The 71,071-nt window shown below is 36.0% G+C and overlaps 6 protein-coding genes across 9 annotated transcripts; 3 read left to right on the top strand and 3 right to left on the bottom strand.

The window, feature by feature from the left end:
• Positions 1–13,155: 13,155 nt before the first annotated feature.
• On the top strand, positions 13,156–17,852 carry LOC116286638 (uncharacterized; the record flags this gene model as incomplete). Its single annotated transcript, XM_031693190.2, has 7 exons — positions 13,156–13,187; positions 14,385–14,607; positions 14,712–15,164; positions 15,270–15,587; positions 16,268–16,397; positions 16,991–17,061; positions 17,526–17,852. Coding segments are annotated over exons 1-7 (1,554 nt in total), but the record flags the coding sequence as incomplete, so codon positions are not given.
• A 2,646-nt stretch (positions 17,853–20,498) lies between these two features.
• On the bottom strand, positions 20,499–29,843 carry LOC148909363 (chromodomain Y-like protein 2). 2 transcript variants are annotated; one of them, XM_089034675.1, is made up of 3 exons: positions 29,745–29,843; positions 21,056–21,147; positions 20,499–20,944 (listed from the first exon to the last, which is right to left on the bottom strand). In XM_089034675.1, exons 1-3 carry the CDS (start codon positions 29,761–29,763, stop codon positions 20,798–20,800), a joined length of 258 nt encoding a protein of 85 aa, XP_088890801.1. In that variant the 5' UTR covers positions 29,764–29,843; the 3' UTR covers positions 20,499–20,797. The 2 variants fall into 2 exon arrangements, with proteins under 2 accessions (XP_088890801.1, XP_088890800.1); XM_089034674.1 differs by lacking the exon at positions 29,745–29,843 and having other exon boundaries at positions 21,056–21,214.
• On the bottom strand, positions 26,844–28,935 carry LOC148909364 (uncharacterized). The gene is made up of 2 exons (XM_089034664.1): positions 28,196–28,935; positions 26,844–27,657 (listed from the first exon to the last, which is right to left on the bottom strand). Exons 1-2 carry the CDS (start codon positions 28,933–28,935, stop codon positions 26,862–26,864), a joined length of 1,536 nt encoding a protein of 511 aa, XP_088890790.1. The 3' UTR covers positions 26,844–26,861.
• A 305-nt stretch (positions 29,844–30,148) lies between the features above and the next one.
• Positions 30,149–36,590, top strand: LOC116306560 (ubiquinol-cytochrome-c reductase complex assembly factor 2). Its single transcript, XM_031716635.2, has 4 exons — positions 30,149–30,318; positions 30,478–30,543; positions 32,386–32,455; positions 35,301–36,590. Exons 1-4 carry the CDS (start codon positions 30,163–30,165, stop codon positions 35,360–35,362), a joined length of 354 nt encoding a protein of 117 aa, XP_031572495.1. The 5' UTR covers positions 30,149–30,162; the 3' UTR covers positions 35,363–36,590.
• Positions 36,591–38,075: 1,485 nt separating this feature from the next.
• On the bottom strand, positions 38,076–43,215 carry LOC116306566 (uncharacterized). Its single transcript, XM_031716642.2, has 6 exons — positions 43,141–43,215; positions 42,702–42,865; positions 41,544–41,642; positions 40,930–41,052; positions 39,292–39,341; positions 38,076–39,032 (listed from the first exon to the last, which is right to left on the bottom strand). Exons 2-6 carry the CDS (start codon positions 42,862–42,864, stop codon positions 38,949–38,951), a joined length of 519 nt encoding a protein of 172 aa, XP_031572502.1. The 5' UTR covers position 42,865; positions 43,141–43,215; the 3' UTR covers positions 38,076–38,948.
• Positions 43,216–43,898: 683 nt separating this feature from the next.
• LOC116306563 (uncharacterized) lies at positions 43,899–70,837 on the top strand. Of its 3 annotated transcripts, XM_089034342.1 has the most exons (25): positions 43,899–44,260; positions 44,418–44,545; positions 45,260–45,500; positions 46,913–46,984; positions 48,141–48,200; positions 48,796–48,870; positions 49,134–49,208; positions 49,659–49,730; positions 51,284–51,370; positions 53,667–53,738; positions 55,462–55,527; positions 57,079–57,150; positions 57,450–57,518; positions 58,192–58,272; positions 59,168–59,239; positions 59,904–59,972; positions 60,678–60,752; positions 60,867–60,938; positions 61,924–61,977; positions 62,406–62,593; positions 63,938–64,057; positions 65,698–66,079; positions 66,234–66,414; positions 66,991–68,188; positions 68,513–70,837. In XM_089034342.1, the coding sequence occupies exons 3-25, from the start codon at positions 45,271–45,273 to the stop codon at positions 68,719–68,721; spliced, it is 3,651 nt and encodes a 1,216-aa protein (XP_088890468.1). In that variant the 5' UTR covers positions 43,899–44,260; positions 44,418–44,545; positions 45,260–45,270; the 3' UTR covers positions 68,722–70,837. The 3 variants fall into 3 exon arrangements, with proteins under 3 accessions (XP_088890468.1, XP_088890469.1, XP_088890467.1); XM_089034343.1 differs by lacking the exon at positions 44,418–44,545; XM_089034341.1 differs by lacking the exon at positions 43,899–44,260 and having other exon boundaries at positions 44,269–44,545.
• The last annotated feature ends 234 nt before the right edge of the window (positions 70,838–71,071 follow it).

Here is a 71,071-nt window from a genome sequence, read left to right as displayed (position 1 = left end):
CATGACAACCAATATTCTTCTCTGAATTAGGTATATATGATAACAAATTAACAGTCAACAATTTAAATACCTCAAATAAAAAAACATGATCCAAAAGGTCTCTAAAAATCTATAGTCATTTTCAATAAACCCTTGAAACAAATCCTAATATTTACTAGTCAAACACAAAAGAGAACAGTGACATACAATGTAAGTGGTTACTATTGTATATTACTTTAGGCATTATTCCACAGGCTTAACAAACTTATTTTATAATATATAGATGTCTAAATATGTATAGATGAAACTTTAAACACTGAGTGAAAATATAGCCTGTGTCATATCCTGAAACTCTCTTGTATATCAATATTGTTTTCAATAATTTGATTTGCACAGTTTGTCAACTAGCCTGTTGAAAATAAAGTGCTTTAAAATATTGTATAAACTCTATGATAAAAGCTTAATTTATGCTCTATGCAATAGAGTGCAAACACAATACATGAAATTCTGCTACAAATATTTTGTTCAAGATAGTGATGGTACATGAAAATTATAAAATGTGTTACTTAGAAAATAACTTGGCAGCTTAATGTTTTGTTTTTTTAAGTACAGGAAAATAGCTGAGCTCTTGAGGCTTATTTAAACCAATGACTAAGCACACAGCACAAGGTCACTATTTCAATAAAGCAAGGAGTGCATGTTATAAATACACTCTAGTAATCCATATACTTTCATTTGACAAGGTTTTTAACCATATTCTAAGACAGATCAGATAATGAATGCCTGTGCCAGGGCAATTACATGTTTCATAAAAAATAATACAAGGGAGACACTATTTTTCAATCCCATATTACATTGGCATTCATTATATCTATCTTTTACAATATAAAAGCTCGCCTTAATGCTGTGGAATATCATTTTCATTCCAGTATCCATAATGGAAATGAACAGACCAAATTTCTTTGTTTTTGTAAAAAGTGAACTTCAGTGGCATTTCCGGTTTTACTACAACCTCACATCGTTCCTTTGATGCTCGCCCATTAACATATTTCACAAGAAGATCTTCTTTAGCACAAACAACACCATCAAGGTTCATTTTGTCAAAGACAAACACAGCTTTCTTGCTACTTGTAAAGTTGATAGTGACACACGCATCTGTTTCCTTGAACATATGTCCAAAGTTATTACGCTTCACCAATCGATTAGAAATAACCATGAAGACCTCTTCAGGGACATCTATTACAAACTCTCCTGTCCATGGCGAGACAGTGTTAGGTGTAGGCTTTAGACGATTAATTATTTTGTCATGGACCTTTTTAAGACAGCGACAGACCATTCTCTGAGTGCTTACTAGTTGCTGAACGTCCTTGTAACGTGTTCTTGATTGATATTTTTCCTCAAGAACCTCAACACAATGCTCAACTTCACGGAAAAACCCCGATATATCAGATAAACAGGTAGTATCGTTGGTTTGGGACATGTAATCGAGCTTTGTACTCGATAAAAGTTGCTTCAAAGCCGTGCTAGGTGGTTCGTCTCTAAATAGTTGAGCCGCCATTTTGAATTTAACCCAAAATGCAATGCGCGCCCCCAACGATCGATTGAGAGGGGTCATTGGCCCCAGCGTGATTGTGGCTTAGACAAAGAGAATCCTCTCCTACCTAGTTGCTCATTTTGCTCCTCGCAATTGTACCAGGCCATCAAGAGAACTACTGAGTCGACGTCTGGAGAGCTTGACCCACACATAAAAAACCTTTTAAGTGTCATGTCTTAACTGAAATTCTAGATATAGTGGAAACAATGTAAAATACACATTACTAAGTAGTACAAAATAATCTAGGCAGTATCAATCTGTGGAAGTTATCCTTCAGCCAAATAATTAGTAAGAATAATAAACTACAAATGTGGCCAGGTACCGCTGTGAGATGGTTTTATTTCAGCACCTCTGAGCTTTTGCTGATCTACCGCATCATCAGAGACTAACTGAAAGAGAACACATGTTCTCCTTTACTCTGATGATGTTGTGGATAAGCGAAAGCTCAGATGTATTGAAATAAATAGTGCTAATTAAATAATTGAAGACAAGATTTGCTTATAGAATTCAGTATTTAATGCTATTTTTTAGCACACTTGGTTTTTACTTTAAAACATGCAACATAAATAGTACTAAATAGTCATATTTTATGCCAATTCTATTATTTTCCATGGTTGAAAAATCATTATTAGATTAGTAAAAATGAGGGAGAGATTTTGCACAACTTTAGTGTTTACTCTCTTTATATTTACATTCATGATAACAAAGACAATGCTAAACATTATAAACATAGTTATTTTAAAACATTAACCTTTTCAAAGATTTCAACTTTTAATAAAAGCAAGTTTTATATTATCCATTCTCAGTGTTATCCGGTTCAATTGAGAGTAAATAGTGGTACTCCAAGTCTATTTAGATGACCATATCTCAAACTAATAGTTACTTTTTCCAAGTTTTTCGAGTATTTAATCTTTGCTGGATGCTGCTCATCAACAATAACCTTGCTATAAGAGCCATCCTTTTCAAACTTCAGAAGAGTTGTAGCCTCATCAAGAGTTTTCCCATATTTGTTTGCCAAGGTAAGAAACATGAATTTAAAATGTTCGATTTGAAAGATGTGAATTTCCTCGACGTTTCGTGTGTTCTTTATTGACGTTCCTCCGTTTTCCTCCGTCAAAGATATAACCTTCAAACAGTCAAACACTTCTGTGGGAAGGTTCCATGAAAAATTAATAGCCCAAGGACGAGAAGATGTAGATTTTCTTTTCATTTTTCTGAGAATAGTCTTGTGCCAAAGTATCACGGCTCGAGACAACATTCGTATTGGTTGAGCTAAATGGTACTTGTAAGCCCTTTCGGCAGGAAAAGTATACTTCTTAACAACTGCTCTTGTTAGCTGCAGAACTTCGTTGCTAATATTAAGCGCAAGGGACCGATTTACAGCATCTTGGACGTGTTTATTCGAAACCTCATGCACTTTCACTAAAAGGTCCGCCATTTTGAAAACTATATAACTGTATCATAGTGTTGATAACCGCTGTCAACCTAATGCTGGCGCACATATTCTGAAATGGCGCGATTCAGAGCCCAGGATCCCGGCGTGATTTGCAGCTACAGGAATTGAAATCTGTTTGCCAGAAGTACTTCATTGCTCTCAAAGAGCTAATAGAACATGTGACACCAACAGTATGGACACTTGCCTATGTGGTCCCTTACCATACTGAGCAGCTTTGCAACAAACTTGGCTATGGTCTCGGCTTGAACACTATGCAAGGTAGAGAAGCGAAGCACATAAAACTCGCAAGATATGTAGAAAACACTTGTAATGTAAGGAAACAGTTACGGTAAACAACAGTTTTTAGACATGAGTTCGTGTCTCTAGTGTGGTTAAGAGAAATGGATCCTGTCAACAGCTCTTCCCAGCAATGTCAGAAGGACATGGGGCTATCTTTCATCCCAAAGAAAGTATCAAATGGTGATGACCTAACTTGTTATTGTGGTATGAGTAAAGCTACTAAAGAGTTAGAATGCTGCAATATATGCTCCAGTGACACCATGCAAATGATTAAAGAAAGTGTGGAGCAAGAGAAAGTTACCGATGCACTGAAAAGATTCGGCAATCTGTAGTGTAACTCCTAGAAGATAAATATCACCCCAATAATGTTGTGTTTTCAAGCATGAGGTGCTTGAATGTAAAGCAAAACTATGAAACATTGAACAAAAACATTTAACATTCATAAATAGTTCACAAGATGTTTTATAATCAAAATAATTGATCAATCCTTTTGACAACATTGTTGTTACAAAAACAGGAAGTAGTCTCAAATTGATTAACATATATATTCTTGTTGCTGAATCACAACTTCATTCAATAAAAGTAATTAGCCAGCTTTTGGCTGTAACATATACACACATTTCATTTTTGTCCATAGAAAACCTTAGTAGTAGTAGCATTTTTAATTGCCCAGTTACACTATGACATCACTGCTTGTTTACTTGGGGCTATATTCTATTTTTCTTTTGTGAGTTACGACTGGTTTTAGAGCAGTTTCTTGTGAATATGCTTTGCTTTGACCCCCTCCAACAACTATGATCCTTTGCGTTTCAAGGAAAGATTGTTTTGAAGAGATGTCATAGTGAAATAGGGCAATAATCAGTATCAGTATTATCAGTAGTGTTGAAAAATAAAACATTTTGCTAAAACTAAAGAGTTTGTAAGTAATATTAAGAAATTGAGAGCGAGTGTTTTTATGCAATATTCATAAAACCCTCTGTCATGGTTTTGATTCCTTTTGAAAATGCCTTATGGCTTATTGAGTTTTTCAACAGTATTTAGCAAATTCATTAATATTAATCACAACATTTAACCAATAGTATCCTTGTTAAACTGATAAACAGTGTCCTATACATAAAACATTATTAGTCTAAAATATTTAGAAAAATGAATGATTAATTCATCAATCATTTAGACTACCAATGTTTTGTGCATGGAACACAACCCTGCACTCTCCTGAAAAATTCAAAACAAGCCCTACTTTTAATTTAATTAAACAACGAGTTAATTGAAAAAAGTGTGCATGTTTTTAATATGGATTTGCTAACTACAGTTATAAAATGTATGTCTTCGTCTAAATATGCTTTACTCTATATAATATCTGGAATAACAAATATTTGAAAAAAGATTTTAGTTTTGTCTGGATAAGTAGCTTTTTTGAGTATTAATATTTAGTGCTGTGGGAGGCCAGATGAATTCCAGTGTCCATAATGAAAAGTTATTTTCATGTTTTGTGGAACTTGAGAACAAATGGTTTTGCTTCTGAAACAACAAGCCTTGTCACTTTCTCTCCATTGCTCCGTTTGCATGCAATATCCTTTTTAGCCATGATTTCTCCTTGCATGTTTTGCCTATCCAAAATATATACCACTTTTCGCAAGTCGGTCACAGTAACTTCTGTGAAAGTGTTAGTTTCTTTTACGTTGTGTCCAAAGCCATTACGGTTGATTACTTTGTTCAAAAGAACTTCAAAAACTTCCTCAGGAACATCGACTGTGAAATCTCCCTGCCAAGGATTACAAAAACTAGGTCTTTCTTTCAACCTAAGCAATATTTTCTGGTGGATCTTCTTCAGTAACTTGGCAACCATCGGTCTAGTGTTTACAAAGCATTCCACACTGGAAAACACTGCTTTGTCGGGGTGATATTTCTCCTTTAGGAGTTCACTGTGTCGGCCAAGTTCTTGAAAACAGCTGCCGATAACATCAAGGTTTTTCCTTTTATCGGTTTTCGAGAAAAATTATCTCTTATGCGCCACAACTCCGGCAAAACTTTCATAGACGGCTTTTCCCCTCAAAATGGTCTCTCGTCCGCCATATTGGAATACCGACGTACCCATAGTGCATTGCGCGCCCTATGTAGTACATGCAAGGGGTGGTTTGGCGGCGGCGTGTGTTTGTGCATCTCTTTGACACAAGTACACAAGACTGGTTTGCGGTTGTTTCCATTATAGAGAATCTTCTGCTTCACATCAGAGCTGGAAACTCTCAAATAAGAAATGCTCAGGTCCGACGAAGCAGGATGCTATCACAACAATTTGCTGATTGCGGCAGTTAAAGACATCGGAAAAAGAGTTGGCATACAGATTAAGAGGTATGACTTCTCAGAGCCACAGCAAGGGAAAGACGTCTTTGATAGGATTATATGTCCTCTGAAATCAGCGGTCAGAAATTATTGCAATGAAGGAAACGATGTTATCAATGCTCTCAAAATGCAGGAAGCTTTAATACGACATCCTGTAAAGGGTACCATGAGTTCGGTGAACAAAGTCAACGACTCAGTGCCTTCGTTAGACACGAAAAGAATAAAAAAACATCAGTGCTTATCATAATTTCCAGTATGATTCAAGTAGTGTTACTGTTTGGAAAGCATATGCAGTTGGTCAAGGCAAGAAACTGACAAACAAATCAATCTACAAAACACATCAGCAACCGACAAATATGACTGTTGTTCAAGATTTCGTTGGAGAAACAAATACAGCAAGACCCATGAAGATGCTAAAAGAAGTCCCACAACCTGATGTTAAGGAAACTAGTAGGTTGGAATGTACAGAGCAAGGCTGTAATTATGTTTGCAAATCCTTTGATGAGCTCGAACAGCACATTGATGTAGGAGAACACAGTAGATTTGTAAATAATAAAAGTCTTTATGACGTCATTCGTAGAGAGTGGTCAAAGAAATTCACAACAATAGATCCTAGTCATAATTCTTCCGAAATGAAGAACCCACAAAGAGTCAAAGCAGGTGTAACAAGCCTAAGCATGAGCTGGGCATTAAGTGAAGCGAAAACAGGATCTAAACGCTTTTCAACTAATGTACGTGATTACCTTGTTACTATATTTGACCTGAGGGAAAAACTAACAATAAGGCTGACCCTGTTAGTGCTGCCTTAGAAATGAGAAATACTAAAACGTAAGATGGCTCACGACGTTTTACGAGAGAGGAATGGCTCAACAAGTCGCAAATCAAAAGTTTTTTTTCAAGATTAGCAAAATTGAGAAGAAGTGACAAGACCTTAGAACTAATCCCTCTTGATGCTGATAGTGACCAAGGCAATAGTGACAGTGAAGAGGACCAAGAAAAGAACACAGACAGGAGCTTTTAAACAAAATAACCACCTCTCTAGCTACTATCCACCAGATTGTATATCAGATTCATGCTTTATGCGACCTCACATTTAAAGGCAAGCTCAAAACTTTCAAGGTGAAAATGCTGAAAGAAATGTATTTATATTTTGAACTATCAGTACGATCAAGAGACACAAAATCAGATTTAATGAAAAAAATTTCAGACATGGTAGGAAGATGTTCATGTTCCGTAAAGTAATTCTGCATTCCGTCATCCTTGGAATTGGTAATCCAATTTTCCAAACAGTTTGGAGCGAAGGATTTGACATGTTTTACTCGTCGCATACGGATACAAGTGGCTATATAGCGGAGTTGAGATCTGCATATTTGGCTTCCTGTCGCCTTCCCTGACGAGTAAAAAAAATCTTCGTTCTTATTCAAATGGATGATATATCAAGAACTTGTGATTTGCATTTACTTCTTTTCAAGCAACATAGAAGAGTGGATTACCAATGATCGGCAAAAGTAGACTGGCCAAATTCCAATGCGATTGCCGAGAACACTGATGGACTAACCTTTGTTTTTAAAAATATTATTACTGCAAATCTACACTGAACTGTGGAATGACAACAAACTGACACGCGAAAGTAACTTATGAATGTTTATAAGCAAAGATGGACTCTTTAGAAGGCGTTTGTGTAAGATTTCGTTGATCTTAAAACTGAAATGACGTATACAATGTTCCAGACAGTCTTGTACTAAAATATGTAAATTAGACCGAAAAACGCTCAACTTTCACTGCTGTTTATATGCTCGGATTTATGTAGGTTACATAACTTTTTACAGTTTTCATTACTTGGATCCTTACCTTTTCTCCCCATATTAGTTTCAAATCTCAGTCAGGTGCCACTTTTGAAAAATTGAATTTTACATTTATCAAGTTGCGTCTACTCTGCTGAGAAGAGGAAAGATACTCATTTTTCTCGACCGAGTTTAAGAGGAACGAATAAAGCTCATAAAAAATCCTTTTCAGAATACACCGATCCCGCTTGTCAATCTCCGTAATAAAAGTAGCCAATCAGAAGTCAAACTTTGAAAACGCCATTTCCGCTTTTAGACGACGCCATTTTGTCGGACAAGTTATCAAGGTCTGTGGAGGTTGATACCTTTGATATCTGAGTAATATTTTCAGTAAATATTGCTTTGAGACTTGCTATTGAAAGTTTTTAAGTTCCGAAAAATAACTAGAGGTATGGTCAGGCACTGCTGCTATGGTACTTGTAAATCTGATTCACGGAAAAGTGATATATCCGTCGTGTTTTTCCCCTTCCCAAAACCAGGCATGAAGACTGCCTTCATTGGATTAAAGCTTGTGGAAGGGCTCACAGCGATTTTAACATCCAGAAAATTACGAAGGACACATACATATGTTCAAAGGTAAGCAATAAGAACGATATTTAAATAATCAGAATAATCATTTTGTGACATTTTCAATATTCGTTCTTAGAGCACTTCATCGATGGTCATCCAAGCGAGAACTTCCCAGATCCAATACCTGCAGATGGCAGTGCTGTAAAACAAAAGGAAGGCCAGCTCCAAAAAGAAGAATGCAAACTACTGAATCCTCAAATAAGATTGATATAACATAATTTTTCGTGTGTTTTCAATGTAAACAGCTATAACAAGACACTAAACTCAATACTCCATTTATATGGTACTTACACAGTCCTAATGTATTAACCCAACAAAAAATCTGATGATCTCCCTTTTAAGTTATAAAGAAGATGAAGAGATGCATGCTTACCCTGCCACGCAAGTGCAATTACAATCTGTAAAACAACGTTCCTCTGTAGAAATATCCATATGGAGTTTGTGTGGTGTTTCATTTTTGCGCATCGATCGGTAACATTTGCTTGAAACAATTGCATGTTTTTCTTCAGATGTTTGCAATTTGACATCAAAGACATAACCATTTAGGAAATAGTTATATCCTCTCTCCTTAGATCTTAACGTGAGAGGTCGTGATCCGAAGAAATTTAATCCAAAATCTTTGGGTAATACATTCATCGATGTAACGCAAGGAACCGCCATATTTGATTTAATGTCCGAGGTTGCCTGGTTGCTATGCGTTGCTATGAAGGGGCGGAGCTTGAGGGATCGGAGTATTCAAAGTTGATTTGTTAAATGTTATTTTATATTATTGCAAAGTTTTGTTAGTTTTGGTTTTGATTTGTTAAAGTTAATGATTATCAAAGTCATCAGTTTTCAACCCTGATCCCCCACAACAAAACTTTTTTTAAGAATTCAAAACACAGGGTTGTAATAGGTTTACGAAGGGGAACTGACACACTCGGTATCAAGAAGATCGATTTTTCCACCCGAAAGTCGATGGGTGGTTTCTAGAGAGACAGCCTCTTAGATGTTTACGAGTCTAATTGAACAACATGCCATAGTCACATCGAACACGTGATGGTAGTCCCCATTTCTGTACAGCATTTTCAAAAAGTGAAAGGACTGTATCAGCCTTGTTGTTATTACAGCAAGAAACATACATAAGTGTCCTTGTCTTACCATCTATGCAAACATGGATTATAAGTTTATATCTTATCAATTTATGGCATGAATCTATATGCCATAGGCTGTTAGGAGTTGGAACGAAATATTTCCTTCGGTGTATTATCATTCTCCAATGAAGAGCAGTTCCGACAGGATCAACACGACATAAACATTCGCTAACTCTCCGCCTTTGAATGCGCAAGCCTCTACTTCTTAAGCACCAATGAACCGTCTTCTTCCAACATTAGGGGTAATAGGTCCTTCACTTAAATTACCCGCGATATTTAAGTAAATTTCATCCAATTCATTTTCTGATTTATCTGGATAACTTTCAAAACATTCACTCAAACCAAACTCCTTCCAACGTCACTGAAGTGTTGAAATGCTTACTTGGAGCATACTAGCAATTTTTTCCCAAGGGAAGAAAAGTGACCACAGGTGTTCTACTTGATCTCGGGAAATATTGAAACATTTGCGGCCAGCTCCTTCCTTTTTCACATTCACAGATGCCGAATAAGTGAAGTCAAGATTATCGTAAAAATCCAAGTCGTCCCTACTTCTGATTATAAAAGACAATGCATCGATAAGTTTAATCAATGAATTATTCAAGTCTTGCATCGGTACCAACATATCCTGAGGTGGAAGTGGTAGTACAGTTGGCATATTTGTATCATTTCTCGCTGCATCTTCTTGTAATAGCAAGGACTAAGTTCCTGAACCATCCATTAAGCGATGTCTTGCCTCAATTAAAGTATTGGTATCCAATTGAGAGTAATCAGCAAACAATAAAAGATTGACCACTCCTTTTAAATTCTGAAGAAAAAGCGCAAAACCCTGTTCATTTCTCTCTCTAAAAATTCTACTCCTGCGAGGCATTATCCGCCATGTTTGAATGTTGTGATGAAAGCACATGCTAGTTCGAAGACCGCAAAGACCTATGGGATATGCCCAAAAATTCATACATACATAAAATTTATTCTAGTGTTTTTACAAATAATTCTGGACTTACATTTATTTATTTGCATTATAGGTATAATTAAATGTAACACACAAACAAATAATTACAGGCTTAGTAATTTTATTTTTGCTACATAAAATTAATTGATTAATACGAAAAAATAATTGTCGTAATTTTGACCAGAACAGGCCTCCATATTCTACACCCGCTCTACACCCGCACTTCCTAACCTGAGGTGTTTTTTTTTGTGTGTGTTTTTTTTTTTTATTTAAACATATTTGAATAAACATTTGCCCCAAAAGCTGTAAAGCTTATAAAACAAGGGGGCTCAAATCCATAATATTTACAGTACAAAGAAAGAAAATTAAACTAGCAAAAGCGAAATAATGAAAACAGTAAATGAAAATTAATCTTTGGTGAACAAAAAACGGTTCGTAGCCAATATGTACTTTTGTACTTCAGTGAAGTCTAAGTCTCTACAGCCATATAAAAACCAACTAAGTTTTTGCATTTTTGAAGAAACATTTTGCCACAAACTACCACAAATCAATGCAGCTGAGGTAAAAAGAGAATTTCTCTGAGCAGCATATAAGGGACATTTAAAGAAAAAATGCATAATCGATTCTTTTTCAATTCCACATCTACAGCGGGGAGAGGAAGAACAATTGATTTGAAACAAGTATTCGTTTAATGCACAGGCTTGTAACCTTAATCGAGCATGTAGAACTGACGCTATTCTTGAAATAGAATAATGAAATAATTTATTATATTTCAAAGAAAGAAACTTGTCACAGATATCTTTCTTAAAAATAGAAAGAGATTCCACCACATTCCCAATTTGCAAATCTAAAGAATTCCATAACTTAACAGCAGAAGGAAAAAGACTGTAGAAAACGTTCCGTCCTACAAGGAAAAAGACTAAAATTATAATTGGACCTTAGAGAACGAGTAGAACGTTCCTTAAACTATTGCTGGCAACAAGTCCGAGAGATAGGAAGGAGTGACACCCAAAACAATTTTATAAAAATGTACAAGTTTATGAACCTTACGTCTAGACTTTAACTCAAAGATTTGATCGTGTTCCTTTAATTGCACCCGTGAGGTTACCACTAGTAAAATAACATATCTCTCGACGACACAAATTTAAACTCATTTTTATAATCATACTAACTCGAAAAGCCTCAATAAACAGTTGAATTGGTGTAATGTTATATGCCATTCAATATTTAAATAAATTATCTGTAGAAAGATATAACATTATTGCACTCTAAAAGTGAATTTCCTTATTTGAAGAATGGGGTCTTATTGCAAGATCCCCAAATTTTTGTATCTAGACAAAATATCTTAAACGTAGTAATGCTAAATTCTTGAAATGAGTACCTTTCTAATTTAAATTTTTTACCTTGATATAAGATTTTTTTAACTCTTAAATGAGGAAATCATAAACTTATTTCGAGTATTCAACAGCCATATCATAATTAATAGGTGCTTGTGCTTAAAACTAGAGTTTCTTTAATCTTAAAACAAGACAATTATTTTAAACTCTGGGACGAACAAATAATTTAGACACACTATACTTTAAAAAAATTTCATTTTTTATAATTTGAATATAATGAGAATTATAGACAATTATGCTCTCAACGAATGCTGTTTAGTGCAATAATGATACAACAGTAAATGTTCCAAATACAGGGGAAAATTGAAAACGAGTACTTGTTGTCATAGACAATAACAACTATTTAAAATCATTATAAGTCCAATCTGATGTGGCTTTTCACATTTCACATATAAGTCAAGTTATAAAATTTTCAATAGCAAAGTTTTACATTTGAACACAATATTTTGGTGATGCATACATTAAGTGTAGTTTATATTCTTGATAATGACTGTTGTTAAGTACTTCTAAAGTTCCATGACCACAATGAATGATGCATCATTTCCCGTATGTGCGTGAAACACTTTGTAATATGGTAGTTTGCTATGAGCAATAACAACGTAGCCTTGAGCAGTTCCAGGCTCTTCTATCTTGTAGGCATTGAGCTTTTCAAAAAATGACACAATTTCCAATGCCGTAACAACAAAGAATGGCTTGTTAAATTCATGAGGTAGCAGCCATATTTTTGTCAGTCTTCCAAACTGTGGAAATCCAAGATCATCAAAACCAATAATGATGAAATTATTTTGACCAACTTTCTAAAGGGTACCACAAAAAGTTATGGAATTGCACTAAAGGACATCTTTCACACCTTCTGAATTTGGTATTTCATAGAATGTTCTTATCAAATTCCTTGCATAGTCTTTATCATGGCCTTCTAACAGTTTTCCATGTCCAAGCTTGGTATGGAACTCACATGATAATGGACTGTTGTCATTGATCTCTTGGTCAAGATGAATAGCACTTACACTTTCCATAGTTTGATGTCTTACAGCCAAAGATAAAGGTAAGTTCTTGAAGTTTTTGATCTTGCGTGCCATGTCTTTGAAGTAAGAATGTTTGCCTTCAAATCTCATGCACCAACTTCTTATCAGTGGTCCCAACATTAATATTTGTGTTGGTAAGTGCACTAAATAATGTTGCTTTGGTGTTATCCTTGCATTGGGATATATCATTTTAAATGACATTAAATGCTCCTTGATTAATCTTTTTAGAGTGATGACAGAGGAATAGCTTATCTTATGGGCAAAACAAATGCCCATAATTTCGAGAAGAGACATGATGTTCATCCATTTTGGGTCATCACTGTCTACTACACCAAACAAGATCAAAGGAAGAATTTTTGCAAACTGCCACATTTGGCTTGCAGTTTGTCCAAGGTTGGTGCTTGATTTGAACTCTAGATCTGTCAATTGAATAGGAGCTGGCTTATCTTTGATTTCTGAATATCCATATGCAAAGTTGTCTATCTTATAATTTAAGGCATTCAATGTTAATTGGGTGTTTTCAAAAAGATGCTCGAAAAAAAATTTCAGTTCATAACTCAAAAGGCCTTCAAGAAAAACATGCATGATGTCTTGGGGTGCCTGCTTTGAGATATCAAAGTAAGGTGCTTCTAAAAGTTTTGCCCTATTATTTACTTGTAGCTTGACGGTTCCTGCTCTTATTTCAAAGTCGTAACCGTTATCAGAGCCAAGTACTTTTAGGTCATTGACTAATGGCTCAAGCACTTCGTTCAAACCAAATTCCTTGATGTATTTTTTTTTGCAAATAGCAAAGATGTGTATTGATTTTAGTTTTTGCCCTATACTCGGGTTTTATGTTTGCTAATTGTTAATAAAAGAAACCAAGTTGATGCGCCTTGTTCGTCATGGGATTGACTATGTTCACATCATCATAATATATCAAAAGCTTAAGGGCAGAGTCATCATATGAAAATAAGGGATGCATTTTTTTAACTAAAAGACCTTGATCAAAATCCTCTAAATACTCATTATTTTGTAAACATGATGCACTGTTTGAAAAAACCATTTGAAGAATGTCCTTGAATTGAAGTTGCTCTTGCAAGGTTTTCAGTATACTGACATAATAAAAGTCTTTTTCAACTTCCATACACTTGTACTTGTTTTTCACTTTTTTGTACACTCTAGTACTGTTTAGGATGATCCTCTTTGGCTCCTGGATAATAAAACCATGAGTAGTGTGAAAAAATGCACGTTCAAGAAAATGTCAATAGTATGTGAAGTGCTTTATCAGACCCTACTTCTATGCATCTGCACTGAAACAACTTAGGGGATTAAACTAAATATTAAAAATGAATAGCACTCTATTGATTTCACAAAGTTATACTCCACTTTGACTGATTTCAAACTGGAAAATTTATAAGTTAGAAAAATTAACCCTCATAGGATTGAAGAGAACTACAAAACACACCAAGCACATGCAGCAGTCCTCAGGGGCTGAAACTCAGGTCGCCTTATGATTGGTTAAGAGAGGTCCCCATCATTATGAACAATTAAAAATTGTTGTGTTAACATATGATTTTTTGTGCAAGCATCCAATTAAACATAATACTGAAATTAAACAACATACCACATAAGAATCCATTTTATCTTGAAACTGAGATAACATCCAGGTTGTTTTAAGATGTTGAAAAGGAGTAACACAATCTTCAAATGCCTCGTCAATTTCATGCAGTTGACCTACGTTATGATCAGTTAGAATTTCATCCACCTTCCTTTTAAGTCCTTTCATAGCAACTGTGAGTAACTCTGATGTAGCTTGTGCCACCTTTTGCACAGACACTTGGGGAAGTCTGTTCTCTTCTCTGATCTTAAAAAGGTATTTTCCAGTCATCTGGAACAGCTGCTCATCAAATGGTTCTTGTTCAGTTTCTTGTGCTCCAAAGATAACTCTGTTGATGAAGAAACCTTTATGAAGCTATCAAGAGATGACTTGAAGGATCTCTTTCCTCACATATTTATTAAGAGAAAGAAGCTGTGGGACTACATTTGCACTTTTAACGTATGTTTTATGCTTCAAAAAATAAATCTAACTGACTCATGCTTTAATAATGCATGTGTTTTTAATTTGTATTCATGTTGACTTCATGCTTTGTAAAAATCTAGGGGTCCAGTTATCCTGATGCCCATGACAGTCCAGGGCCTGGAGCACCATCTGAAGAAACTGCATCCACTAAGTCATCTGGAGAGTCATCTTGTGACAATTCATCTGAATCCTCAAACTCATCCCCCGAGGTCCAAGTTCTGAAGCGAACAAAACCACGTGAATGGACTGCCTCAGCCACAGGAAAAAAGATCAAAGCCAGTTGGCCTGGTGCTAATTTTACCTTTCCACTGTCTGAAGGAGTAAAAAAATGTGTGAAAAGTAAGATTCCATTGAATGATAAGCTTCGTAGAGAACTCATAAGAGACTGTGTCACCTGCCTGAAAGCATCAGTTGGGGAAGGTATAAATACCAACCATGTAAATGAGGCTGCAAAGATCATATGCAAAGAAGTACCAGTGATGAAGGACGAGAAACCTCCTCTTTGGCCTGAAGATATGGAATTCCCTTATTGGGTAGGTAACATTGCCAGTGAGATAATGAATAATATAACTATACTTCTGATAAAAGTTGGAACTGCATGTAACTAAATCATTTTCATTTTCTGTGCTCAATATCAGGCTTCTGCCAAGCAAATGGTTAACAAAAGACTTGCAAACCTGAAGACATCCAGCAAAGGAAAATCTGCTTCCAGTGCAACTGCAAATGAAGATGACTTGCTTATAGAGACTGGAGAAAAGGATACTGAAGAAGATACATCCAAGCATATGAAAGTCCTCCACAAAGAGTTTAAGAAGAAGGGAAAAAATTGGAAAGTCATTCAACAGCTTCTTGCATTTACATTTGGAAAAAGACGAGAAGAGATAGCCTTGATAACTGGCCAGGGTGCTATTAGCAACATGCTTGATAAGCATGCTTACTTGGACCAACAAAGAGTGGTAAGTCTGATGGCTTAATCATAATTAACTAACATATTTTTAAAACATAGTTAGTAAGTACCTTATTGGACTGAATTGCATAATATTTATGTCACCTCTATATTAGATTATTTATATAAGCATGAACATGGAAGGAAAAACTGGTGATGGTATGGTACATGTAGATCAGAAATAGCATGACTCTAATTCATGCTTTTACTCTATTTTAGGTAACATCAACCTAGATAAATAATAGGTTATTGATCTAGTAGTTAATATTAGTAAACAGTGTGCTGCAGAAATGTACTGCTTTTGCTAAGTTCATTAAAGCTAATTTCCATAATAGTAAAGGGCTCGAAATAATGGCTGGTTATAACAGACAGTGTACAGCCAAATTTATTGGTATGTGACCAGCCAATTATGGGTTAGAATGAACACTTTGACTGGCAACATTTCAGAAAAAAAAATTACCAATCGTCAATGACCGGTCACAAATGGATTTGGCTGGACATTTTGGCCAGGGTATTACCAGACATTATTGTGAGGCCTGCAATACATATTTCATGATCTGGTTAATTAATGTAAATTGGAATCTTTGTTATTTCATTCACACCCTTTTAAGATCATGTTGGTTAAAATACATTAATCATCTTTTAAATTACTAGGTGCATGACAATGTTAATTTTTGTATTTTCACCTAGATACTATTTGAGTTGGAACTAATAATTGGCAAGGAAATAAAGGAAAAAGTCCCCTATGTTGAATTCATTAAAAGATGGGAAAAGCTGTCAAAATGCTTTTTGGATGAGGATGGCAATATTAATGAGGATGGTGATGACAGCCAAGGTAACAAAAGTTGAACAAAAATTTAACTACTCTTATCTCTCTTTGGCAATAACTATAATTATTACAATTGCTCCCCTTTTCAGATGCATTGAATTGATATACCTGTAACAATTGCTGCCAGTGTACATGTACCCCATGTTTCAAGGCTATGCAACATATATATTTTTTCACCACATCTAATTAAGCCTGCAGTTTGATTTATATTTTTAAAAATGCTCCTATGCTGACCTCTTCTACCGACCATCATCTTAGCACTGAAACAATACTGTTGTTTGCTGCAAGTGTGAAAACCAGACATCAAAACATGTTTAGTTGGCGCCGGAAATATGCATGTTTCAAAACTTAGACTGCAACGTTTGTTTTAAATGTGCGCATTTGTGTGAGACAAAGCACTAACGCTGCTCTCTGAGTCTCGAAACATATAAGTTTGGGTGCCAACAACAGAACAATTGTTTCGATGTCTGGTTTTCATGCTTATCTGCAAACGACAGTAGATTACTTTTTGTTTTGATGTGACAACACTGAATCAGTCATATGCCTTCACTTAAGCTGTATTACATGTATTTCATAAACTTCAGATCACAGTCTGCAAGCTCTATCAAATTTGCACAAGCCTTACAATGAAAGTCCACTAATTTATGTCCTTAAGGTAAGTAAACATTTAAAAAAGCCAGCACATAGGAGTATTCAAATATGAATAAAATGTGGTCATACTTTATGTGCCTAATAGACCTTAAGCATGATGATGTTTCCTACCTTTACTCCACAATCCTTTTCAAACTTTCTTTTCATATTCAAATGTTAAAACTTCTCTGAGAGTTTGAAGACAATAGTAATAACTAAGAAAACAAAAGAGGCTTCCAAAAGGGATTGTGGTATTTGAGGTATGAAACGTCATCATGCAAAGGGTTTATTGTGCTGTAAAATCTCATTGCTGTAACTCTGTATGTAAAGATGTATTTTACATTTTTTGTGTTGCAGTGTTTTGTGCATCAAACTGGGATGAAGAGAACTAGCCTTATTCTCATTAACTATGACTATGTGCTCTAGATTTTTGATGGTCAATGTGGCATAGATAATAACAGCTATTTTCTTTGATATGTGTTATAATAGGATGGTGAGAACCTGGAGTCCTATGTTCAAGAAAAAGTAGAAAAGCAAAAACCATCAGTTGTTGCAAGCTGCAATAATAATGCTGCAACATCAACTGATGAAAGTTCAAGTGACCAGATCTTCCTAATATTGGACAAGGAAGTTCTGTTTGAAATTCTACCGGTTGACAATTATGACATCTATCTTACGGCAATAGTTTGTGTCATAGCAGCTTATTTCATTTTTAATCTGCAGTACCGTGCAGATCAAAGTAAGATGTTCAGATTTTTAGAGGAGCATGTATTAGGTATCGTTCGATCATTGAGACAAGACAAATCACGAATCGACATGATAAATGAATTAGATGAGAGTACAGTGTTGATCACCCAAGACTGGGCGATGAAATTTCTTCCCCAGAAGTATCGAGAAACTCAGACCGATTGGTTCGGAAAGAGAGGGATTAGTTGGCACATATCTGTAGTGGTCAGAAGAACAGCAGCAGGACAGCTCCAGCACCAAGCATTTGTACACATTGCAAAAAACTGTAGCCAAGACAGCGATGACGTGGTGTCTATCATGGAACACACCCAGAGGCAACTCAAAAGTGAGCATCCTGAAATCACTGGTGCTGTGTACAAGCAAGACAACGCGGGGTGTTATCACAGTGCAGCTATGATAACTGCCTGTCACTTCATGCAGAAAGAGACCGGAATTAGAGTTAAGCGTATTGATTTTAGCGATCCTCAAGGAGGGAAAGGCTCTTGTGATTGTAAGGCCGCAACGATCAAAGCACACGTTCGTCGTTACATTAACAAAGGACACGATGTTTGCAATGCAGAAGCCTTAAAGGAAGCCATTCTCTCCCATGGTGGTGTGCGTGGTGTTAGAGTTGCTGTGATTGACGCTGCTGGCTTACAAACAATCCAGGGAATTAAACTAGTTGGGATTAACTCCTTTAATAATTTCAAGTACAGCAAAGATAAGCTTACGATGTGGAAAGCCTATGACATTGGTAAAGGGAAATCTCTTGACTGGGCTACACAACAAGGTAATTAATGAATTTTTATTTAAGCCCTCCTTATTTATTGTTTTTAATATTACGATCATTATATATGTTATCGTTTTTGTTTTTTCCCAGAACGAAAATGATAAACTGGTAGTGAAAAGGGGAGAAAAAAAATTACGAAAAAAAGAATGTAAGAAAAAACAAGAACATGAAGAGAGAGAGAGAGAGAGAATTAATAAATAAGAACTAATCAATATATCTTTTTTTTTTTTTTTTTGTTAGATCTTCGAAGCCCTTCCTTTGCAAAGTTTATCGAATCTTTTTCAGAAGGGTATTTTGTTGAAATCATTCAACGACCAGAGAGTGTGGAGGCCCAAGAAAGTAGAGATAACGAAAAAGATAAAGTGGAAGACGACGTGGAAGACAGTGAAGGATCAACCGCAAAACTTTTCGCCTGCCCTAAAGATGGCTGTGTTAAAGAGTACAAGAGATATAGTTCTCTTGAAAACCACATCCAATATGGTGAATGTAAGCGTGTTCAAGAGAGAGAGAGCTTAATGGATAAGGCCAAGATTATTTACCGAGAAAAATTACTTTATGGTGCTGATAGTGTCCCAGATATGTCCAGCTCGATGCTCTACACCTCACCTGCAGATGACTGTCTACCAATGGGCTGGGCTTTGAAAAGATCTAAAAAGACATCGCGATTCAGTGACCGACAGAAACTTTATCTTAACGACAAGTTTTTAATAGGACAGGCACCTGGCCACAAGATTGACGCAGGGACTGTATCGCGCGACATGAGATATGCTAAAGACAGCAATGGCAACAGGCTGTTCACGATTGATGAGCTCTTAACACCACAGCAAATACAATCGTATTTAAGTAGAACAGTTGCAAAGCTGAAGGGCGTACCAGTAGATACCCTAGCTACTGATGCAGCGGAAGAGCAATTCGCTGCAGCTACAGAGGAAGAAGGCTATCAATCGACGCGAGAGGAAGTCATCCAGCAATGTGGGCTTCTACATCCCATTACATACGAGACCTACAATCTTTGTCGGCTTAACAAGTCTAATGGGCTTAAACAATTAAGTATTAACATGCTTGCTAGCATTTGTGAGTATTTTGATATAGATACGGATAACATCACCAGTCGTCGAAAGGCCCCTTATATCGATCTTTTAAGGACAACTTTACAGTCGTGTTCTTGTGTACTGGGATCCGTTTGATTGATTCATGGTCAGAATCATAAAGAAAATCAGTATACAGCCAAGACCGCTATTATTATTTTATAGATCTTGCGCTTGGGTTTCCTGTATGTAACGCAATATCGTGCGTGTTATTTGTTTGTAGTTCCGATCGCGGCAAATATATAAACTCTCGCTATCGAAAATCGCGCGCCAAATGAATGGAATCTATCTTGTATTTTTGGTAAGTTCTAATTAACTGCTAAATAATTATAAAATTAATGTTTAAATTCCTAAGAATTGCGTGTAGCGAGATGGAAAATCAAATGAGTTTCGTTCGTTTAACTTTGTTAGAAAATTTTACTATTTCCAGTGTGAAATGAGTTGCTCCAGTTTAAAATATAATTTTTAATTTCTCACAAAATGCAACTCGAATGTGTTAAAGGTTATAAGAAATGATTTTGCTAGTCAGTTTTGATGATCTAAGTCATTCTACAGGCAAAGGGATTTTTTCACTACGCTGAAGACGCGAGTTTGCGTGACATAACAATACCATAACGCGTGGATGTTTGAGATTATGAGCCTTTCAATTTTCGACTCTCTGAATCCTGTTTTCAACTGGCCCCAAAATTTTATTTTACATTTCGAAAGAAGACATGCCCTTCGTTGTTCCAGAAGTATCCTTTTGTCCTGGATCGACATACCAGTGGAGATATTTTAGTGTGAAGTTGGCTTATTTTTGCTCTTCTTGAATTTGCTTCAAAATCAAAAATAACTCAAAAATCTGTAAAATATTCCACGTATTACATATTTATCAAGAAAACTAATAAAATGTAGAAAAATGCCTATACTTTCTATGTATCAACTTTAAAAGTGCATAGCGTTTGAGATTGATATAGAAATGAGCTTGGGTTGAGAGGTAGTATTCCAACCCCAAAAGTCGCCCTAAAACGGCGAAAATCAAAATTGCCTCCGTTCATAAAAAATAACGTCCCAATAAGCCTTTGAGTTATTTTGTGTTTAATAGTAGCCCAAATGCTATGATCTGGCAAAGTTTGAAGAATTTTGATTTTTCAAGGTCTGCTCACGTTGTTTGGTTTTTAGGGACTAGCCCTCTTAAATAACTTGTAAGCAGCAAAAATCAATAAATCATACCGGACACAATCAAGTGAAATATTTTCTTCTGGTTCCCAGGTGGAATCGAAAGGAGAATATCCCCGCCACAAAACTAAGTATTCAGTAGTCCCCTGTTAGCGAATAAAAATAGCACATAAGCAGAATTCTATAAGCACTACAATAAGTTTATTTATGGATTATGTATGCTTATCAATTACCAGAAACAAAGAAATTCAACTCACCGTAACATTTTCTCGCTTCGTGATGAGTCGCTCCACTTCCCATAGTCTCCCCTTTCCTTTGATTCTAGTAGTTTGAGACTTGGGAAGAATATCTGCAGAAGAAACATTGTTTAAAGTTGAATAAAACCCTTTTTCTCGTCTTTCACGACCAGCCGCCATTTTGAATTCCGGTTGAATTCCTTAGATTATGCTAATTACTTCGAGCACATGAACCAATCAGGTATACGCTCAGACAATACGAGGATTGACAGATGATTTGATATGGCCGAGTGAACTTAAATAAGCACCTCCCACTATTATGGAACGTCAAGTGTTTCAAAAATACTTATGCGCCACCTATAAAACTTCTGTTGACATATCTAAGACTTCCTACAACATATATACAAGACATAGGTCTTAAAACAAAAGTTTCGACTAAATATAATACTTGTTTATAAATATATAAGACATCTATATTAAAATGAAAGTTTCGAGGTCTCAAGATAAAAGTTTCTATCAAATTAATACTTGTCCCGATAAATATACAAGACGTCTGTCATAAAATAAAAGTTCCGATTCAAATAGATACTTCTTGTCAATAGCTTTTCTCGGTATGTATATATATATAGTCTTTACATGGATATGTAAAATAAATGAGTTCATAAATGTACAAAAATATAATAGCAAAATAAACGGATATCTAACACTTACAAAAATATAAAACTTCTTTCCAGAAATACAACTTGTTGCGCAATTTGCTTTAGGAACCAGGCTCTTGCGGCCAAGTCCTTGTTGAGTCTGGGTTCTAATCCATAATGGCGACCATTAAAATTCCAAGTAGAAATAGACATTAATTAAGTCACATAATATATTCTCTGATATATTCTTTAGTAAATCGCCAGAAAAAACGAGCTTGGGCTACCTGTGCTTAGTGACCACGTGAAAGCTTGGCGCCAAAACAGGAATTCTCCGATAATCAAAATGGCGCACGGTTCGAAAGCTCACGAGGATTTAGTAAATCGATTGAACAGTATAGTTAATTCCCTTACCAACCCAAGACCAAATGTAGCTGTAGCAGAAAGTGCTGGAGTGAATGATTCTTTGGCTCAGCTTTTCCCCAGTGTAAGAGGCAATACCCAAGGGTCGTCAAACGCTGACTCATCTTCACCATCAACAGCTCCATCAAGTGGCCTGCCGCAGCATAATTCTGGTAGGGCTTTTCAACGAAGCAAAAGCAAAAGCAGCAGGCAAAAACAGCCTTATGGAAAGACCAAGTCTTCAGCCCCTGTGATGAAGGACGTTATTCTCCTTCCCAATCCCAAAATGTCTGCAGTTCCTCGTGGCAGGATCCGGGAAGAGCTGTACGTCAGGAAACTTGTGGTTACTGCCGAAATTTCAAATGAAATGACAGCTACAGAGTTAAAGGAAATGTTTGCTGAATTTTTCTCCCGCCGTCTTAGAGGTAGAGATTTTGAAGTGGTGAGAGCTGTGGGCAACAAAATAGTTCAGCCAAATATGTCCGAAGACGCCCAAACAGGCCAAGTACTAAAGCACATTTCTGGCCAAGGTCCTGTGTACCTGAGAAGCAAAACAGCTCTAGAAAGCGATTTTTCTTGGTATTCTGAGGAAGAAGAAGAAGAAGAAGACAAAGAAGATGACAACGAGAAAAATGATAAGTATGAGAAGAAACACAATACTGATGCCTTTTATGTTGTTGATGATGATGAAGATAACGATGATGATTTAAAGCAAGTAATTGATTACAACCCTCCTACCACTGCAAGTAAATCAGTCCCAGGGTTGCAGACCACCACTAGCTCCACTATGCTATCACCATCGACATCAACTGGTGCATCTTCATCAACATCTACATCAACTGGTCTGTCATTGTCACCATCTACATCAACTGGTACATCACAAGCTTCAACAGTCATGTGCCCAACATGCCACAGGTCATTTCCCTTGTCTTTCATAGAAGAACATGCAGATATCTGTTGTGACATGGCTGCTAGAACACCTGAGCTTGCATACAGTAACTTAATGCTGACAATGGAAAGGGACACATTGCATGATAAAACACCAGATGATGAAAGTATGCCTCAGGAAGAGAAGTCAGAGCTCAAAGATGTTATGCAGAGAATTGCAGAGCGTGTAACAAAGAAGAATTCCTATGTGAACATCCAGCGTAAATTTATTTTGGAAGACTATACTGAAGGAAGGAAACGACCTTGGATGAAACCAGAAAACACTCTTGTTGTTTGTTTTGTTGGCGAGCCTGCTGTTGATGATGGTGGCCCAAAGCGCGAGTTTTTTACAGGTAGGTTGGTAGGTTGGTATTGTTATTTTGTGATAAAATACACTTTTTTGAATATATGTAGGAAAGTGTTGTGAAAATGGTCAGAAGCTAAAAGGTAAAGGGCCATAAAAAACTAGGGGTCACTTTTTTGAGCCTCAAATAGGGGGTGGGGAGAAAGTAATCCACATATTGCAGCTTATTCATCCATTTTTGGGGACATTATTTAAGGGCTGGTCATAACAATTATAATACAGGCTTTAAAACAAGGGTGGATCACCACTGTTTCAATTTTTGAAAATTGCTTATTTATAGCCCACCCTCTTTACTTTCTGACAAGTCATTAATTACTTTTCATTCTATCATAGAAATTCTTCAACAAGTGAAGAGAAGACTTTTTATTGAAGAACAGCAACATGGTGGATATGTGCCATGTGAAAGCACTGTTGCTTTGACAGAGGGAAGCTTTGAAATAGCTGGAGAGCTCATGGCAATGTCTCTTGCCCAAGGTGGACCAGCCCCAAACTTTCTTGCTCCTTGGGTTTATGATTACCTTTCCACTGGCCTTAATGGAGTTGTAGCAGAAATAGAAAAAATGGAAGAAAGTCAGTTTAAGGCAGTGGCTCAGAAGGTAACATGGAATGAATTTTTCTTAAACTTGTCTTATTTCCATTACATTGATTAAAAGAAAAACTATTAACAAATGATTTATTAACATTTTATTTTTGGGATGTTTCCTTTTTATGAATAGAGATTTAAAAAAACCCAATACCTCCAATGATTTGATACAATTATATCATTATTGCTGATGTTTGAAGTAAAGATTTACCTGTTATTTCAGAAAATTCCAGAAATTGATTTTTGGCTTCACCTTATTTCATTCTCTCTTAGCTAACAGTGAATTTCTCTCCAATGACCAACAAAAATTATAATTTTTTACTGTTATGGCCACTGTTATTATCAGCAGCAGTGTGTGAGAATTGAACCAGTAAATAAACAAATGAGGCAGGCAAGTAAGAATTAGTTTTACATTGTTTTGTTCAAGATCATGGCAGTAAACACAGAAGAACTGAAAGATGTGTTGATGGAAGATGAGTGTATGGACATCTTAAGTGAAGTGGGCTATAGGGGAGTTCCGCAACGAGAGAAACTGAAAAACAAGTGTAAATTAGCAAGGTAAGGTATATCATATCAAAGTACATACAATTCATAACCAATCATGCTTTTGTTCCATGATATATAAAACACAATAATTCATGTACTCCATAATGAGTTGCCCTTATTTGGAGTATCAGACTTCCTTTCTGTTCTCAGGAATGGAATTAAATCAATGAAGGGAATGGAATATTCAGTTACATATACAAACTTGTGACATATATAATTATTTTTTCTAGGTCAATATATATTAAGGTTTATATTGAACCAAAAATTCCAATGTTGAGTCAGATGGCAAAGGGGCTGCAGTTATTTCAAGTCCTCGAAGAAGTAGCAAAAAACAAAGAGGAGATGAAGAAGTTGTTCACTTTGGACAGCTTTGAAGATCTGACTGCAGATTCCTTACTTGGGCTGATGTGTGTCGATTTCTCCCTTCCACAACAGTTAAAGGAAGCTGAAATACGCACATACAAAGCTTTCTGTGACTTCCTTCACATGATAGAATATGAAGGTAATTCGAAGTTAAAATGCTTTCTTCAGAATTTTGATTTTCAGTGTGATTGTCCAGGCTACAAACATTACACAAATAGACTATGGTGGTATAGATATAGATGTACACTATCATACACAGATAATGTGTAGTAAACACCCACATATAAGAACAAGTGGCATAACAACCTTCAGGCAGAAATGTAGTCAATAAAGCACCATATATATATATAAGAACCAATTATTCCTAATAAATAAGACAAGTTCTTATCTAAAAAACATGGGGAAGTTGTCCTCAAAACATTCTCTCTTTTCTTTATTTCTATAAAGCATGCTAACAAGTGTGTAGTTTCTGAAACTTGGAAAACCCCATAATTTTAGTGTCATTAATTTTCCATGTGATGGGGTTTGTTTTTTAATGACATCAATATTTCTGTACTTTTTCCCTGACCCACCCTCAATTCCATAAAGTATAATTAAAAAGAAAACAGTCAACTTCTGACTGGGCAAAAAAATTACTAACAATATAAACAGACAGACAAAAATAGTATAATTCACAGAAAATAGGCAAACTGTGGATCTTAAATTTAGAATTTTCATAGGGCAAAATTATTATCTAACACATAAATGTAATACCATGTATTGGTCTGCATTTTGGAAAAATTGTCATTAAAAGTCGATTTCTGTAGGTACAATATTTGCATTTTTGCAAAATTGATTTGTTTTGCACACCAAAATGCTTTAACCATTCAGAAATGGGCATGACATCACGCATGCAACATTTGCCAAAAGCCCATTGGCCCCTCTTAGGGGTGAAATTTCATCCCAGCCACGCCCATCATCTCATAATACAGGTGCCTCTAAGGGTTTATTTTCAAAATTTTCGACATGCATCCCTGCCTTCATAATGGAGTCCCCCCCCGCCCCCAAAGGATTTTTTTGTTTTTTGCTTTTTTTTCTATTGTGCATGGAAATTTTTTGCAACAAAAATTCTCATTCCCAAAGGTTTTGAATGGGATGGAAACAAACATAGCAATGCCTTAGCTGATTTGGTCAATTATAAAAACCACTTTCAACTTATTCATATCCAGTATTATATAATTTTATTTATCAATGGATGTACCTGTTTGGCAGTGCACCTTAATAATATGAACAGTAATGAGTTTTTGAGGGTTATTTTCTGTCTCTATGATGTATTCTATATTTTAGCATAGTGAGACTTAAATACAACTACCTATTAAAAAACTTATAACTTGGCTTTATTTTCAATATTGTTTATTGCACCCAACAGGCATGTCAAAGTATGAGGTTTCCTTGACAGATGTTCTGAAATTTATTACTGGATGCAGTCAAGTACCTCCCCTTGGTTTTTCTAAGAAGATCTCAGTCAGTTTCATCGGTGATTGTACACCAGGATGTCAGTGCCGCCCAACAGCATCAACATGTAGCCTGCACCTGAGACTTCCAACACACCTCCAATCATATGAAGACATGACCGAGGCTGGGATCTCCATGCTCAAAGAGTGTTTTGGTTTTGGTAGCATCTAATTTGTATTTAGTACATATTAATGTACATCACAGTTAGGAGTGTTCTTGACAAAATAAGTCTGAGCATTTTTATGGTTGTTGCCCTTGTTTGGTGGTAGCTCTTCTTATTTGGGTATTTACAGAGTTAGAGTTCACATACTGATATTATTGTTTACAATAGGCCCAATTTAACACTTGGTCTTTGTAAAGTAAGGCCAATATGTTGTTGTTCATGTTGTTTCTGTTGATTTTGATTCTGCCAAAATAGGATCTATATATGGATGTGAGTTAATAACTCATAGTCCATCAAATAATTCCCTTCTTATATTTTGCTTCATTACTATAATAATACAGTACCTTCCATTAAGGAGTATCTGTGAAGTTTGTAATAAGATGCACAGTTTGAAGAAATAAATGTATCCCATGATTTCCATCATCATGGAGAGGGTTCACAGTTAACTCTAGTACTATTCTGTCTTGATCATTTAAGCATACTGTTGAACGAGGAATTACCACGTGATTTTCTGTCTGAAGTTCTGGTTGTGGCTCATTATCATCAGTGCCATAGTTGAGAGGGTCAATAATCTCATCATCCAAAACTCTTCTAATAGATGGCTGATTTGAATTTACTCCTTGATAAAAACCCTCAGTCCATATTTGAACAGGTGATTTGTAGTCTGCAGTTCTGATTGGATGATTATTCCATTGCAATACAAACTCTTCAAGAGACCGACTGATCCTTGGTATGAATATGTAATGCAATGCATAAAGGTGAATTTCATTTAGAGGATCAAGTATAAACTGTTCCTCCATAAAATAGAATAAGCTCTTATAGTATCTTCCAAAAGAGTCACCAACATCACGCCACAGACGTTCAATTCTTTGATTGTGCACTGATAGTCCAGTTATTACAGGGTGATGTGTATCTCCATATCTTGTCAACATCCACCTTGCTACATATATGTTCTCTGTTCCATGGTCACATCTTACTCGATATGGGACATTGAACTTATGAATTGCATGTGTAAAAAGATCTAATACCGTTCCTGCTTCATTATTGTTGCTGCACTTCAGGAATACAATTGTCCTTGAAAAACCATCTATTGCACCATGTATGACTAATCTCCATCTCACAAGCTTGTGATGTCCATCCAAATGCCTGTTGAAGAAAAATTAATGCTAAATAAATATAATAGGACATTAATTTGCATGATGGCATCATTTCAACACTATTAACAGGTTTCACAAATTTTCTTTATTATTCAAATTTGTATTTCTACATGAGAAAAGCAAGACAAATGGTGAACAAAAGAAAGTGTTCAAGGGATTCTTATAGTAGAGGTTAATGACACCATACTAGTGCAAATATTCTATTGGTTACTTTTGTATTAGTGAGCTTCTGCATATTAGGGGGCAGAAGCAAAAAAATTATTGGGGGGACACAGTGAAATTGTTTTTATGAAAAGCATAAATATCTGAAATTGCTGAGTTTATGTTGTTAGCCAGAAAGCATCTGGCCCCCAGACAAATTATTGGGGGGGGCAGTAACCCCTGCCCCCCACCCCCCGGTTCTGCAGATCATGTTCTGGAGTTTCAAAGGCAGAATGCTAGTTTGGTGAATGTAATTATCAATTTAAGCTTTAATATTCATGAGGAGGTACATACGAGGTTCCCAAGATATTACTCTATAAACATACCATAAACTGTTTGGTCCAGCGACACTGTACACTCTTCTTCTAATGTGCAACCGCTGTATCTGCTGCTTTCGTAGTGGGTCCACTCTAAGCATTGACTCTCTCAGCCTCCACCTCTGTACTATGATTCCTCGTCCACGAAGTGCACCTCGCATCATTACTTCTCCAGAATTAGGAGAGATGTCCATAATAGATTTGACAAACACATCAAGTTCTTGCTCAGTAATATCACTAAAATTGCATTGTTCTTGGATACCTAATTCATTTCGCCGTCTATGTAGTGTAATCCTGGAAATACCAAGCAGGTTTGATATTTTTGTCCAGGAAAAGCCAATTTCTCTCAACGCCTGAATTTGTGATTTGGACACCACAAAACGTGGCCTGCCTCGTGATCTAGGTTCACAGCTTCCAGACGTTTCACATCGAAAGCTTTGGTTGTTTTCCCGTTCTTCAAGGAACTGACAGCGTTCTTGGTATCTTGCCCGGAATTCCTCATAAACGTTTAGTAGTTGCAGCAAATGACTCATCAAATCTGCTCCTTCCGTTCCAAAATTCTGCGACTCGAAAATGCTGTAAAACAACACACAACCAAAGCATATGCCTTGTGCAATTCTAGACATTTCATCGGCAACCTCCAATTTGTCCGTAAGAGCGTTTACTCGAAGTTCTTCATAGGGAAGATCAAGTAGAAATCGTTGGAACTCTCTGCGAATAATAACTGTACTGTCCTCCGTGGTCGCCATTATGGATTAGAACCCAGACTCAACAAGGACTTGGCCGCAAGAGCCTGGTTCCTAAAGCAAATTGCGCAACAAGTTGTATTTCTGGAAAGAAGTTTTATATTTTTGTAAGTGTTAGATATCCGTTTATTTTGCTATTATATTTTTGTACATTTATGAACTCATTTATTTTACATATCCATGTAAAGACTATATATATACATACCGAGAAAAGCTATTGACAAGAAGTATCTATTTGAATCGGAACTTTTATTTTATGACAGACGTCTTGTATATTTATCAGGACAAGTATTAATTTGATAGAAACTTTTATCTTGAGACCTCGAAACTTTCATTTTAAGATAGATGTCTTATATATTTATAAACAAGTATCATATTTAGTCGAAACTTTTGTTTTAAGACCTATGTCTTGTATATATGTTGTAGGAAGTCTTAGATATGTCAACAGAAGTTTTATAGGTGGCGCATAAGTATTTTTGAAACACTTGGCGTTCCATACACTATGATTCGAGTTTTCTGGCGATGGTATTCTTACCATAATAACAAAACAAGTACACTTTTTTGCTCGTTCGTCATGCTAGTTTGTTGCTCGTTTGCCGGTAATTGCAGCTCTATTCTTTAATCATGTACTCTTCCATAATTTTTTGCTTCGTTTTTACAATTTTTACCAAAATGATAGTAAAAAACGTTCGCACAGGGTTCCCTTGCGATGACCACGAAAACTGAGTTGGATAGTTTACCACACATGGTGGTCCGCGGGAGCTCCGCTATCAGTTCTGATGTTATAAATTTAAACTAAAGTAAGGTTTTACCTTCACCTTGTCTTGACATACTTGACTATTGAATCCAAATTGAATCCAAATCCACACCGATCTTTGAACACGACGGAGACCACTACGTGAAACACTCCAAGAGAGCACATGGAAACTGCCAAGTCCACTGCGCATGCATGCACAGGAACCCCAACGAGATATTGCAAACGTTTAAATGCAGTTTGTGGGGGGAGGGTGCTGAGTCTTAGCTGCGCTCATGGCATTTTCTTCAATTTCTTTTTCTCTTTTTTTTTTTTTTTTTTTTTTTTTTTTTTTTTTGTCTTGATGCTCGATAGTTTTTTAATTTTACTTTAATTACCCATATTTTTCTCAAATGATTTGAAGGCTTGTATAATTACCATAATTTCATACAACCCTCCCCGGGTTAGGTGGAATTAGTACTACGAGTATAGTAAACATGGCTTCCAGAAGCAGATCTCTGACTCCTCAACTTTACCAACGATTTCGTCAAGTTTGTGAGCAATGGCCTGTGGATAAGACCAGATGTGGGAGAGACCTTGGTGCACATATCAAGGAGAACTTCGGGGCTAACATGAAAAATTCTAAAATTGATGTAAGGAAAATAATTTTATGGCGTGCGAGTAAGCTTGTTTAAGCTTATGTAACCTGTGGTCTACGTATTAGACATCAGACTATTAATTCGCTGTAGGCCGAAATAATTCGCAATTTTCTGCCCATTGACGCCTTTATTTGATATTCTTTTTGTTGTTAGACGAATGAAGCTGAAAAGATGCTGGACAGTCTGGTGAAAATTAGTTCTAACTATTACAAAGAAAAGGTAAGCTTCGACTCGATCACACCAGCTTCAAGCCACTGCTCCTCCAAACACCATTCAATAAAGACTATTTTTATGGTGAAGGTTATATTTCATTTATATTTATTATATTTTTTAAGTGTCTGAAAGCGGCTGTAGGGGAGACTACCGGTGATTCTGAGACGATAATCAACGGTGGAGTTGTGATTTTCCAATTTTTTGGAACGCACACACATCGTGGGCTCAAATCGAACGTTCAAAAGTAGGCAGGCACCTTAATTTTACGAGGAACCATACCCGTAGTCATTACCTGTTTTATATAATGCATAGGGCAAAATTCAATGAAAAAAAATTGTCTTGAAACCAATATAATGCCCGTACGTTGTCATTGATCCTGAACTATTAAATTAAATGTAGTTATGGTTCAAAAGAATTTTATTCAGAATTCAAACATATTTCTTCATTACTAGGCAACTGAACTACCAATCATAATCTAGTAATTCGGCACTGCGAATTATTATAAGTAATAAGTTATATTTTACTTCCCTTTCAAGGTCTTTCAATCCTGACAAAAAAGAGCAAGTCAGAAATTTGATCTTTAAGCTTAAGCTCATATTGGTTTCAAGATTTTTTTCTTTTAATTTGTTCCCTATATGATAATGAAACCAACAAAATCTTGGCTCAGATCCGGGCTCGAAAAATTGGTACCCCCCTAGTAGGGTAAGCTTGAGTTGTAATGATCGTAAGGGACAACATGTACTGAGTAGCAAACAGACATATCAGGGTCGGCCACAAGCAAGGAACCTTTAAGGCATTTTTTTCATAGAGGTTTGTTCAAGTCACTCCACAGGCTCCATAGCTCTGCTTTTGTGGAGGTTTTATTAAGAGTTTGTAATGTGGAAAAATCGGCTGGAAATTAGTGCAGACCGAGATAAAGCACAGGACAAGATATCATGAAAAGTTAGTAGCATCTATTTCAGTGTTTTCAAAAAACATTTTCACATTACAAACCCTTTTTAGAACCCCCACAAAAGTAGAGTTTGGGCTACCTGTGGTAAAAAGGCCCACATGTAAATTGTGGAAAATGTGACAAATTTCAAGGGGAGCCCTGTGTCAGATAAACTGTAATGCACTTTTAACTTTGGTAAAGTCATCCTTATCAGTAATCTTTTTTTATCTATTCAATTTACCACTGTGAGGTGGACAAAAACACTTACAAGTCTAGGACTCAATACAAGGCAACCGGTTAGAATTTTATTCCGCAATGTGGTTCTCACTGTCTAAAACGTTATAGTAGTTGCACTGTAAGGGCTGTGATAAATTTATAGACTTTTCCAAGTTGCACATGCCTGTAGTAATGCACTTGAACACATTGATACTTGTTTGCATGAAAATGGCATGATTTTTTTTTTTTTTTTTTTAGAATTTCGACACTATAATCGTTTTCTTGGTATATTATAATATCAGGGACGGCGGAACTGGGGGGGCTATTGCCCACTTTTTGTGAAATTTTAATACATTTTCACTAAACTCAGTCCCCCACCTTGCCATACAATGTCACTATTGAGGCCCCCCAATCAAAAAACTGCTCAGCTGTCCCTGAATATAAATGAATAATGAATAAATCAATTATACATGCATCATATTCTAGTTCGTAATAAGCCCCCCTTATAAAATGTCCCTGATCTGGGGCAACAAAACTTGAATAACCCTCAAGCCTAAGCTAACAATGGACCTTTTTGCTAGGGAGACTTTTCACAAGTCAATATTATGAAAAAAATAATTAGAACTTTTGAAAGATCAGAAAATTTATTAAGCCCTAAAATTCCTTGGCAAAACTAAAATGCATTGTTCTCTTGTCAACAGTATCCTAGAAAACGTGACACTGCCTTCTCAACTGATGTTGCCAAAGAAGCAGGAGCTGTATTGTCTACACGTAATTACATTCCTTTCTTTTTTAACAGTCCTTAACGTCACGGTAGTTACGTAACAAAATATTTTGCTTTTATTACATAATACAGTCACCACTTTTTTTGATATATTTTCATCCTTTTGGGAGTTATATACTTTGAATATGTTAATGACTGTTTAATATACAAATTTTAACTTATTCAAGCAAAAAGTATTTTAAAGCATCAACACCATACTCATGGGTTACCCCATACTCATGGTTTACGTAGGGGGGGTACTCTTGCCCGTTTAGGGTAGGGATGTGCCGCTGAGCCCTCTGAAACCTGACCCTGTTCCAGAGTAAAATCGCTGAAATTCATACCCTGTTTCAGAGCAAGATCGGTGAAAATCATACCCTGTTCTGGTATTGCGAAAATGGATACCCTGTTCCAGAGAGGAGAGAGCATGATTTCATACACCCTGTCCCAGAGCGAGCACAATTTTATATACCCTGTACCAGAGTAGAATCGCTGAAAACCATACCCTGCTTGGCAACACGTACCCATATAGCGAATATTATAGGGGAGTACCCCCCCCCCCCCCAGATGGTTTACGCTATGTAAATGTGGTGCCTCATATTAGTCAATGTTTAGTATTGTAAGACCTGTACAAATACACTGTAATGCCCAGTATGATGTGACTTTCTTCAACTGTCATTTAAAGTGTATAAACCATTATGATTTAAAGATGAAACACTTGAATGAAGAAATACTTCAACATTCAACTAGGGAAATATTTATATACTTTTTTTACAGTCGAAAAGCATTATTTACTGTTTTCTGGTTTAGTCTTGGGCACGGTAATACATATTTGTGGCTACTTGGCTTGCTCAGAAGCCACTTTTTCTATTGTGCACATCTCCGAATGTAATTAATGAGGATTTGTGTGTATGTAGCAATGGAATGCTTTTGGAACCAATGAGCAGAGACACTTTTGTTGTCCATTTTTCGGAACCAATCAGAAAAGACAATTTGCACCATTCATGATGACCTACAACTGTCCAAGTTATGTGCTCTGCATCGCTTTGCCTGGTTTTGTATTGTGAATGAGCTGTGTGCAAGTGATCTTCCTTACAAGTGAAGTGTTTTGTAAAATAAATTATGTATCACAGCTTTTGTTATTCTAATTGGTAAAATGAAAGGGGTTTTTAGTACTTCGTTTTTAATTTTAGATCGATATTTTAGTCAAGTTTACAGAATATTCCGAGCTGAACTCATAAGGAGAGAAGAACAACATTCTTCAGTTGTAGAGGCCTATGAGCTTATATTCATCCGAAAACAATTTCTTAGTGCTTCGATTGAATAATTTTCATGTTTCATATTGTTTCATATAATTAACAGAAGCGTTCAAATATTTCACACCAGGTGACAACAGTCAGTTTCCTTTTCTCCTCGTTACCGGGTTTTTATTTTCTTCTAATCAAAAATGTTATGCTTAAATATTTTTACATACACCTGCAAACCAATCCATTACCGGATATGAGACTTATTTCAATAAAGTTAGTCACCAAAAACCTAGAAAGGTGAGATCACTGAGGATCATGGGAAACAATTTATTTCAAACAAGTAAAGCTTTTTTGATACAAAGGATGCTCAGGAGAGGTGTGACTGTAACTGCTAAGATGTGCAAGTCCATAAACAGTTAAAGTGCTACTACGACGAAAATCGCTCAAACTTGGATTCAGCTGAAACTTCCTAAAAATACTCTTTAAAGGTCCAATAATCACTGTATGAAGTGTTTTCTCGATATTCAGTACGAAAGTATGATATTTTTACGATTATTTTTTGGAGTCTGTGACGTCATACACTCAACATCGAACATCGCTCCATACATTTATTTGTAGTTTATGATCAAAATATCAGTAGTAAAGGGAGAAAGAAATACCCAAACACCCCAAAATATAAATTATAGTCACAAGTAATGTGAAATAAGCAGATTAGCCACCCTTTGGGCTTCATAGGAATAAAATAAATTAAGGATTTATATACAAAGAAATATATGTAGCAATGTTTGATGTTGAGTGTATGACGTCACAGACTCCAAAAAATAATCGTAAAAATATCATACTTTCGTACTGAATATCGAGAAAACACTTCATACAGTGATTATTGGACCTTTAAAGAGTATTCTTAGGAAGTTTCAGCTGAATCCAAGTTTGAGCGATTTTCGTCGTAGTAGCACTTTAAAAATGTAAAATGTATCTACCCATACTCCTTTTCGGCCTCTGCTTTGTAGCTTTTCAGGTGACTAACTTTATTGAAATAAGTATACAGTCAATTCAAAAAACGTTGTCGTCGACCGGCTCAAGCCTACGCGACTGCACCGAAAGGAATATGGGTAAAAATCACTGAAGTTGTTAAATATTCGTTCTGAATTAATTGTTCCCGCTAGTAATAAAGATAATATTGGCGAGAAACAATCCATCAAATGCATGTCTTTGGGTTTAGGGAAAGAAAAACAAAGTAGTTATGATTCAGTTCACAATTTTGAAAAATATGAAGGCATTAAAAAAAAGTCTCCTTCAACACTTCCCGCTCGCCTACGAAGGTTCGTGCTGTAAACAAGGCATAACTAGTCGGATAAAATTATGGAGTCAACTCGGCTTCAGTGATTGCTACCCAGAGTTCCTTTCGGTCCAGTGGCGTAGGCTTGAGTTGGTCGACGACAACATTTTTTGAATTGACTGTATACTATGACCCAAGCAAGCAGCATCAGTAGTAGTAGTTATAAGGAATGTAGAAGTAGGAATGTGCTTGTCAGTTTGTGGCAGAAAATGCATTAATTTGATGTTTCTGGAAAAAAAATCCTAACAAAGTGTCTTTGTCTTGCAGAGTATCAAAATCAAGTAAGAGAAAAAGCAAGCATTTGGCATAAACTAGTTGGAAAGAAATGAAGATGTCCATTCGTTGGAATAATTACTCTCAGTAGAACTGTATAAAGGCTTTATTCATCTTACTGATCGAATCTTCTCCATCTGATTGTGTGAGATGTGGTTGTCTACTAAGCTTTTTTTAATTCAATTTATGACACGTTTACAATAAACGAACAATACTAGATATTTACAATGGTATAACTTATATTCAAGGGTTTCCATTTTTTAAGATGGACATTGGTGTCATATATATTACGATGCTTTTATTTGTCGATAATGTTTCAATTTTCCAATAGGAAACAAAGGTCTGGTTGCATGGAGTATGTTTGGATTGATTTTTTTATTTATTTTAATATAAATTAATATGAGAAAATTAACTCGTTTGTGCCTTCATTGATACCCAAAACGATATTTACATAATAGAGTACCGAAGTGATGTCACAAAATTGGATGTCACACTACAAAATTAAACTTCTACAAAACGGGCAAATGTAGGAGGCCGAGCATTCGGTCTTTGAGGGTAGAGTTTGGAAAAGTGATCGAGATGTCACACAAATTGAATTAAACCTCTACAAAACGGGCAGACAGACAGACAGACAGACAGTCATATTTTATTTGGCGTTATGCACATAGTTGCACATCAACTTAGTTCTAAATAAGTTAAGAGTATATACGTGTGTTTATGTATGCGCATAATATCTATATTCACATATTCCGCACATATACATCATACGTTCATACATATTCTGTGTATTCTCGACTTTCACATCCCCATAATGCCTTGCGTTTTTGGGGGTACACATTCAAAAAACTGTTCCAAATTGAAAGGTATCTTAATTGAATGTATACTATACCTGCTTTTATCTTTACAATACTGATTATCAGTTTATTCCAAGTTATTTTTGCGTGTACAGATCATGAAGAGTTTTGGTCTTACAGAAAATGTATTGACTTACGAAAAAAGGATTATGGGGATGTGAAAGTCGAGAATATAAATGTTCATATAATTATTTCGACATATTAATTGCGTTACTAATCCTAATTATCTTTACGCAGTATTATAAGAGTATTGATTTTCATTTGTTTTGTTGTTTGCTTTTTTTCACTACGCAGAGCAAAACAATTGTAAACGTATTTTGCTGCAGCTGGATGTAAAATATGGGGAGGATCTATCAACTTCAGGAACAATTACTCCTCCCTAAGGGAGCTATTTGTATTATTTTGCGTAATAAATTCTTTTCTAAGTTTGGAGTGTAGAAAGCATTTAAGGTGGAACCAAACTAATTCAGAATTTTGGACAATTTTATTCTCGCTCCCTTCGCCAAACTGTTACGTCAATTTAACTGTATTTTTCATATAACGTGCTTGGATTATCCTAGATTCTAACAGTGTGTTTTATTTTAAGATTTTTTTAATGTTTAGCCTATTACGGCCGAAAATCAAACAGTGCTATTTTTAGTTTTTGGCTTTTTTCTCCTCATCCTCAGCTACGATTTTTCTGAAATTTTATCATCTAGTAATATTGCAGCCTGTGTATAAAATTGGATGGAAAATCTTGATGTAGGAAGTTTAAAGGAAAATCTTGGAGCCGTTTTGAAGAAAAAGGCGAAAATGTGATTTTTAGCAAAACTCTCATATTTGAGGTTTACAACGTCAATAAAAAACATTCGATGAGTTTTTAAGATTTGATGCTGATTTTTCGTAAAGCTCATCCGCAATACTTGGAAATAGATATGTGAAAACTTCAAGGCAATCCAATGATGATGTTTCTAAAGCGCGATATTTCATATCAGTAGCGTAGCTAGGGGGGGCACGTGCCCCCCAAATTTTTAAACAACTTTTTCGAAAAAAAACAAAACATATTAAACCAAAACGAAAGAGGAAAATAGATTATTGCAACCTAGGAAAGTGCGCTGTATAAATCAGACATACCAATACGAATTTGTTTCTTTTTTGTTTGCGCGTTTATTCGCTATGAATTATTTTGGTTCCACCTTAATTAGGAAGTGTCTTTCATCTTCTATTACTATCAGTACAATGAAAGCACTTCCTTTCCTCTACTTTCTTGTAACTAGAGTATCTGCCTCTTTCAATTTCTAAGTCATGATTAAGTATAGTCTTAGCTTAGTAAGGCTCTTCTGTGATCAAATGTTTTACATTTATTGAGTAACCTTCTAAAGCCCCGTTTACACTAGCGATTTATGCTGCGATTTTTTTGCGATATTGTCCATAATAAATAATAATAAAGAATTTACTTGTTAAGTTTTTTTCAGGATAGCCGGATTTTCCTAGACGAATGTCTCTTTCGAAGAATGAGACAAAAGATTTCATATTTCCGAAAATTGCCACAAAAATCGCAGCAAAAATTGGCGCAAAAATCGCCATAACTAACTTTGAATAGGCGAATTAGCGATCTTAATTGCTGGGATACCTGTGGTATACCAGCTATAAAATGCCTTTGTTTTTTTGTTGTTTTTGTTTTTTCTCCGCGACAAAATGGCAAAGTTGCGCAATAGTACACATACATGGATTTAAATGACGTAAACTATTACCCAGAAGACCTTTGCGGGTTTCTGCTATAGGTTTACCGTCTATGTGCTGACTAATTAGCATTTGCCTTGCTGTTAATCAATGTCAATATTTTGCGAAGTGATTAGGAGGGGGCGGAGTGAAACTTCGCCAGAAGACTGAACAAAGTAAAAGTAACAACTGCAGCAGGTTTTGAGGCAAACTGTTGAGTGAAACATTTTATTTTCGTAACTTTATCATAACTCCCATACATTCCCTTATAAACCATACACAGCTGGTTAATCTAAAAAAATATTGATCTAAAAAAATAATAGAACGTATGGGGTTTGAGGACAGCTCCCCCGCCAAAATACCATACATTCTCTCTGATTATTACGATTGGTTTATAGCCTGATAATAATAGCCTGTGAGCTTTCAATGGGATGGGGAAAATAAGATAAATTAAATCACTTTATTTAAGTGTCTGGAGCTTTCATGGGATGAGGTTTGCTTTTTTATTAGATTAATATTTCCACACTTGTTCCCAGTCCCTTCCTCAATTCCGGAAAAGGCGATTTCAACGGTAAGTTAAAATTAAGCGAGTGAAACGTGAATTGTCCTTTCTATCTGAAAGGACGATCTTAAACAATTTTATGGTAATGCAAAACATCAGTATTGAATCATGTAAAGTGTAGATTATTCACTTTCGTCTGACCTCTTTTGATTTTACTATCAAAGCACAATCACATTGGAAGGTTTGTTATATCCCATCCACAACTGATCTCATTTATCCACAAGGTTTAGAACCAGGTAGACAAAAACTTTGCTATTCTCGTACCGGAGCCTATTAGTCCTCGAGAAGAAGATCTAGGAACGAAAATAAAACTAAAAGTTTCGGGGATTTCGAGGTATCCCAACGAAGAATAAGACTTCCTTACCCCACAACACACAATGTTGACTCGCACGTAAGATTCATATCTATTTTAAAATAAAGCACAATCCTAAAAAAAAATTATAAACGCATGACAAGCAAAATAGCAGAATCATCATTGCTTTAAGAGCAATATAACCTTGTTCTTCTTTCTTGACATAAAGACTTTCACACCCATGTGAATTTCCACTTTCCGCACAGTATGATGTCCCCATCTTGATTTTTGCAATGCCCCTTCAGCACGTATTCGCCCTAAAACCAATAATAACAGGAGTGCGATTGAAAAATTTACCAAATAGAGCTATGCCGGTTAATTAAAGGTAAGGAACTGTATGAATGTTGTTTAGAAATACACGCACGAGCAATTGAACGAGCAATATTAGCTCTTTCTTGGTGTTGCTAGGCACCTGAAGCATTTAGACAAAATGGCATTAGGCAATGTCGGTCAGTTCTTTCCAAAGTCTCCTTTTAATAATATTGAACTGCACAAGAATCATACAAGACATCTCACCTGATTCATGGCACAAGGCACCGGTATTTGCACCTTCTTTTTATATAGCTCTACAACCAAACAATTAAGACGTTAGTGGAAAGTTGCCGTTATTTTCCTATTTCAGACCAAGTATAATTCCCTTGAGTATCATTTCTATGTTTAACAATTATGCATGAGAAGGCACATGAATATGGATGCAGCTCAAGAAAAGAATCTTATTCACAAGGGAATGACACGTGGTCTGAAATGGGAAAACATAACGCACACCAAGCTTGAGAGGTCTATTTCGAGGTTTACGTTATTCTTCCCTTCTCTTATATTTCTTTTTTTTTTTATGTTATTTCTAGCTTATATCTAATGCAGCGGAAGAGAAATCTTAAGAGCAGATCCAGGATTGAGTGGTTTATCCATTCGATATAAAGAAAGTTAGACTCGTAAATTATCATTCAACTCATGTAATTCCTCGTAAATATTTCTATTTATTATATAATTACCAATGAAATATCTATTTTTCTCTATTTCGAAAAATTGATATCTTCACAAGTGAAAATAACATGTTATTTCACGTGTGAAAATAACACCATTGCGATGGCTATTCAAAAATACACGGAAAGAATTGCCTGAAAAAGCCAAAACATACTTTCATTGATAATTATATAATAAACAGAATATTACATGGCCTCTTGGATATACGAATTTTATCTTCTCGTGTTGAAAATCTCTCACTCGTTCGCTGCGCTCACTCGCGAGAGATCTTTTCAACACTTGAAGATAAAATTCGTATCTCCACGCGCCCATGTAATATCCTCTATTTATCAGTTTACTTTAAACTATACATATCTTGCACATATAAGTTACTTGCATCTTGCCATGATGAAAGTAATTAATTGTAATTCAAATCTATTACAGCTACTCAGCTCGATAAGTTTTCGCTTCTCTGAGCAGCTTTTACACAGTGTTTAAAAGGTCTTCAATCCGAATATCACACCAAAGGGGTCTTAAGAAGTAAGACCCTTTTCGAGTAAATCTCCTTCATATACTAGAAAAAATTGAAATATAATCGAAGAGAAATATAATGTCACGTAAGAAGTTAAGACACTATTTGATGCTTTTGTTGTTAAAATACATGTATGAGACATGCATTAAAGCGTCCAGATACTCAAAAATTCGTATAGTGCGTATTCGAGTTCAGTTTGTTTTTTTAAAAAACAAATATCACGAGTACAGTTTAGCGTCACTGCACGAGAACCCATTTGATTTTTTAAATATTTTGATACATTTTTTTCTTTCTTCTTCTTTCTTCTTTTGTCTTTGGGGGGGGTTTGGAGTGGGGGGGGTGGGTTGTGGGGGGTGTGGTGGGGGGTTAGGGGTGGGGGTGTGGGGGTGGGATGTGGAGAGGGGGGGGGGGGGGGGTGTGGTGGGTGGTTCGTTGTGTGGTTTTGTTTTTTTTTTGTTTTTTTTCTTTTGTTTTTTTTTTTTTTTTTTTTTTTTTTTTTTTTTTTTTTTTTTTTTTTTTTTTTTTTTTTTTTTTTTTTTTTTACTTTTTTTTTTTCTTTTTTTTCTTTTCTTTTTTTTTTGATGACAATCAACAGTTTTGGATGATCATATTATCATAATGAAAATCAGCCTCTCACACTCTGAAAAAAGAATACTTACTTCCTTTTAACAGGGGACATTGAAGGCCAATAAGATGGCATGCATCGCTGACGCTTGCTTGGCCTATCTGCACTCCATTAAACTCTGCACTGACAAAACATTCGATGATCAAAAGATCTTGCGCTGCAGAATAAGTGGTAGTTATATTCCGGTCAAACTAAGGAAATCGTTAAATCGAAAATTGATCCAAACACCTAAAATATGTATGGGATGTTTATGGTTTTGCTAATCGTATGCGAGATTTACAAGAAACTAAAGATCGTTATCTCCAAACTAGACGGATCATTGCAACGTATGAGTTTGAAAATACAGAAAAAAATAAATCAATTTCCAAGATAAGAATGAAAAAAATAAAGACATGACCATGTTGGGTGATATAACAAAACATACTAAGAACGATTGCCACTACGATTACGATTACACGATGCTTACAACGCTAGTGTGAACAAGGCTTAATAAATGAAATACCAAACATCGATAATACGATTTTTTTGTAAAGCTTGTCTTATAAAGGTATAAACAAAATAATTGACAACAGTTTCGTGGAGTGAATACTTTGGATTTTAGTTTTTTGATGACGTTACTGATGAAAGCCAAGAATAGTTTCTACTTACAAAGTATCGCTGCCCCTTCCAAGGTCACTATCTGAGAACAATCGTCCACCTTTCGTGGAGTTACTGTGGCATTGATTATCTCAAAAAATGACTCTCCTACTATTAGAAAAACAATTAATATAGATTAAACACGGGTCAATAATGTAGGAATAGTTGTTGAGATAATTGCTGATGCAGTTGAAGACCAATTAATAATGGTAATTGAACTGAGTGGAGTGCAATTTGGTCTGAAATCAAATGGGAGTAGTGTGAGTGCGATTTGTAACTGCAAGTTTGATTTCAGACCAAAATTACACGACACGAAATTCAATTGCCACTTAATCATATCCTTTTTGTAATCATACACAAGAAAAAGACACAATAAAGAGTGCAGAATAATCAATTTAATGTAGTAGAAGAACTAAATACGAACAAAAAAAAACCTTTTAAAAAGTTTTCTTGGTTGTTGATTTTTTTGTTTTATTTTGTTTTATTTTATTGTTTAAAAAAATATTTTTAGGATGCGATTAAGAGCTCCTAAGGACGCGATTTGGGAATTAATCGCACTCCTCTGAACCAATCAGATTGCAGGATTTGGTAGTGATTACAAAAAGGATATGATTAAGAAGTGAACCAACAGTTCAAGCACGAGAGAAAAATATTTATTCCAGAGTCCGGAAAAGAGAGAGCTTATCCTTTAGAAAAAAATTCCATGACAATATTAACCGTTCCGAAGTTGAGTAAAAACCTTGGTTGAGTTGGTATTTCAGTGCATTTTTGGGACTGTTTTGGGGGACATATTTCCAACATTGCATTTATTTTCTTGTAATTCTATAATATAAAATTGAAAAAAAAAAAAAAAAAACCAGTTTAAATAAACTGAAATTAAAATGAAATTGAATTGAATTGAATATAGAGGTTTTGAACCATCACATGACGGCTGACATGTTATAGACGTGGCAGGAACATTGCAAACGTTTTACTCAAGAAAGAATTCAATTCCCAAGAGCAATGGGAATTTATTCTGTTCTCCTATGTAAATCACAGGCAGCCCAATCTGTAATATGGGTATGGTCGCGTGATGCTGCAAAACCTCTACTTTGTCCGCTAAAGCGGCCCTAAAATGCTCTGCAGTGCCAAAGGTCGCAGAATTATGAAAAACGCTGTAAAGCAATATACCTCCACAGACAACCACAGATTGGTTTTTAAGGTGGTCATTTTCTATAGGTGGATTTGGAAAATTATACCACCCTGCATCTCCTTGACTCCATGCAACATTCCACTCGAGAAGTAACGCTGCGGCTGTATATGTAAGCCATATTCCTTTGATGAGAGAGTTCATTCTAGTAAAACAGGATTGAAACAAAAGTGTATTAGCTCTCAGTGGTTGGAAATATTTAAAATGGTTTAAAATGTAAAAATACTTATTGCAAGCCCACTTGTTATCTTTTTGTTAAAGTTTGTATCTTTTTTTCCAAGTGTTTTTCAATTTCAAATGAGGACACAAATATTGATTGTGTGTGGGTTCTTATTTATGTGATATTTCAAGTCAAAATCAGGAAATATATATGCAATTGTAGAATATTTTTTAAAAATCCCTAGCTAGTGTAATTCCTACCTTTAACCCTTATTGCTTTCTTCCTTCAATGGTATCCTTCATGAAGCACTTCGTTACAAAGACTAAGCACTAATGCACCGTTTCTCAAAAAATAGATATTATATCATATCGCGGAAGTGAAACCTGTCATTCAATCATTTGACGGCTTCAGTCAACATCGTTATTTTTTATTTATCTTTTAAACTTAAAGTTATTACGAAATTTTTATCCTGCGAACAAAAAATGTATTCACTAGATGTTGGTTTCAAACCTTCCAATTAATCAATAAAACCGACTGATTATAGGTTCAATCCTAAATGCTCCAGTTTCGAGTTAACCCCAGTTGGGCGTTAAAATATTCATCTACTCAAAATTTGTTTAGTCTACGGAACAATACAAGTTTAATCAACTTGTTCTGTAGTGAGTACATTCCTTATTACAGCGCAGTCATTATACTCGTACAACATGAACATGAAAGAAGTATCATCTATCTGTTTTTATAAATCGACAAATACTAAATATCTCTCAACCAGAACACATCATTTTTATTGTATGCATGGAGGTATTGAACCAGCACCTGATACTTTCATCACTTTATTTTCACGGGCCAGGAAGTAATAAAGTTTTCTTCTGAGTGTCATTAATAAAGTTGCCTGGTAAACGCTCATGACTGATTCCGAATCAGCCTATTGTTATTTTGCAAATATTTACTAAGTCTGCATCTAGCCGACATTTTGGCGTTGTTAAGCTCTAATTATAAATTTGATTTATTTCACGGATATAATAACTGCTTTGTACTATAATGGACCCTAATATAAAAAAAAAGAGAACAAATGTAGTACAAGTATACAAACTCGAAAAGAAAGCATGCAGTAAAAGTTTAGAAAGTCAATAGAAAGTTTGCACGGAAGTCAACATTATTCAACCAACTACCTACGAATCGAAACTACTTATTTGCAAGCTTATTCTCTACTTTCACATCCCCATAATACTTTGCTTCTTTGAGGGGTAACCAGAGGGTAAAAACCCACTTATTTTGCTGAAGGCTGATCAGACAATGTTGACAATACCTTGTTTGGTATCCAAAACTAAAATGAAGAAGTAAGAAACAGAAAAAGATAGAAGCTTGAAGACGCTTAAGGTAAATTTTAAAAATTTTTTCGTAAGTCAATACATTTTCTATAAGACGAAAACTCTTGACACGCAAAAATAACTTGGAATAAACTGATAATCAGTGTTGTACAGATAGAAGCAGGTATAGTATAAATTCAATTAAGAAACCTTTCAATTTGGGACAGTTTTTTGGATGGTTACCCCCCAAAGATGCGAGGCATTATGGGGATATGAAAGTAGAGAATACATGCAAGTTTCGTTATTCGATTCATAGTATACCCGATTCACAAAGTACATCACGAGCATACGACTGGTAAGCTTGTCCAATTTTGAGTTGTTTTTTATACATATTCTTTTGTCGCTTTGTTCAATTATTTTACTTTTTAGCAAATTTTTGGTTTGTAGCTCAGTTACTTTCGTATAGCTGACAAATTTGGATGAGGTCCCTACCTTACACCTTAAGTGTATATCAAGGAAAACCGATAATAATTTTCAAAATCACTCATATGTGAACAGTGTAGTAATATGGTTGCAGTATTTTTGTATGTGGTCTTCTCGTTTCAGAGATATAAACATTTGAAATATTAGTATGCAAATGAGATGACGTAGCTTCAAGACTAATTTATTATACCAAAATGCTGTTGTGAAAATTACTGCTGTTTTTCTATCATTTGCAAATCATCTTTATAACTGAAATATATGGTTTTGTACACTTTTAGAATATTTCACTTCAGAACACTTGTCGTAAATTACACTGAAAATGTAACACATTCTTGAATTTACGTCATCTCATTTGCGTATAGAAATTTCAAATGTTTATATTTCCAAAAAGAGAAGATCACATACAAAAATATTGCAACCATACTACTATGCTGTTCTCATTTAAGTGATTTTGGAAATATAATTTTTTACTTGACATACACTTTAAATATAATTTATTCCTCTGTTTTTTTGTTTTTTTGTTTTTTTTGAAAACTCCTCTATTTGACGATTAAGGATTTCTTATGGAAAACTATTTTGATTTTAGTATTTTTCAAGATGACTACGGTGCAGCACATGTTATTTGTTCTTCTTCTGCAATTTGCGTGTTTGGAATCGTTCGATGCAAAACAATCGATACGTTCGATGAAGCATACGAATGGCTCTCACCCATGCCCTCAACCAACCGTGGGAAACTGTTCCTGTGAGTGGACTGGACCCTACGTCAAGGTCACGTGTGTTGGGCTCGACACCGTGCCAGAGAAAGTACCAGAAAGTGCATTATACATGTAAGCCAGTTATTTGGCTCACACTCTTTAGAGTGCGAACCATATATGAAGGTCTTCAATTGTCAGTTAACTTGCAAACTTCTTCAGGCCACGTGTCATTTTGGTAGCAGGTGTGGCGTTCGCGGCAAAAGCGTCTTTCACCGCTGTGAGTCCAACGGGTTGGGGTGCTGGTTCGATCCCTGCGGTCGCCACATGTGAATTGAGTTTGTTTGATGTGTTGTTCTCTCCTATGCTACGAGGGTTTAGTCTTCGGGTTTTCCAGTTTCCTCCCTCCGTAAAAATCAACATGTGAGTTGAGCGTTGTGTGAATAGAATATTGAATGAGCGAAAAGTGCCCCCAATTAGTGCGAAAGCGCTAGAATGACTAGACACTTAAATAAAAGTGATTTATGATCTGAAACATGTAAAGTAAATGAAGGTTATAAGGTATTATTAGAATATAGATATAGTTAAGATACATAGCTTTGACTATTAACTCTAATAGTTGTGACTTCAATTTTTGGGTTCGTAACACTAGACCCAACTCATTAGCCCAATCGCATTCTCGTTTCCAGAAACTACTTATTAGTCAAATCGTAGGCTTTGGGAAGCCCTACTGGGTGACAGAGCGCATGCTCTATCTCGGGATTGCTGCCTATAGAATGCCAGCTCAACCTTCCAAACGGCTTGTTTACGCTTTCTATTTGAAAAAAAATTCGACAAATGGAAGGTGGAAATGATTTCAGATATATAAGGCCGTTCTTGACAATTTGTTCTTTTTGGTTGCAGTTGGTATGTTGGTTTATCCTATTGACCAAGCAGAGTTCGTTGCTATCGTATTTTCTTCACCAGCCAGTGAAATGCGATAAAATTTCAGGGTTAACCAAATCCTACGATTTTCGTATAAAGGGGGTCTGGGTACAAGAATACTACAACTCCATTCTCGTTCCCAGATCCTCCTCGGTTGTCATTTCTCCCGGTCAGAGGCTCTGGGAAACCCTATAACTGTGAGCAAGGAATATTGAGACCATGTCCTCGCGGCGCATGCTCGAATTCTTTCCAAGACAAGCCAAGGCAACCATGGACAAGCCTTTGACTTTGTGAAATCTACAAATGGCGAACAAAAACATCTATTTGTCTTCGATTATGCAATCAAAAAGTAGATCTATTGTTCTTCTTAAAAGCCAATCAAATTGCGAGAAATTGTAGGGTTTCCCAGATTCTCTGACGGGGAGGAACGACAACCGAGGAGGGTCTGGGAACGAGAATGACTACAACTCCTTCTTGCGATTACATTTATGTAAGCTTTCTTGTTAATTCTTTTAACTAGTCATAAATATGGGGCAACGATCCAAAAGTTTGAAATTCTATTTAGAAAATTTTAAAACAAACATAAGAGACAAATGTTATCCGTAATTGAACTTCAATTGCAGAACATTTTTCAACGGAACCATCAAAGAAATTCCCCAGAACTTTTTTCTATCCTTCAAGAACCTCATTACTCTGTAAGTAGCAATATTATTACTTAGTGAAAATACGCAGGTGATTATAGAAAATCTCGTGCGCTGATTGGCCAAGAAACTCACACTATCACACGATAATCACTTCGAGCGAAAATCCGAATTGGCGGCCAGCCGCTTAATTTGTTGTTGTTACCGGGAAAAAAGATGCCTTTTATCTTCTTTTTTTTTCTTTTTTTGAAAAAATCACCTGTGTATTTATACTAAAACAATTATTTGCCTCAGGCTCAGTGAAGACTCGAAGACTCGCGTCTCGGTAAATATTTACCGATATTCACTTGGCCTTCGGCGAATGATTGTTAAATAAATCTATAAAGTCGTTTTCACGGTATAATTCACACGCACGCAAAATAGCACTTAGTCGTCTTTTTTTCCCTCTTTTACGGCTATTTCAAAAAAAAGTTGAGTACTGAATACTGCATACGGAATAGTGCATTCCAGGGCATCGTGGGTATCGTTAATTTGAGATAAAAAGTAAATATACAGCAATTAACTCTCTACATGTAGTTAGTATATTGTTTCAGATGAAATACACTAAAAATAGAATAATTCAATCATTATTAATCCTACTTAAGACAATGTCACTATGACCCACAGTGTACTTCGGTCTTGGAATGCACTATTCAGTATTCAACCTTTTTTGAAATATTGACAATTGGGTATACCCCCATTGGCACCCTCTTGTTAGCAATCATTATTTCAAGGTCTCAAAGATTAGTTGTCTGTTTGGAAGATTCTTGCCCTGGTCAAACCGATCTTGGTTTTGTTTGCGCTGCTGTGGGTGTTCACTAATAAGCCAAAGTTGATTGCGTACTCAGTGGCCTTTACGTTATTATTTCTGGAGACGGGATCGCGCTGTAGCGTAGTCATACTAGCGCTAGCCACGCCTTTAGAGAAAATCCAGTATTTGGCACATAAATTATTCTATATCTCGGCCGGGGAGGGAGCCTTCCAAGTCAAAGTCCGAAGCGCTACCCATCACACTATCCAAAAACCAAAGAGCAAACAATGAGAGCTAGAAGTTAAGAAATGTCAAATTCATAATCAGCTGAGGACTTTCAGCTGTAAACAATGAAAAGGATGTTCTCGTGTTTCTTACATTTTACCACGAGTTTTTACCGTTTTTTTCATTCCTTTTCAGAAACCTCAAGGAAAACAAAATATCAAACAAGTTTAAACTTCCAAAAAGCTTGTTCAACTTGTAAGATAATTTTAGTTTTCTTATAGTGTTATATTATAAACCGCCGGGTAGGGGGTGGGGAGTGTTTGGCAGTGGATTGAAAAATTTTGCCAGTTAGGACAGGTGGTCGTAAAGGCTTACGTACCGGCTCCCAAAGAGGAACTATCTTTTGTTATGACGACACCCCTTACCTCCCCTTCCCATAACGGTTTTTGCTACCTCATGATCATTTTTGCTCATTTTTGATTTTTGATCTATGTGATTCCCTCCCATCCCCCATCCCCCCCGTCCCCGCCAAGTTCTCCGGCTTTCTTCCTCTTCTAGGCTTTAAAAAAAATGCCTGTCCCTGGTTGCTCATCAAACCAAAAAGAACCAATGAAATGCAAAAACTCTGAATTTTTTGAATTTTGTTTTGTCTGTTTGTCTGTTTGTCTGTTTGTCTGTTTGTCTGTTTGTCCGTTTGTCTGTTTGTCCGTTTGTCTGTTTGTCCGTTTGTCTGTTTGTCCGTTTGTCTGTTTGTCCGTTTGTCTGTTTGTCCGTTTGTCTGTTTGTCCGTTTGTCTGTTTGTCTGTTTGTCTGTTTGATTCTTGTTTTTTTTTCTTTTCTTTTTTTTCAGGTTCCTAGATAATAATTGCCTAAACGCATCTACTATTTTTGGAATGTTTGATGGTCTTACCAGACTACGAGCCCTGTAAGTTACTCTATTTTCAATGAAACAACAATGCAAAGGCTTTTTATTATTTTACAATCTACCGGTTTACTTAGCACAGGGTGCGTTAATTAACAAGGAGTTCTGGGATAACGGACAAGCTCTTTTAAATAGAATGTGAACAACATTTATTTTCTTAAAATTTCTGAACTTGTCACCGACATTTTAAGGTCTAGTGGAGTGTGGTGGAATGAACTCTATGTGCTTATTATATGCATGTCTTAAGTGTGATTTATTCATTTTAGTCATTTGTCATGGAACCCACTGGGGGAAAAACTCGTCCCTGGCACATTTTCTAGCGTTAAAAATGTGATTGAATTGTAAGTACTGCGATAATATTAGGGTTTGATAGCTATTTAAAAGATGTAGAATTATACTGATCAAGAAAATCGTTGCATATTGCATGTTGCATGTTGCATACTAAGGTTTAAAAGTGTTAACTTATTTTCACGGAAAGATATAAAATACCATAGTGGTTTATTCAGGGCGCAAATAATTATTAACATACGATAAAATAGTAAGAGCGAAAGCAAAAACAACACGCAGCCAAAAAGAGGAATAAATAAGCATCACGAAAGGAAGTTTAGAGGTTAGCCCTGCGTCAAAAAAACTCCCTAAATGCAAAAACACAAGCAACTTTCTCAATTAAATATATTAATATACATTAATCTATACAACTAAGTAATTTTTTTATGAGTTGAAATAGTTAAACTGAGTTAAACTGAGCTGCTTTAAATTTAGATTTACTAACTAGTAATGCTGTTCAACAGAATTTTGACGTACTGCTTGCTGGAAGATGTTGGAGAAAATATGTTTTTAGGACTCACCAATTTAAGAACGTTGTAAGTGTTTTACCAATTATTACTTATTATCAAAAATAATAGACAAGAAGCTAAAACTGGTATTTAAGCTATAAGTAATTGGTATTGTCATCAGCAGCATTTTCATTGTAGATCGTATTCACATCAGCCAAAAAGCTAAAATGTAAACATTTTAACGATACGCCACAAGTACAATCTATAGAGCGTTTTCAACAGAAACTTACGAGTGGTGAGCCTGGTTCACGACTCGTACAGGTCGTGAACATCATTGGTATGCATAAATCGTGAATACTAATAAATGACGTCACATATTGATGAATTAATGAATAATTGAGAGTTTGAAGTTTAAGCAGCTGGTGAAAAAAGTATATGGGAACCCTGTGGTATTGTCTGCATAAATTATTGACTTAACGTTTTGGCAAGATCAGAGGGGTCTAAAAATTGGTACGGGTCGTACTACTGGTACCACTCGTAGAAAGCATCTACGACCCGTGCATGTCATTATTCATTGGTGCAAGTGGTGAACAAAGTATTTGGGAACCCTGTGGTATTCTCTGCATAAATTGTGGCAATTAACGTTTTCGCTAAATCAGAGGGGTCTAAAAATTGGTACGGGTTGTACCACTGGTAACACTCGTAGAAATCATTCACGACCCGTGCACATCATTATCTATTTGTGCAAGTGGTGAAATAAGCTATATGGGAACCCTGTGGTATTGTCTGCATAAATTATGGACTTAACGTTTTGGCAAGATCAGAGGGCGATAAAAATTGGTACGGGTCGTACCACTTGTACCACTCGTAGAAAGCATTTACGACCCGTGCATATCATTATCCATTGGTGCAAATGGTGAAATAAGCTATTTGGGAACCCTGTGGTATTGTCTGCATAAATTATGGACTTAGCGTTTTGGCAAGATCAGAGGGCGATAAAAATTGGTACGGGTCGTACCACTTGTACCACTCGTAGAAAGCATTTACGACCCGTGCATGTCATTATTCACTGGTGAAGATGTCGTTGAAAGTGGAATATCTGTCGATCTTAGAAGTAATTTATAAAGGTAGCTAGAAATTAGGGTTTAGAATAAGACATTATAAAATTATAAAATTTTCATGAGATCCCAACGTTCTTAACTTTATGATGAGTGTAAGCTTACTGTGATAAAAATATAAGGATACAGAATTTAAGTCTTCTAGATAATCAGTATTCGAGCGAGCCAATTTCGTTGAACTCGGCATTTCCAGTAACTTTGATTGAGGGAAGCCAAAAGTCCGGGAATATGGAGGCGTCTAGATCGCGTAATTTTGAAATTGGGGAGTAATTTCGCCAATGATAGTTAGCTGGTTAGTTAGCACGTTATATAAAGTTTCGTTTTACCGACGAAGCAAAAACGACTGGAATGGATCGAAATGCATACGAAAGAAAATGAAACGAAATGAAAGAAAGGGAAAAGAAAAGAAAATATAAAAGAATGAAAGGACAAATATAAGTAAAAAGTTGCAATTGACACTAGAATCTTCATTCCTAATTTTCTCTCCCTGTAATATTAATGGGTATATTCTGACCTCATCAGGAAGATATTTGGAAACAAAATCAGGACCTTGAAAAGGGGGGCATTTCGTGGAATCAGTTGTCCAAAAGGAGAAACATCACTAACGCTGTAAGTATGAAAGCATTTTATATGGGACATTATTTAACAATTATTCGCGAATGCGAAGTGAATATCAGGGATTAGCATAAACCTACTAGCATACTATCACGAATCCTGCAATCTGATTGGCTAACGTACTCTCTATCTATCCTGCGATAGCTAGCGAGTAGCGAAAAACAAACAAATGCATGCTCAAGTTTCGTCGAAATCTCTGTTTGTTCTCTCAAAAATCTTTAAAAATTGTAGAAAAGACAAGACTGTATCAAGGAAAGGAATGGAGGTTTTGAACGGTACAAATAAGTGAAAACTGAATAATTATGTCAATTTTAACACGAAAAAGCGGAGACAAATTATTTACATAATATGGAAGAAGGCGATAAAAAAGAAAAAAAGAAAAAAGAAAAAAAAAGAGAGAGAAAGAGAGCTTTGACAGTAATAATAGAGACAACAAGACCCTTGGCTCAGGGTGTGCTGGGATACCTGGTAAAGATGGGCCTGGTTATGAAATTTAGGCATGACATCGAAATATGTGATGTGATTGCTGGAAAGGTTGCACATCTAGAGAAGTAATGTTAGACATTTACACTTTTGGGGTCTCTGTGTTGTGATTTATTGATGTTTTCGATGAAATAAATAAGTGGGCTCTTTGAATTGAGTCGATCAGTGAAACTATATAGAATTTATTTGTGAACACTTTCTCAGAAAGAAAAATCAAAACAAACCTTACTCATCAAAGTCATCGAACAACTCAATCTGGAACTCTAATTCCAGTTCCGGTCCGGATTTTAGCATACGTAATTAGGTTTCATGAACGTGCACATTCGCACGAAAATTGTATAGGTTACTTTAAAATCAAAATGTTTCATTTAAAACGTAAATACAGGCTAATATTTGCTCAAGATCTCTCTCATAATTGATTTACATTTTATAATTTTATAATTTATTGATATTTTTAATGAATCACCTTCTTTTTGAAGAAAAAATAAAGGAGATCATAACGCTTCGAACGGGCAAAGATAAAACTCTGGAATGTGCGTAGCAAGTTATTTATTTATTTAATTTGCTTAAAATAAATATTTCTATGTACCTCATGTTCATTTGTGAGTAGACTTTGAAGCGAAAACAAGTTCAAGAGTATAACGAGTCACGCTGAATGAATTTGTTTAATATTATCGCTAACTTGAAACCCTGTTCTCCTTATCGATCTTCGCTTGTTCGTGCAGAAAATACTGCTCGAGTAGATGATTCTTGAAGAGTTAACCAAAACAAGCTATTGCCATGAAGTTCATTGAAAATCCTTAGAAATAATCGCTTCGAAATCTTCTCGGCTTGAAATCATATCCTTTACGAAATCTTGATAAATTAATATTTCTAGTTCGGCTGTTTTGAATTACAGTAGTCAACGAAATAGAGCATGCGTAGACACAAACCTCTATTACGTGATCTGCTAGCTCCGCCCTCTCATAATCACTTGACAGCACAATGACATTGATTGACATCTGGTACATGATAATTGATTGGACTATAGACGGGAACCCTATAGCAGATACCCGCAAAGGTCTCTTGGGTAAGTTCCTAAAGACCCCTGGGTACTATTGCGCAACTTGTTCAATTTGTGGAGCAGGAATCAGAAAAAAAAGGCATTTTATGGCTGGTATATCACAGGTATCCCAGCAAAAAGCTATAAAAATAGAGCAAATATGAATGAAAGTTCGCAAATATGAATGAAAACAGTGCTGCCGGTTGACCGTCGCTTTGTACACTAAAGTCTTCAGTGCCATTTTTTGTTTTCAATACTATAATATTAGCTAGTAGGTTTATGCTAAAACAATTAGACTACTCGTTCTCGTTTTCTATGAATCAAATAGTCGATTCGGCACTACGCGCCTCCTCGACTATCTATTGACTTATAGAAAACTCGACCTCGTAGTCTAATTGTTAAATAGTACTTTATAATCTTTATCTATATCTTTTATTTACTCGGTATTAACGTATCTTTTGTAGAATACCGTGGGAAATTTTCACGGGTTTAGAATATATAAAGGGTAGATCTGAAACATGTAAAGTAGAAGAAGTAGACGAAGAGCTGACGAGTGATAAAAGCAGTTCACCCGGTACCTCTCTCTTGGGCGAGTGCTTTTTGTTTATTAGCTATTTGTTTATGTGTAGTTTGCACCACTCAGACGCAGTTTAAAGTTAATATTCGACTTCTTTTTTCAGACTTTCTGAGTGGAAACTGTCACCGAGAAACCCTTAAACACAAACGCAAATAGAGTAATGATGTTTCATTTCTGATATTTTTAAGGAAACTTGTTGACAATTTGATTTCTCACATCGAAGACGGCGCTTTTGAAGGCGTTCATGGCCTCTTTCGACTGTAAGTTATATTAAATATTAGTATAAAAACACGGGTGATCATTAAAAATCTCGCGCGCTGATTGGTCGAGAAACTCAGATTATCACAAGATAATCACCTTTAGCGATAATCCAAAATGGCGGCCAGCCGCTTTGTTGCTGTTACTGGAAAAAAATGTCTTTTATCTTCTTTTTTTTTCTTTTTTTGAAAAATATCGCACCTATGTATTTATACTAAAACAATTATTTGCCTCAGGCTCAGTGAATAACGGGAATAATAACCTCGCCGCTCGAAGACTCGCGTCTCGGCAAATATTAGAGAGTTTTAGATTGACTTTTTTTTCTCCCCGCAAACGGCAAATGTGACCACGTTTTCATAGTTTTCCTGTATTTTACTTTTCTATTTACAAACCTTCTCACCAAGCGCAAATACTCTTTTGTTTCTACTACTTGGACTTTTTTGCGATTCTTTTTCAGTCATTTAAAAGAATATTTTACTGGTCAACTGACATTTCACGTTTGCCGTGAACGTAAATCTAAAACTCTCTATTCCCCGATATTCACTTCGCCTTCGGCGAATAATTGTTAATTACTGAATAATTAACAGTGCATGCATTCTTTTTAAAAATCCTACTTAAAGAATAATCGAACATTTCCCTTTTACTCATTTGCTACAAATAATCACGTGCTGATATATAATAACGTGAGCTGTCTTGGTTCTATAAGGACAGTCTTTTAAATAAGCACCTTCTAGGAAAAATCCAAAAAAGGAAAATGGAAATTAGATTTCAGACATTAATCATTTAATCATTTAATTTGCTTATTTTATTTTTATTTTATTTAGTTTTTATTTAGTTTTTATTTCCTCCTTTTTTTTATTTTTATCCTTTATTTTATTTATTTGGTGAGCCTTAATACCCAGCCGTATCAGATACATAGTCGACTGATAAGTTGCTTTTTTATCATTTAATTTTGCAAGAAATGCTCAAACTCTCTCTCAACTCTATCGTATACCCGATCACCACGCACGTTCTTTGCTGAATTAAATGATGATATATTATAAGCATCCAGATTTAAAGCGTGATTGCGCTTGATTTTATAAAATATGTCGATAATCTGAGAACGGTTTTGAAGTTTATTATCTACGGAGTATTTAAATGTATTTATTATTTTCACCCCTAAATCAGCCATGAAGCGAGTACGCGCGGAATGTTACCATGACTTTGTGGATGTGATTCCTAGGTGAGAAGCTGGGAAGCATCATGAATTTTGAGTTTTGGGGAAATGTGTCAATTCATGAGAAATATTGGTTATGAATGTTTTAACTTATTACAGTTGTTGGCTATATGGCATTAAGTTCATCAGTTAGTGCTAGGGAGAGCCTAGCATTTGCAAGCAGTTAATGTGATGTATTTATAAAATACAATGAATCACACCTAATACAATAGATAGAACGACAATAGAATAGAATAGATTTACTGAATGCATTACATCAACTGTGTGCTATGTAGGTTTTCCCGAGGCAAAACTCGTGTTCCCAAAACTTAACCATATATGAGGTGGATGGCTGCTTTGGCGGTAAAAATGATATATTATTCAAAAAAAAAAAGTATAATTTAATGGTAAAATATCGTAAAATAAAGTCCTTGTAAAATTTGAGGCAACGCTTATGTGGGTCCGCCAAATCCACTAGGAATATTGTCAATCCCGAGGGATTTACTGATTTATTTTTCAATGTTTTATAGGTCTCTAGATGGGAATCAGTTATCCTCCTTCCCTAACCTAACAGGATTTCCAAAATTCAGTGATTTGTGAGTAGAATGATGATTGTAACAGGACACGAGTAATAAAACGTCTGCGCATGCTCTAATCGCGTATGCAAGTCTTTCAACCATGCCTGATAAATGGACTTCCCAAAATGCCAAAATTTAGAGTCAAAGCTTGAAACTGAACCTCAGGTTAATTCTTCAATTTGCCTTTATTAATACAGTATCTTGGTCTCAGAAAAATATTCTCGCAATTTTTTTTGTTTTGTGTTGTTTTGTTTTGTTTTGTTTTTGTTCGTTTGTTTGTTTTCTGTTTTTTGTTTACTCGGAGAAAAGGAAAGCATATTGACTCAAAATCCCTTGAGATATGAATAACAATGAAAAGGCGAAGCCGCCATGTTGGTTGATCTAACAAGAGAAGTAAGCTTGTGTAAGTAAGTAAGATGCGGCGGCAATGACGTAACATGCACTTGCTTTATAAGTTTAGAAAACGCGCTGAAAGGCACGCATGCGCAAACGTTTTTCTCTGGTGTCTATTTATAGTGCACGAGCTCAGTAGTACAGTAACAGTAGCGAAGAAATATCAACATGATAGTTCTATTACTTGCTGGTTTTCAATCGTTCCGAAGAGAATGAAATAACAAAAGACACGACAGCCATGTTGGTTGATTTAGCAAAAGATATACTAATGACCGAGGAATCTTTCGTGTAATTCATCCAATATGGCGGCTGTGAAAACCATCAATTCATGGTTCTGACTCACCTTAGTTACCGTTCATATGTCCCACAGGCTCAACAACAGACCTATCCCGAATTCGATTGACTGACCACGAAAAATGGTTTGAAGTCGAGACTGAACTTGATTCTTTTATTCATCAAGTTCGACCTCGACTTGAAACCATTGTTTCGTGACCAGTCAAGCGAATTCGAGATAGGTCTATTTAGCTCTAGAATATCTCAGAAGACTTTGATTACGGTGAATTGATTACAAAATGTTTCTATCGATTACTGTCTAGTAAAAAGAAAATTACAATCTAGATTTAACAAATGAGAGTTAAATTTCAGTTAAAAATGCAAAAAACAAAAATAAAAGCAAAAAAAAAAACAACAAAAAAACAAAACAAAACAAACAAACAAAAAAAAAAAAAAGAAAACAACAACAAAAAAAACAAAAACAAAAAACAGTTCCATTTACTGCTATAAAAATCATACCGAATTATACTGAAACTTTTTCCCAAATAAAATTTCATTCGTGCGGCCATGAACTTATTATTCATATTTAGCCAAAGCTCACCTTATTTGGAAGTAAACAAAGATATCTTTTTTAGTGATTTTTTTCGCAATTTAAAGCTTTAAAATGTCGAAAATATGAATCAAAACTGCAGATATTATAGCAAAGAAATACTTAAAATTGTCGCTCATCTTGAATCTAGCTGAGAAACCTGGCCCTTGACAAAGGAAGCCCAAAAGGTCCAAAAGCACAGCGATCCCATGCGAACGATATAAGTTTCATCAATTAAGTTTAATTCAAAAGCGAATTGCAGACATGCATGAAATCTTTATATGACATCATACAATACTAATTGTGCTTTATAGGACTTTGAGTCAAAACAACATCGTAGATGCCTCTTCGCTTACGCATTCTGGAATCAAACAATTAGAAAACCTGTAAGTTTTAATCCACGTTTAGGTTTTTCTGGACATGACTAATACTTAAAGAGTTTATATGTGCATTACACAGGGGAGTAGGCAGGGGGGTCTTGTCCCCGCCCAGTAGAGTTAAAAAACGTAAACTAACTTCGTCCTCTCGGCCGGCTCCAATTCAAATATCGGGGTCGTCGCGGAGAAGACCCTGGTGTTGGCTGGGATCACGTGATCGAATTATCTAAGATCTTTGGTGATTTCGATCACGTCTTTTGCTTTTTATATTCCATCGTTTTAATTTATAGATTTACATATATTTTTAGATTGCTCAACAACAACCAAATTTCAGTGATTCCTGAGGATTTATTCAAACACATTATTATCCGAACTTTGTAAGTTTTAACGAGATACAAAATTATAGTCCTATTTCCTATGAACTCTGATAGACTAATTATTTATTTCATTTTAATTTAAGTTCTCATAAGTAGTAATTGCATTGTATTATATTAGGAGCCAGCGCATCGTATTCATTAAGGAATGGCGCAGCGGGTAGTTCTTGTGCTTTTTCATGGTTAGAATGCGGTCGCTCCAATATAATCGGTTAATTGCTTCAAATTTATCATTATCATAGCAGTTATTTCTAATTCATCTGTACTATTTATACATATAGCAACATCTAGTTTTTATACTGTAAAACGCATGAGAGCATCTCCCTATGATTCATGCGCTATATAAGAATTAATTTTATTATTATTATTATTATTATTTATTTATTATTATCATTATGTACAAATTCTATACAAACCTATAGGTTTGTAATTGATCTAAGAGTTACAGTAAAGGTACCCCGGGTCCCAAAGGGATTTTTTCGCGGATTTACTAAGACCCAAGGTACAGTAAAGGCCAACCAAACAAACTTTCATAAAAAGTAGCCAATCATGATTGGGTATTTAAAGACCTAATTATGAATAGGTTGTATTGGGAAATATGGTTAGCACAATTTGTCGACTCGTAAATACTTAAAAAATAAAATCTTTAAAGGTGTTTTCCCCCCATTTATTTCAGGGATCTTTCAAGCAACAGAATCAAGGAAATCCCCCCTCGATTTCTCGAAAATCCAAAAACACCTCAGATTATAAATAATTTGTAAGTGAATATCTATTATTACACATTTACTCTTACTTTCCCACAGGCTAACCACTCTAATAAATGAAGGAAATACTAAATGGTCCCTTGTCTTTGTCTTTTTGTGCGCGCGCGCTATCGATTTTTTGTCATCTCCCCTAGCCCCCTTGGTAACAATTTTGTTTTTTTACTATACAATATACTAACAAGGTAGGCAACTTCAAGGGCTTCCTGTGGAAAATTCAAACTTTGACGAGAGAAAGCCGCGAATTTATCCAGATATTTTGACTCCGAAAACAAAAAAAGTATACAGAACGTCGTACTTACATCTAATCTTCAATAATTTAAAGGATTTTTGATAATAAATTCCCTATAAGGAGGGGTTTTTTGGACTTTTTTAGCGAAAACTTATGTGCCGTCAGTTATGCTTGCATCCGAGCGGGCCTGAACCCTCTCCAAGTGTTTTTGGTTCGTTACCACATGCTTCCCAACCCGACATCCCGTGAGTCTTGCATTTTACTTCCGTTTTTTTCCCCCCCAACCAATCAAAAAGCGTCGCCTATTTTTGGCTTCGCTTTCCCGTGAGGGCAGGGACACCACACTGAACAGTTTGCATCAATTACTGCTCGATTACCGTGGGCTCTGAAGTGTCACTGGTACTCAAGATGGTTGTCACCAGCCTCGCTCTCGCTAAGGACACTTTCATGAGCACTGCCTCATTGTCATGCAACAATCAAAATGCAGATCATTAAATGAGGATTTCATTAATATAAATCAATGGCTGTTGACGAACAAACTTAGTTTCATAAAGTGTACGTTTATTGGATGAAATGTTAAGCTCTCCAATTTTCATTCATTCATTTTCTGTACATTATCCACAGCAAATATAATTTTTGTTTTTTCTTCTTTTGATTAGATATTTGTACAACAACCAAATCGAGTTTGTTCACAATGAAAGTTTTGCAGGTCTACCAAGCCTTAAGACATTGTAAGTTGTTAACAATGATTCAAAATTTGGTAAAATACTGTGAATTTTCTTGGTCTTAGTATTTACCTACATCGCTCTTGTTAGAATGGATACCAGAAATTTCATCAATAACGATATAAACAGAAATTGGAATTTCTCTGCTAAAGATAACCCAATTAATAGCTCCATAATTAGAAAATTATAATATGTAACCGAATTCGATGACTCCTATTTTTGGGGGAGGTTTCTACTCTTCAAATCAGATCAATTCCATTACATTTGCATTACCCTAGCCGGAGATCTTGGCATCTTATCTTGCATATCGTTATATTCTTGCCTTTTTTCAGGCCACCTCCTATTACAAATATCAAAGCCTTAATGAGGATTTTGTAAAGAAGTTCTAAATAATGAATCAAATATAAGCACCAAAACAGGGTTTCAGATGAACCATGTTTTGTTCACTGAGTCGCAGTTTTCGGAAGAGTTTCGTGTTAGTTCGTTCATTTGTGTGTTCGCTGTATGTTCGTTTTATTATTCGTTTTTTCGCTTGTTTATTATGTGCCTGCTTGTTTTGGTTTGTTTCTTTCAGTTATGTTGTTGTTTTTTTTAATTCTTTTTTTTTTTTTACAGAAGTGATTATTACTATCGCAGTGTATTCTATCTTAATTTCATTTTATTTCCTTAGGTATTTATTCAACAACACCATTCGTCATTTACCTGATGAAGTATTTTCAAATCTCTCTCTTGAATATTTGTAAGTATTGATCAGTAAAGATTGAAAACCAGTGAAAGTGAACTAGTGGGAACTAGTTAAACACTTATGTCAACATGTGACGTAATTTACATGCGGGTATATTTGACTCCTCAGTTTTTCTATCCTCGGAGGACTAGCGTGAGTTCTTGGTCGGTTCTTGGTCGGTTCTTGTTCGAATTGTGATCGCTACTGGGTCGGTTAGCTTTTCTTTATTTTTTTTGTACTTTAAACGACCTATACAACCGACTGTAGAAACAAATGATATGAGACATGAGTGAACCAACCAAGTAAACTATATTCTGTGCTACAAGCACTCTTAGCACGACGTTCTTGCTAGGTACCGCAAATCTCAAACTGCAGTTCGACATCAGACGTTTTGCGTCAAACTTTCGACATTGAGCAAGGCGTCATAACGAAGTTGTTGCTGGAAGAGCCGCCATATTGAATTTCATTGATGCTAAGATTTTCTCCGTGTTTGCGGGCATGTTTTACTGTATCTTATCCCTAGCGGTTAGTGGTTAGCGGTAAACGTGTAATGCTAAAGGTCTCTAATATTAACGAAATGACATCAAGCCTAATCCTTACTGACGTCTTTCACACGGCGGTGTGATTGGCTGCACCCAGTTCCCGAGAATTAATTTTAACTAGTTCAAAAAACGGCTTTATTTGACCCTGCAATCACAAGTACAATCTTCTTTTTTACAGATTCTTAAATAAGAATAAATTCATCAATTTAACAGGACGGCCATTCAAAGGGATGAAGAAAACTAAAGCATCGATGTAAGTGAATAGACTAAAACACTGCATCGTCTTTGCTAAAGTAGGCAGAGACAGGGATTGCTTCTGATTGTTGTTGTTGTTGTTGTTGTTGAATCCTACGCATCCTTTTTCCAGATACTTATTCTCAAACTTCATCAATCATATCAACGATGACTACGTAAAGGATCTTGGAAATGAAATAACGATGTAAGTCAGGTTTGTCTATCAAGTGGCATTCATTGATATTATAGACAAGCTGCATTGCTTCGTCTTACAATTTTATAAACACGACGCGCGCGCATTCTTGAAGGCAAAACGAGTGACGAACTCGATAAATATTTAAATAGAAAGACTGCATATACACCCTTTCTCTTCTACACAGCCCTGAGAAAAAAACGGCTAAACATCCTCTGCATTTCCTGAGCATCCATGCATGTTTTGATTTTGGGTAGACTTTGCTGGTGACCTCTAATAGACTCTTCTCAAAAGTATCGTGGATGCGAGGCTAATATGAAATTACAAAAGAAATCACATTTTTTCTCGATGGAATTTGTGGCATTTCTTTTGTATTTTCATGTTAGCCTCGCATTCAAGACAATTTTAAGGAAGGTGCATTTGGCCCCGGAAATAACAGTATTTATGTATGGCTGGGTCTCGTAGGGAAAGGGTTAATACTAATAACAAATACGCAAAGTGTCAGAGAAAAATGCAACTAAATGGACAGTCAAAGTCAATGGCTATATAAAATATTAGCTCGCGCTAATCATTAGTGGCATGCGCGCGCATATTCCTGTGAGCAAAACATTCTCGTAGGAATGTAATCAATGGCAACTGGTTATATAGTCTACTACGCAGTCGTTCTTAGTGTCTGTCACGCAACAGACAAAGAGGAAACCTTGCGTGAAACTAAGAACGTCTGCGTAGGAGTTATACTGGGTCTGCTTATTCTGCGTGTTATTTCTTTGCTCATCTTTAACGTTTGACAGGATTAAGTAGCCGTATAATACACTGATTTAAACAAAAGATATCACGCGCAAAAGTTGTCCTATCATACTACGATTTACAATTAATAAAAACCCAATCGTAGAATCTCTAATTTTTGAGTGTTTCATAATTTATGACGACCGCTGTGAGTTTATTTTGGTTACTGAAGTACTTCAATCACATATACACTGATGGTTTCTTGCTTTAGGAATCTCGATTGCAAAGACCTTGCAGATCTTCCGCGAATACAAAATGGGAAAATGTGAGTCATTTGATATTAGATAATAATTTTGGTATATATCTTGATTCACCCGCAAAACATAACTTAAAATTCAAGGGAGTTACTTTCAGTAGAATGACTGCTCTTAAGCCTAGCTACACTAATTCTCGATTTTTTATCACTTTATACATGTCTATTCACAGTTCCCTATGCCATCTTGAATATAGCCGTGCCTTTGCTTCGAAGCGAGACGAACGGCGAGCTTGCAATGATATGTGAATAATTGTCCAACGTGTTCAAAAACGTTCTCTATCATTGCAAGCTTACCGTTCGTCTCGCTTCGATGCAAAGGCACGGCTACCTTTCAAGACGGCGCAGGGAACTGTGAAGGGAACTATTGTTTAAAGGGGTCCTGCTTTCCTTCAAAGAACCTGACCCAAAAAATTTATATATCATTATTTTCTTAACAGCGCTTGTACTCCACATTCGTTAGGAGTGATTAAAAAATTGCCTTACTCGATCGCCAAAACCCTCTCAACATCAGGGTTTACGTGCACATTGCATTCAGCAGGCAATTATTATTGTAGTTTTTGCAAGGCTGGCACGTTCGGTAATAGCGATGTCAGTGACGTCAGGGGATGTATAACATGCTCAGCTGGTAAGTTACTCCGAGAAGATTGACGGCGGCCATCTTGAATTATGAGATATCGAGTGAGTCATCACGTAGAACACTTATAAAGCATAGTTGCGGTATTACGTTTTCAAATAATCATAACTTTTGAAATTTCGCATATTGTTCCATTAATGAGCAAATTCAAATGCTTTTTAGATGTGTTTCTCAATGAAAAGCGTAAACTTACGTAAAAAGACACCCTGACAGCTGTGCATTTTATAGATTTTTCAATGATTGCTCCCTCGGCATCCCATGATATCTTGCATAAAAAAATAGAATTCAATATGGCCGCCGTATAGGTAAATAGGAATATTGCTCTTACTTTTGTACATTATGCAGGTAAATGAAAATCCGGTACACCGTCGGTAAAAATGTGTTTACTTAAACGATATTTCGGCCAGCCATTACTTGCCTTCTTCATTACCTGAACAAAGCAAGTAATGGCTGGCCGAAATATCGTTTTACTAAACATAACACATTTTTACGGAAGAGGTACAGGATTTTCACTTATCTTTTTATAATAAGCTCAACAGAAGTACTCGATTCTGATTAAACAAGAGGAGTACAATTTAATCCCAAATTGTACTCTGAAGAGTCCCAATTAAGTTGCTCAATTCTCTTGAGAGCATTATAAACAAAAAATCGCACAATCTTTTTGTACAATCCGAAAATTATAGATACTCGTGATGTTTTGAAAGTTCTCGCCTAAAACCTCGTCTAATTTTGAAAACTTAACCGCCACCCGGTTAGCTCAGTTGGTAAGAGCGTCGGTCTGTTGTGCGGGAGGTCGTGGTTCAAGCCTAGGCCGGACCAACACTCAGGGTCTTAAAATAACTGAGGAGAAGGTGCTGCCTTTGTAATAATATCTGCAAATGGTTAGACCTTCAAGTCTTCTCGGACAAGGACTTTAAACCGTAGGCCCTGTCTCCTAACCCTTCCTAACCTACAGTAAAAATGGGGGACATAAAAGAACCACTGAAGACGTAAAAAGAAACCCTGGCAGTGACCACCCTCAGTGCCTACACTTCATACTAACCATCTCTCATGCTTGTAAATTGCATAAAGCAATCTGTCATTCACAACTCCATGTAAAGCGCCTTTGATTATATCCACATATTAAAGGGCGCTATATAAATCATAAATCATAAATCATAAAAAACTTTCAGAACATCACTCGTAGAAATAAATTCCGAATGGTACGAAAAGATCTTTCGATTTCCTATACAAATTGTTTAATTTGAAATATCCAGTCAGATCTTATACTAGTGATTAATTGTATACTAGCAGTTGCGTTGTTTGTGGCGTTCACAATCATTTCTCATTATTTAGGTGGATTCTATCAAGACGAAATTGGAGAAACAAAATGTAAGGAATGCATTATGGGCACTTTTGTACACCCAAACAACACACCGGCAACTACACCACTATCGTGTCAGGCCTGTCCACAAGGTAAAAACCCCAGTGTTTATGTAGTTTTACTACACTTTCTCGTTTTCTGGTTGGTTGAGAGCCGTAGTAAATAAGAAGACATACCAACAAATTGCCCTATTTTACTATGACGTCACATCAAAATAATCTATTGTTTAAACGCATGCAAAGGATCATGATCGTCGGAGGGGGTCAAATAAGCGCAAATTCACCGAAAATTGTTCTAAAACCTGCATCAATCCACGAAGAGAAGTAGAATAGCTAGAAAACGCTAAGAAAATGTTTTAGTACATATTAACACATATAATATCTGAAAACCAGGCCATTTTAGATTAAACTGTTTCGCTAGGAGCAAATTATGTTGAATTTTCTATTGGATTTGGCGATTCTATCCCCCACATAAACAAGCAGTGACGTCATATTGAAATAAGGCAATTACTTCAACAAATAGCTCACTCACTGAGCCAGTGCGCACTTGAAAACTTTTTTTTTTCAAATTTATTTACCTTTTATTTACCACTATATGACTTTAACGGTTTGTCAAAACTAGTTATTTACTCACTTGCCTACGCCTCGTGAGTACATTACCTCTTGACCAACTCCTGACGTCATACCGTGGTAAATAAGAGGATATACCACGCCAAACCATCGGAAACGCTTTAATTGTACATTGTCAGACCTAGTCCAAAAGCAAGAAGCATTTGATCACCAATGCATAATAATAATAATTTTTATTGCACATATAATTAAATTACATCTGCTCAAGGGCACTAGGACACCGAATGTGGTTGGATTTCTATAGGTTTTTTTTCCTTTTCGATTATTTGAATTAAATTAACGTTATACTTGTTTACTTATCTTGTGTCCGTGCTCCTTAGTTCGCTGTTGTAATGCAGACGTTTTCATTCCAAAGGTCAAACGGTTTGAATAGCCTATGAGCGTTACGTCTTTAACGGCCGTTCCGTACTTGATTCTGTTTGTACTATACCAACAACAACGCGGGGGGGCTCTACATGGAACTTAAGGTGAATTTGATTAACCATATTAACTCTGGACGGTTGAATATTACTGACGTAAGGAGCATCACGCGGTCGCGTTGTTGTTGGTATAGTACAAACAGAATCAAGTACGGAACGGCCGTTAAAGACGTAACGCTCATAGGCTATTCAAACCGTTTGACCTTTGGAATGAAAACGTCTGCATTACAACAGCGAACGAAGGAGCACGGACACAAGATAAGTAAACAAGTATAACGTTAATTTAATTCAAATAATCGAAAAGGAAAAAAAACCTATAGAAATCCAACCACATTCGGTGTCCTAGTGCCCTTGATCTGCTCCAGAAAAACTCTCTCACATTGGTGATTTTCAGAGAGGTCTAAAAAAATTGCGTTTGAAGACTTCAACACTACTAGAGTTCCTTAATTCTTGACTTAGATCATTCCGTTCTTGGAATGATCTAATTCCATTCTTAGGAAGCCTCAACTTACCTTTACTCCTAATATTATAATCATATATATCAGCATTCTTAGTGAATGCAAAACTATGTGAGGCTAGATTGTTAATACACTTGTAAATATACAAACATCTATGTAGTCTTCGATGTTCCTCCAGGCGAACCCAACCCAGTGCCTTAAGCACTGTTTTTTGCTTCCGTTTCAGGGACACAAACAAGTGAAAAGGCTGGATACAGAGCTTGCAAGTGCTTACCAAACTTCTACAGGTTTGACCGGTTCGGAAAGTGTTTTTCCTGCCCAAGCAAGGGTTATAAATGCGAAAACGACTACGCTAGTCTGTCGGAAGGCTTTTTCTGGAGATGGGAAAATAGCACTTTTGAAAAAAAGTACCGCACGTTTATCGCAAATCTCATGGTTGAGAGCCCTGAGTTTGCAAAAGGAACATGGAAATACGAAGGAACTCTACCAAGTCCCCACAAGTGTCCACGTGACTCCTGTTTAGGAGGCCTGAACTCTAGTTGCCAAAATGGTTACCAAGGTCCGCTGTGTTCACTTTGTGAACCAGACTATTACAACAAGATAAACAGGTTTGTTCAAGTTAATAATTTCTCACCGGCTCCATTTCATAAATTCATTTGAATTCTTTATAAATAATACTAATACCACTATAAGAATGAATAAGTATTTAAAGATTTCACCCTTATTAGTATTTTTTTTCTAATTGAAGTATTTAAATTCCAGATGTATCCGCTGTCCATCCAAATTTAGGGCAGGGTTTCAGGTTGCTATAGTGATCGTTCTGTTTGTCTGCGTTCTTCTCGCTCTTTTATGGGGAGACAGAAAGAGGCTACAAAAGGAAAAAAATCGAACCATTGCAGACAAGATATTGTCTTGTTTTAAGATTGTCGTTGGCTTTTATCAGGCAAGTAGAAGTTATCATTTCAATCTAGCCACCTTATAGGAACGGAAAATCATGAGAGGGTTGAAACGCGGAGGATCATCTGAGAAGCGGCCATCTTGAATCAAGCTTAAAATTCACAAACATGGTATCCTGATTTGGTGTCCATCAACTTCTAGTCAGAGAAAATAAATTCTCTCAAATAGAGCGCACAACAAAAAGAGCTAGTAGAAATAGGCGCTCAATAAGCACATGTTTCAACTGCAAGGTTAGCGAGTTTTAAAAACGTAAATTTGACGAGAACCAACTATGACTAGTAGTGACTTTGCATCGAAGCGAGACGAACGGTGATCTTGCAACGATAGAGACAGGTGAATAATTGTCCAAGGGGTTTAAAAAAGGCCTCTACCATTCCAAGCTCGCCGTTCGTCGTGATTCAAAGGTACGGCTACCTTTCAAGATGGCGCAGGGAACGGTGAAGGGGACTATTGCAGTGATTTATAACAGCGCCTTTATATTACTAAAGGTTCAATTCCATTAATACAAAAAAAGGTTCTCATGATTTCAGATTGTTTATATTATTCAAATTTCGCTTTCCAGGTGATGGCAGGAATATATTCTGCTTGCTCTAACATAGCCTGGCCATCCTCGGTTGTTTGGATGCAGAAGACTCTTCACTTCATACAACTAAACATCCTACAGATCGCTCCTCTCAGTTGTATTACTTCTCGGTTATCCTTTAACGTACTACAGCAGTTTGTCATTGTTGTTGCTTTGAACATTATCGTAGTCACCTTCTTTCTTATCTATCTTATGATAAGAATTGCAATACTCAAGAGAAAGAAAGAAAATCCAATCGACCAACAAAATCCAATCGACCAACAAAATCCAATCGACCAACAAAATCCAATCGACCAACAAAATCCAATCGACCAACAAAATCCAATCGACCAACAAAATCCAATCGACCAACAAAATCCAATCAACGAACAAACTCCAATCAACGAGCCGGCTTATATCGACCAGTCGGTGGCCAAAACCAAGAGTTCATGCATTCGTAACATCTGTGTCTTTCTGTTTGCTACATATCCAAAAACCTGTACAAGTATCATTCAAGTTCTTTCCGTAAACTGTGTACAGCTGTGCTTCGAAGAAGAGCACACATATTGTGTTTCATATCTCAGAAGCGACCTCTCTGTCCAGTGTGGTTCTCCCGAACACAACATCTTCTCACGTATTGCCATAGCTTTCCTTGTTTATCCGATTGGGTTTCCTGTGGTAATTCTCTTTCTCGTGTGGAAATACATTCACAAGCCGTCGTCAGGGGTGGCTAAAGAAAACAACGAAGAAATTGATTTGCCAGCAGTGTCTGAGTCCTCAAACACACCCGTACCTCCTCCAGCAGAATCCCCATTCAAATCTGGCCTTCGTTTATTCAGCGAGAACTATGATTCAAATTGTTGGTACTGGGAAGGTTTGGAGATGATCAGGAAGCTGATTCTTATTTCCGGTCTGACGTTGATTGGTGAACACAGCCGCACACAGATTGGGCTTGGCGCCATCATATCTGCTGTATTTGCTATTCTTTATGCCTATAAACGTCCCATCACTAACAAGTTTGAGAATATTCTGCAGGCGGTGGCTCTGATGGCGATATTTCTAAACCTTGGAATTGGTGTGATGCTCAAGGCATCAGACAATGACAAAATGTCACCAGTTATCAACAAGCATAACGACAACCTGTTCGTGTCTATCATGATGATCATTACCAATATTGCTGTTATTGCTATAGTGACAGGTGAGTATAGATATCTTAGTGTAGATCATCGTATGGATAAAGTGGGCGTGTCTATCGTGATCCTCATCGATGTTGTTGTTATTGGTATAATGGCAGGTGAGTATGGACATCTTATCGTAGATCATTGTATTGATAAAGTAGGTAAGTCAGTCACGGCATATTGGCTAAATGGCGAGTATAGCTTTGTCATTAAATCTAAAGTTGGTTTGTGTCGAAGAGATCATCGTATGCCATTTGCATTGTCATGTTGAACTGATAGGTATATTTTTAGTTGCTTGGTGTGTGTCACGCTGATATCATGATCACATAAATCTCTTTTTGTAGTTGCTGTTCTCAAGGTCATTTGGCAGACATTAAAGGATAAATGCTGTAGGGCTGCTAATGAAGATAACTGCAGCTGTGGTCATTGCTGCAAAGCATGCCTTGAGTGCTGTCGAAGCCTACTGTTGCCTTTTAAGACTGAAAATTACAATTTCACGCATGTCGACCATGAGACCCGTGACGAACTTCTGCAGCATGCCATAAATGATTGAAAGAATGACATTTGGGATAACCTGTACACCCTGTACACCAAGACAAAGTCCCGTTTCTCCAGAAAATATAGTTTTAAATCTTTGTACAATTGAAAATACCGCTTCAAACAGGCATTTTATCAAAGTAGATCAGTTTCTAACTGTTTAAAAAAGGTTTTAAGTGTTAACCCAAAACGAAAATTGCGATGAAAACTCATACGAAAGTCTAGTTTTTGGCACTTTTTGCCATTATTACTCATTATTGAAAAAAATTCCTCTTAGTACTTACAATCGTCTAAAGTGTGTTTCATTTTGTCGTCCGATGCTTTTTAGACAGCCGTCTTTTAGCTGTTTATTTGGGTGATGAAAATGAAGGAGGGCTTTTCCCGTAATTCACACTTTTGGCGCAAGCCTTCACCAAAACGTTGGGGCATAGTTCTCGAATTTCCCTAAAAATGTGCTGGCTTTAAATGAACTATTTACGTTTTTTGTTAAGTTAGTTCTCTGAATACAAGTAAGAAATCATTTTTCTAGCTTGATTGAAGCTTTTCTTACTGCTTTTAAGAGAGCAAACTATAGAAATCTACCTAAATTTAATCTTTTAAGTCAGTGAATTTGTATGGGAATCCGAGAACAGTGTCCAAGCTTTTTGGTGACCGTTACACAATCCAAGCTAGCGCCAAAAAGGTGAATTCGCGGGGCCATATTACTAGATTATGATTGGTAGTAAGCAATAAAATTTCATAAATAGTTCTATATTCAATTGGCAACCACTACTAGTTGTGCACTAACTATTACATAATTAAGTTACATAATTTTAGTGCACAGAATCGAGTTTTCACCACCCCATAAAAAAAAACCCAGCTAAAAGATAGCCTAAAACGCATCACCCATGCAATCCACGAATCTGGGAATCATGGTCGATGAACTTATATAAAGTCTCATCCTCATTAGTATTCTTTATATAAAAAATATTAATGAAGAGGACTTTATGGGGTTTACAGGTCCATGCACGTGACGTGTATGGTCGCTCCAATTGGTTCAAATGCTCATTAATTATTAATGAGTTTTGAACTTGAAATAAGTTTAGGCCCCGTCCACACGTATCCGGAAATTTTTCTATCCGCACAATCTTTTTTCATTGGAAACAATTGCCAATACGTTTGGAATATTTGCTCTTTTCGGTCTTTTTCCTCTCTTTCCAAATCAAAGGTTGTTCTTAATAGTAAAGTTATATAGCACAAGTAAACTGCGTGACAAAAAAATCTTCTGTTCTTTCGCTAACTACCGTAGTTAGCGTGTTTTCGAGTCTACGAAACCTAAGAAACCATAAGAGGCGAATGTATAGGCCAACAGATAGTATGAGCTTATAAAATCAGCAAAAATACGGTTCTAAATTAATAAAAAAAAATTTGCGGACACGTGTGGACAGGGCCTTAATGTCAGAGGATTTTCTCATCACCCCCCGGCACTTTAACCAAAACGACATCTTGTTTTTCTTGTATTTTTCTAGCTTTGCTAAAGTAAGTACCGAGCCTGGGATATCTTTGCAAGTTAGCTAAAAGATATAAGGCAATGTCAGAAGAAAACAGTCATTATTTAAAGACTGAAAGCATATTATTGTTTCAGTTAACTTACCTTATCGCATGTATAACTTGGATCAGCTGTAGACTACGTAGAGAAATTTGGAACATTCACAAATCTAAGTAAAAGCTGTAATACTTTTAATTTTCTTTAACTATGGGCTAAATACACCTGCAGGACGTGAAGCGCTGAGTTACAAGTGGCGGGAAATATACACACCTATTCAGAAATCGTTGTCGCACCAAAAGCCTCAAGCAACAAGCCAAGACCGCAGAGAACATTTCCATTTATTGACTTCACAAATTGCTCCAAGCAAGGCTGCTTGAGATGATAATTGGTGGAGAGCTATAACCACTTGCGTGAACTATGAATAAATCAATTATAATTAAAAGTACCGACGTTCTTTGGAGCCTTGGCTTGTTACTTGAGCCTCTTGGTACGACACCGATTTCCGAAATAGGTGTATAAAAATAGGCGCTCAATAAGCGCATGTGGCTACTGCCATAAGAAATAATTGTTATATAGGAATTAAATTAACATTGGTAATGACAAATGTATGTTTTGTTTTATATGTTTGTGTATGTTGTAAGATATTCAATTTTCACATAACAGAATCAAAAAAATTACAATAAATCCATTGCAGTAAGTTAAAGTTTGTACCTAAAAAAGTGGTATGTGCAATCGAATCTTAAAAAAGTCTTTTTGAACATTTTCTGCGTGCGAAATCTTTTATCGCTTTCTTTTGCTTTTTCTCTTACTGAACAACTTCATTCAAAGCGCGCGTAAA

Source organism: Actinia tenebrosa, unplaced genomic scaffold (genome assembly GCF_029948245.1).
Source record: "Actinia tenebrosa isolate PJP-AT-01 unplaced genomic scaffold, QUT_ActTen_1.0 PGA_scaffold2__45_contigs__length_23673736, whole genome shotgun sequence".
In the NCBI taxonomy this organism is placed as follows: Eukaryota; Metazoa; Cnidaria; class Anthozoa; order Actiniaria; family Actiniidae; genus Actinia; species Actinia tenebrosa.
The sequence above is the reverse complement of the archived record's forward strand: the minus strand, read 5'-3'. Positions and strand labels throughout refer to the sequence as shown.

Excerpts from the sequence above, each read along its gene's own strand:
- LOC148909364 (XM_089034664.1), bottom strand. The coding sequence starts at position 28,935 with ATGGCGACCACGGAGGACAGTACAGTTATTATTCGCAGAGAGTTCCAA. Across the intron at positions 27,658-28,195 it reads GCTGGACCAAACAGTTTATG|GCATTTGGATGGACATCACA; the intron begins GTATGTTTATAG and ends TTTCTTCAACAG.
- LOC116306566 (XM_031716642.2), bottom strand. The coding sequence starts at position 42,864 with ATGAACTCTCTCATCAAAGGAATATGGCTTACATATACAGCCGCAGCG. Across the intron at positions 41,053-41,543 it reads GGAAGGGGCAGCGATACTTT|CGCAAGATCTTTTGATCATC; the intron begins GTAAGTAGAAAC and ends CTTATTCTGCAG. Across the intron at positions 39,342-40,929 it reads ATGTCCCCTGTTAAAAGGAA|AGCTATATAAAAAGAAGGTG; the intron begins GTAAGTATTCTT and ends GTTTGGTTGTAG.
- LOC116306563 (XM_089034343.1), top strand. The coding sequence starts at position 45,271 with ATGACTACGGTGCAGCACATGTTATTTGTTCTTCTTCTGCAATTTGCG. Across the intron at positions 61,978-62,405 it reads CGAATACAAAATGGGAAAAT|CGCTTGTACTCCACATTCGT; the intron begins GTGAGTCATTTG and ends TTTTCTTAACAG. Across the intron at positions 68,189-68,512 it reads TGTTATTGCTATAGTGACAG|TTGCTGTTCTCAAGGTCATT; the intron begins GTGAGTATAGAT and ends CTCTTTTTGTAG.
- LOC148909363 (XM_089034674.1), bottom strand. The coding sequence starts at position 21,214 with ATGGCGGCTGGTCGTGAAAGACGAGAAAAAGGGTTTTATTCAACTTTA. Across the intron at positions 20,945-21,055 it reads CGAAGCGAGAAAATGTTACG|GGGACTACTGAATACTTAGT; the intron begins GTGAGTTGAATT and ends ATTCGCTAACAG.
- LOC116306560 (XM_031716635.2), top strand. The coding sequence starts at position 30,163 with ATGGCTTCCAGAAGCAGATCTCTGACTCCTCAACTTTACCAACGATTT. Across the intron at positions 30,319-30,477 it reads TGAAAAATTCTAAAATTGAT|ACGAATGAAGCTGAAAAGAT; the intron begins GTAAGGAAAATA and ends TTTTGTTGTTAG. Across the intron at positions 32,456-35,300 it reads AGGAGCTGTATTGTCTACAC|AGTATCAAAATCAAGTAAGA; the intron begins GTAATTACATTC and ends TTTGTCTTGCAG.